Source organism: Lathyrus oleraceus, chromosome 1, assembly GCF_024323335.1.
Source record: "Lathyrus oleraceus cultivar Zhongwan6 chromosome 1, CAAS_Psat_ZW6_1.0, whole genome shotgun sequence".
Lineage (NCBI taxonomy): Eukaryota > Viridiplantae > Streptophyta > Magnoliopsida > Fabales > Fabaceae > Lathyrus > Lathyrus oleraceus.
Window position 1 is genome coordinate 125,755,593 of NC_066579.1, and position 72,089 is coordinate 125,827,681.

Sequence of the window (72,089 nt, forward strand, 5' to 3'; positions counted from 1 at the left end):
GGATCTTACTACTTTTGGATGTACTCTTTGGTAATCTATTTTTCTATCTTCTTTGAATGTCACAAGAAGTTGCTCACTAACACCATATTCTTGAAGCTTAGACTTAGAGTTCTGTTTGTACCTTGTATCTTGATAAACTTTGGAATTGCATGTTTTGTTTGTTCTTGTTTTTTTTTAAGTTTTGAATTTATAATTTTGCTTGGAGTGCAAAAGTTCAAGTGTGGGGGAATTTGATCAGTGCATTTTGATGCACATTCTTCTACTATTCTACTTAAGCAACTCTATAGTTTATTCTATTATTTTTACTATTTTAGTGTGTTTTTATATTTAAGTTTATTTTTTGTTTTATTTTATTTTCGTACTTTATTTTCAGCATAAGTAGTTATTTGATACCTTGTTACTATGCAGATCATAACTTGAGCTACGAGGATCGGATTGATGCGATCTAATATGCGTTGGAAAGATGAGAGGATAAGATAAAAGTTTCATGTTGAAGTCAGAAGCTGATTGTGAGTGAAGAAGAATCGAATAATTCTTTTTATTTCCAGACTTAAGAAAATACTTAGTTTTTGGGCCGATTTTGTATATTTTTGGGTCGGTTGCTATTAGGCCCAAATTCCTTTGTTGTATTTAAACAACTTAGTAGTTTTAGGATTGGGGGAGTCAAAATTCATGAAATAGAGAATAGGGCATATGAATACCATGGAGAGCTAATTCTCAAAGAGTTGATCTACTGTATTCGAATTCCACTTTGAGGTTTTTATTAATTTCAGTTTAATTTCGATTTCTTTTCAATTCTTCCTATAAACTCGTTTGCTTAATTCGATTACTTTTGTTTGCTTAATTCAATTGTTTCTTATAGGATATAGTTGGTTAAATTTGATTGTTTGTATGATCCTTAACTATAATCACGTTAGCGTAGCTTTTTCGTTATCGTGTTTGATTAAGCCGCGTTTGCTTAATTCGCGTCTGCTTAAATCTGTTTGCTTACTTCGGAAATTAGGAACATACATCATATAATACCAATTGCGCTTGTCAGTGGGTATCGTAATCGAATGGGATTGAATCCGCTAGGGAATTGAAATTATAAGAATCGATGATAAGTTGGAAATCGATACAATAGATTAACTTATTTATCAATTTTGCTTTTACCTTTAATCATCTCCGATTTAAGTTTTGAACCTTAAAAACCCCATTCTTTTCATTCGTTTGGTTATAACATTCAAGAGTCATTGTGATACGATATTCGAGTGTCGCTTCCGTTTTACTACACTTTTAAACTTGTTTTTGACCCGTGTGCAACAACGGATCAAATTGGCGCCGTTGCCGGGGAGTCTTGTAGATTTTAACCGTTATTATAGTCTAACAATTATTATAGTCATAGGTGTTGTATTTTAACATTTTTTTGCCCTAACTTTCTTGTGTTCTTGTCTTTTCGCTGTTTAGGAAAATAAAATCTGTTTTTAAGAAAATCATCTCAGATTATTCCGATTCTTTGTCGATTCATTAGGAAAAAATTAAGGATAAAAAATCTCTATTTAGGTACTAAATAGTAGAAGCCGCCCTAGAAAATCGAAATTTCCTATTTTTCTATTTTTACGATTTATTTTTTGTTTTGGTAAATTCAGAAAATTTCGCAAAAATTCTCAAAATTCTTAATTGACGTTATTAGATTAATTTTCATGTTTTTCTATCTTTTGTATTTTATTTTAATCGTTTTTTTCGTATTTCAATTGTTTTTACTTAATAGGGACATTGTCAGTATTTTTCTATTTGTTGTTGAATTGCTGAATTAGTTGTGTTTTCTCATTGTTTGTTTTTTTTTTCTATTGAAATTAACATGGTTGACCAAAGAACCCTCAGAGAACTTGTTGCCCCTGATGTTAATTATAATGCTTTATGTTTTTAATTTCCTATTGTTGTTGTACCTTTCGAATTGAAACCTGGTTTAATACACTTGTTGCCAAGGTTTAATGGTTTTGCAGGTGAGGATCCGCATAGGCATCTAAAATAATTTCAGATTATGTGTTCTACATCATTGAGGCCTCAAGGAATTACTGAAGATCATGTCAATCTTAGAGCATTCCCATTCTCACTACAAGGTGCTGCAAAAGATTGATTATATTATCTTGAGCCAAATTCTATTACAAGTTGGAATAATATGAAGAAAATCTTCTTAGAAATATTTTTCCCTACTTCAAGAGCTTCTTCAATCAGAAAAGAAATATGTGGTATTAGACAGGTTGACATGGAATCATTGGCTGAATATTGGGAGAGATTCAAGCAGTTAGTGTCGAGTTGTGTTCACCACCAGATTTCAGAACAATTGCTAATACAATACTTTTATGAGGGATTGCTACCAATGGAAAGAAACATTTTAGATGCTACTAATGGTGGATCACTTGTTGATAAGACTCCAGTTGTTGCCAAATCCTTGATTGAGAAGATGTCACTTAACTCCCAACAGTTCACAACAAGAGATAATTTTATGGTCCAAGCAAAAGGTGTGAATGAGATTCAGGTTTCTTCTTCCAACAAAGATCTAGAAACCAGAATTGATGAACTTACATCTTTAGTGAAACAATTGATGCTACTCATTCCACCACCACCATCATATAACCCTCTATAAGTAACCACCTTTTCACCTTCTGAACCTTCACTAGAGGAACTTGTCAAGCAAATGGTTGTAAATAATCTTCAGTTTCAACAACGAACAGATTCTAGTATTCAGACTTTGCAAACACAAATTAGACAGCTTGCCACTTCAATGAATGTCATGCAGCAAGCTCAAGGATCGAACCAACTACCTGCCCAAACATACCATCCATTGAACAACCATATTCTATAGAGCCTAAAACATTTCCCAAGGATTCATATTATTCATCAAAGCTTCAACTTAAGTAGAAACATAAGAAGGGAATTGGATGGACCTTGGCTGACACTCGTGATACTAGCCCATCCATATATATGCATAGGATCTCACTTAAAGATGAAATAAAAGTAGTGAGGCAGCCCCGTAATCCTTTGATTCTTGATGTTGTGAAAAGGGAGACCACTTTCACGTGCCCATTCAACACTTTTACTTATCGAAGATCCTTCTTTGATCCTGGAATAAAAGGCGAAGACACTAATCAAAATTTCAAGTTCAATGGACATTACCCAAAGTTACTCCATGAGAACCCGACTTTGGAAGAAGAGACTGTAGAAGAGCTCTCTTTGGGAAAGGCTGCTTATGCAATCATTTATCCGCATTGACTCCTCTGGTGTGTTCTTTCCTTTCTCTTACTCTTATTTTATATTTATGCTATTTCATTAAGGACAGTGTATGTTTTAAGTGTGGGGGAGGATACCATTTATTTGTTTTGTTTTCTTTGTTTTGTTTTCAGTTTGTCTCTGTTTTTGGTTAAGATTTAAAATGAATAAAAAATTGTATGTTTTTTCCTTTGGTTTTTGAGTTACAATTGTGAGTATTTTCTTTGTTCTCTTGATTAAAGAATTATGGTGTGATGTGATTGATTCTTTTTATGCATTCTTAGTATGATATGTATGACCAAACTCTAAATTGTACATCATTTGTGGTAGATCAATTTACTTTGTGAGATTTTGAGCCTTTTAATGGATAACATTCAAAAATCCATCTCTTTCTTTGTTGTGTGATTCACTCATGTATGTTAGTCTCTAGAACTTGAATTGACTCTTGTTGATGTTGTTGTTTACTTGTGCACACTTATATGATAAAGACAATTTTTTTTACCCAGTTAGCCAAAAAGCTAACCTTGAAATAATATCATCCCTTGTTTGAAACCCCCTTGAGCCTATTATCCTTTTGTTGTTTAAAACTCATTACAAGCCGAGAAGTGAAAAACAATGTTATCACCCTATTCAAAGGGTTGAAAGAGTCTTGTTTGGAGTTGTGTGGAGTTGAATAATTATGTTTGTAATATTTCAGAAGTTGATAGAAAAAGAAAATAAAAATAGAAAAGAAAAAAAATGAATGAAAAAAAAATAGAAGGATGTCAATACATGTCAATACATACTCCTTCTAAAAAAATACGAATAAAAAGAGAAAGGAGAAGAGAAAATAATTGCTATAGAGTTGTTCAAGTGAATGAAATATTTTGTAAATTCAACTCTCATAGTTTCTTTCAAGTCTCTTTTATCTCTTTGAATTTTAGCCTAGTCCCTTAAGATTTATCCCACCCTTACCTTGGCCACGTTACAACCAAATAAAAGTCCTTTTGATCATTGTGTGTGTTTATTTCAATTGTGGATGTTAGAGTCTTTTCAAGCTTATAGTAGTACTAACTTTCATGTTGTGGTTTGAGTGTAAACAATTAACATAAACACTTAAGAGTTGAGTGAATTTTATCCTGTGAGGATCTTACTACTTTTGGATGTACTCTTTGGTAATCTGTTTTCCTATCTTCTTTGAATGTCACAAGAAATTGCTCACTAAAACCATATTCTTGAAGCTTAGACTTAGAGTTCTGTTTGTACATTATATCTTGATAAACTTTGGAATTGCATGTTTTGTTTGTTCTTGTTATTTTATTTATTTTAAGTTTTGAATTTATAATTTTGCTCGGAGTGCAAAAGTTCAAGTGTGGTGGAATTTGATCAGTGCATTTTGATGCACATTCTTCTACTATTCTACTTAAGCAACTCTATAGTTTATTCTATTATTTTTACTATTTTAGTGTGTTGTTATATTTAAGTTTATTTTTTATTTTATTTTATTTTCGTACTTTATTTTCAGCATAAGTAGTTATTTGATACCTTGTTACTATGCAGATCATAACTTAAGCTACGAGGATCGGATTGATGCGATCTAATATGCGTTGGAAAGATGAGAGGATAAGCTAAAAGTTTCATGTTGAATTCGGAAGCTGATTATGAGTGAAGAAGAGTCGAATAATTCGTTTTATTTCCAAACTTAAGAAAATACTTAGGTTTTGGGCCGATTTTGTATTTTTTCGGGTCGGTTGCTATTAGGCCCAAATTCCCTTTCTCTATTTAAACAACTTAGTAGTTTTAGGATTGAGGGAGTAAGAATTCATGAAATCGAGAAATCGGGCATGTGAATACCATGGAGAGCTAATTCCCAAAGAGTTGATCTGCTGTATTCGAATTCCACTTTGAGGTTTTTATTAATTTCAGTTTAATTTTGATTTCTTTTCAATTCTTCCTATAAACTCGCTTGCTTAATTCAATTACTTTGGTTTGTTTAATTCGATTGTTTTTTATAGGATAGAGTTGATTAAATTTTATTGTTTGTATGATCCTTAACTATAATCACGTTAGCGTAGCTTTTTCGTTATCGTGTTTGATTAAGTCGCGTTTGCTTAATTCGCGTCTGCTTAAATCCGTTTGCTTAATTCTGAAATTAGGAACATACATCATTATATACCAATTGCGATTGTCAGTGGGTATTGTAATCGAATGGGATTAAATCCGCTAGGGAATTTAAATTATAAGAATCGATGATAAGTCAGAAATCGATTTAATAGATTAACTTATTTATCAATTTTGCTTTTACCTTTAATCATCTCTGATTTAAGTTTTGAATCTTAAAAACCCCCATTCTTTTCATTCGTTTGGTTATAACATTCAAGAGTCCTTGTGATACGATACTCGGGTGTCGCTTCCGTTTTACTACACTTTTAAACTCGTTTTTGACCCGTGTGCGGCAACGGATCAACCATCAAGATATGGATAAACATGACGTCAATAAAACCAGAGTCTCCACCTCGCTTTTATTGTTTCCATAGGAAAAGGGAAGAGTACCAACAAAATCCAAAGATAAGAAGTTTTCAAATCAAAACTAATAAAATGTCAGAGATTACAGGTAAGGGGGTTGGTTACACAGAGGGAAGGTGTTAGCACCCAAAGTGTCCTAGGTACTCCTAGGGAGCCCTTTTTTATATGCAAGTGTTTTGGTCAAAATGATGTTTGATAAAAATGGAATGGGGGGATGAGAAAAGAATTCATTAATTATATTTTTGTGTGTTGACAAGACCTTCGGTCTTATGCCTACGTACCAACATAAAAATGAGGGATCAAAAACCCGTAGTTCATGGTAAAAAGTTTAAAGAAATTGGTGAATTGATTTTAATCAAAAGTTTAAAGGAAAAGGCACAAAAGGCCAAAGATTTGAATGGGGTTGTTAGTTCTTTTTGTCTTTTTTTGAAATTTAAGTCAATATGGTTAAGTTTATTCACAAGTTTGATTTAAGAAAAAGTTTTAAAATTCATTGGCCTAAGGCCAAAGTTTCTAATCATTAAAACATGTCTAAGTTGGAAAACACAAACAAAGAGGGTCTTTGAAAAGAGGGAGAGATTTTAAATTAAAGAAGTCGGATGAGATGAAGGGAATATCCTAGACAAAAGTTAAAAGTTAAGGGTTGAAAAGATCTGACCAATGGGATGCAATCCAACAGACAAGAATGTCATATAGAAATCCATTTTTCTTTGGACTTTAGCAAGCAACAAGCATAAGCAATATCCAAGCAAACCATATGAAGACCAAGGCATCAAATAAAGATAGTCATAAAACCCAAGCAAGCACTCCAATAGCTAGCAGTCTTGAATGTCTCCCAATGTATCAGATGAAAATAGTCCTTGTGGTGAACTCAGAAGCAATCATCAGACATCAATAATAATAACAGTATAATAATCAAGTACAAAAACAAAGTGACAGATGAATCAAGGGAACTCAAGGTCTTGCATCAGATGAAAGGTATAGTTAGGGATGACTCAGTCTCAAATAATGGCATTGGCCAAGTACTCAAACCATAGGGAAGTTGCTTATTCTAAGTCCAAAAGTTCAAATCGAGTCCAATAGTCTGCCAAGATGTTTTTTATGGTTTTTGTTATTATTAGGTGTTTTAAGGTCCTAAGACCACAAACAAAACAAATACAAACAACTAATATATATAATCATAAGATATGGCTCAAATGAGCAAAGTGAAAAAGACTTTAAACAGAAACAAGTTGCATGAAATGTAAATGGCAATGAATGATAAAGATACTGAAATTTAAAGTGCATAAATTAAATGACTTGAAAGTAAAGCAACATTAATAAAAGGTTAGTAAATGGTTCGTCAAATGCTAGTGAAGCGTTTTAATTATTTAAGTCATTCTTTGGAGAACACTCAACCATTCATTCACAAGTATGAATCCATGAACCAAGACATCATACATGAGAAGGGCTCCAACTTGGATAAATCAAAAAGTATGCCACTAGCTCTCATGAATGGAAAAAAAATCAAGTTTTCACATAATGCCATGAAGAATTGGAGACTTACAATTTCACTTACTAGAATGCTATGCCTTGTAAGACAAATTTATCGCTATGTTAAGTAATCGTAATTGGACTTATGTAGAAGTCACAACTATCTGAGGTCGGGCAATAAAAATATTGGTGTTAATTCATGTTAGAGATATGGTAGAAAGAATCATACTCCTAAAACATACCACACACTAAAAAAGGGAGGGACCAATCTCAGTCAGGCTCATGTTGATTCATTTGACACAAGGTCATTGATGAATCAACTAGCATTATACATTGGAGAATTCATTGGTCAATGATGGATTGGGGAAGAATAGGGATGAAGATGAAGAGGAAAGGGGAAATAGAAACTCAAATTGATCATAGGAAGAATTTTATCTGATCAATACTATCCATTCATTTTGGGAGATGAAATGTACATTTCATCAATCCCCTAAATCCAATAGTATTGGTCAAACAAAAGTCAAATCAACCATGACCAATGCCAAACAGAAAGTCAAATATCACAAGACCAAATAAATGGATCAACACAAATTTCAAACATTATTCAATTAATAAACAATTTTCAAATGAATTAAAATGCATTTTTAAATGGACAAAACATCAAATCCCTTCAAATCACCAAATAAATGGCCAAGGGATTTATCCTAGGTCAAGCAAGGTCAAAGGATCTTAGACAAAAAATTTCACAATTTTTGGAAAGTCAGAAGTATTTTAAAATATTTAAAATCAAGTCAAAAGTTAATTAATTCACAAAAAATATCAAAACTAAAAATGAAATTTCTATGAATTAAATAAAATAAAAGGATCAAACAGAAAATCAAAAAATATAATAAAATTCAAAAAAACAAGGGTCATCAGATCTCTCTTAGTAATTGAGGTGGCAAATCTGATGGTCACGCGCATAGGGGACATGGTACACCAAAGTCAATGCGCTGCAAATAAAGTTAAACAAATCAAAGGCCCTGATTAAAACGTTTGAACAAGATCCAAAGGTTGGGAAGGCGCCAATGCACCACCGGAGCCCTAGCTTCGGTCTTCTTCTTCGATGGACCTCATCGGACAGGTCCACCACCAACCTCCATCAAAATGAAAAGTGAGTACACTATTTTAAAGGAAAAATTCTAAGGAGCTCGAATCCGGCCTCAATTTCTCTCAATTCCAAGTATATTGAAAGATACATGGACTTGAAATTTGAGGTGCATGATTTAAGTTGCTTCGATTTGGCCTCAAAGCAACTCAATCTTGTTGCCTACATTGATAGGACTTTAGCCAACCAAAAATTACTTAAAATAGTGGAGAATTGAGAGAGAATCTAAGAGAGAAAGTTTCACAAAATTCACCTTTTGTTGGCAATGAAGAAGCTTGATCTCGATCTCAGTTAGCTTGGGCTTGTTTCTACTTGTTTGCAGGAGGTGAAATGAAAGCTCAAATGGCTTGGACTCTTGGAGTTTCAACTTCAAAATAGAAGTGAAATTGAAACTCGATTTTCAAATGAAAATCTTCAAGATTATCCTTTAATGGAGGTGAGGGTGTTTTCAGTTCAAAGCTTGGGCAAGGTCCTCTTCTTCTGAGCAAGAGGGCATGTATACATAGGCTCCATGATTCATTTCTACACCAATTCAAAAAATGTCAAAAATAGAAATTTTAGTGCATGCTTACATGGGTGTGTGATAGGCCCATAAAATGATTGTAAAAGGTCCATAATTGTGTATGAATGATGCTGAAAGCTTAACATGAGGCCATGCAATTGTACTTGATAATCGGTTATGTGATTTATCCAAATGGGATCATGAAATGTAACCATGCGCAAGTCCTTGAAAAATGCTCCAAATGCCATGATATTGGACTATTTGGAAAGGTGACGTGAAGGGGAACAACTTTATTGTTGAACACGTTTTCATTTAGAGCTTGGATCATGATGAATTTTAAGGTGGAAGTTGGAGTAATCAAACATAGTTGAAAAATTTCTAAGTATGAAGTAAAAGGACCACTTCTTCCATCTTTAATAACTTTTGCTATGAACATAAAATGAAAATAGTTCCTTCACCAAAGTTATAGCTTGTTAAATCCTATTAAATTTGATCAAAAATATGACACCATTTGGATCTTTCATCAGGGAGTTATGGATTTTATAAATTGAGGAAAATTGCTTGTTCAATGATGACGATCCAAAATGACATATAATGTTTCCTCTTGGCATACGCCCTTGAAAGTAGAATTTGATCTTTATCAAAGAAGAAAAGTTGGAGAAGACATCTTGAAATTAATAATGGAACTTGGATGGCCTTCATATTATAAAAATTGAGCAAGTTATGGTTCTTGGAAGTTGACCTTCCATCTAGGGCACAAACAAAATGACCTATCATCTTTTACCATAAAAAATGACTTTATAAGCAAACTTAGCTCTTTATGTCAACATTAAAGTTGTTTGTAATGTCATAAAGAGTAACTTTTCTCTTTGAATCATTTTAATATGACAAATATTGTAGGAGATATCGTCTAAGGAACCCTAGATTTGACTAGTTGACTTTCTCTGGTCAACCTCTTTGAACCAACTTGCAAACTTGAAGTTCTCTTGCTCTTTGGGGATCCTGGAGGATCAGATATTCTTGATATGGTGTATCATTAAGTATCCCTTAAAATATTGGACCAATTGTTGAGGAAACTTGTTGAGGAAGTCATACAAGATACCCAGATGAATCAGGGCTTCCAAGGCAAACAAGCTTCAAACTCTGAATGAATTCTTGATCAAAATGATAAATAAAGAACATGAGGATCCATATATAGTGCTTAGAACCATTGTGAACCTTTATTTGATTGATCTCTTGTACTTAGGGTCTCAATCCCTAGATATGAGTTTGATAGGGCACAGATGGATGCACACACTACCTAGAAAAGAAATGAAACTACACTAGACATATTTTTTGGCATTTTGGTTAGTAAACAAAGGAAAATAAAGTATGATACAGTCAAATGTGCTTGGTGATCTCTCCCAATACAAACCCAATTAAGGAGGGGTGAGAAGGATACCAAGGTGTGATCCCAAAGCCAATGTAAAATGATGAGATAGCATGAGGGATCTTAGGGTCAAAATTAGGGTCTTACACTTCCCTATGTTGATTTTTTGTTTTGGAGAATATCATGTTTTCATATGCTTACGTGTTGTTTATACCACACCTTAGTGTTGTGTTCTTTACCCTTTTTCTAGTTGGGCTATGCAAAGGTTGTTTTAGACAAAACTTGCCAAAGGGGGAGATTGTTCATTATAGTGTGTAGTGATTGGTCGTATATTGGAAAAACATGTATTCAACCAAGATGTTAGACAAGATGTCCTGACATGTTAGGTTCAACATCAAAGTGTGCCCTGTTTTAGTTTCTTGAAAGAGTTGTGTGGTTCAAGAAACACGTATTTTAAAAGCAAAGGACGGTTTGTGCTTTGCCTTGGTTCCGAAGTAAGGATGTCAAAACATTTTGGGAAACATCTGATATGATGGAATCAAATCTGCAGAAGATTGTGTAGCAGTGTTTGGATCTTTTGTTGATCAAGCCCGAAGCCCATGCCTTTCTAGGGCTATTTAAAGATTGTTTCTAAACCTAAGAAGGTAACAAAGCAACACTGGAAATTGTCCTTGTTAGGTTCTAGTGGTCTTTATTATTTGTGAGCCATTTGAATATCTCTTTGATACTTGAATTGGACTTGTGTTATTGAGTTGTAATTATGAATCACTCATGAGCTTTTAAGCAAGAGTGGATTCTTTTTTGTGTCCTTTGTTTACTATAAGAATTCGTTGTCACTATTGTATGATTAAAGGAAAGTGAGAGGGGTCTCATATTTAGGAGAGTCTTAGATAAAAACTTCCATGGGTAGAGATTAGGTTACAAGTTTGTAAAACCTGAGGTTGTTCAGAACTTCGAACTAATTCTGTTATAGTGGTTTTCCTTCCTAGCTTGGATTCCCCTAGATGTAGGCGACGTTGCACCAAACTAGGTTAACAACTATCTATGTTATTTACTTCGTGCTACTTACTTAAACACTGATATTATTTATGGTGTGATAATATGTTAACCCTGGTGTCGGGACATCGTATACAACATCTGGGATCTGCATACCAGAATTTCATAAATAACTTCCCAGAATAAAGAATCCTCGTTATAGAAGTATTTCAATTCAGAATTGACTTTTGCTTGAGTATCAGAAAGTATGGTTATCAGCCTTGTATCAGAGCTTGATTTGTCAAAACTTTTATATTCCTGGTTGTTATCAGAACTTATATACACCTGGTTTAGAGCTTCTCCTAGTTCAGGACTTGTATACGCCTGGTTAACTTGAACTCAACTCAACTCAACTTGGTTATAGCCTTCAGCTTGGTTAATGTCTTAACTTCTGAAAATCTTGGTTAACTTGAAACATGAAAAACTTATTCAAAGTTCCCAGAATCATAAATAAGAGTATTAAAGACAAATGTTTGGGTGTCAGAATCAGAAATAGGTATATCAAAATCATATCACTCTTCTCCCTCTTTGTCATCAATCAAAAAGAAAAGAAAGTAAACAAAGTAAACACCAAACAAAATTTTCATTTCATTAAAAAAACTTGAGGTACAGAATCAGAAATGATAAAAATTAAACTAAGAAAGCAATAAGATTTAAAAACATAAAGGTTTAAGAAAGGGGTGGTAGTCTTGATAATATAACTTGAAGCATACCTTCAATCTGTTGTTTGCTCCATCTTGAGCTTTGAACAACTCGTCTTGCTTCTCTAACCTTTCTTTGACAACAACATTCTCATCCTTGATCTCTTCTAAGGTCTTCATAATGACTTCTTCAGAAACTAGATTCTTCACCACTCCAAATACATTACCAACCTCAAAAGTCTTCCCAGAAGTAACGGGAGTCAGCTATTCTGATAGAGTTTCTTGAGGAGGAGGAATCACTTATGGTGCAGGAAGGAGAAGTGTTGGAGGAACCTTTTGAAGCAAAGGTTCAACAATACTAGAGAATCTGGAATGAAAGTTCCTTTGGGTATCCTTTAAGCACATAAATTATAACTCCCTAGAGCTTAAGTCAATCCATCTTCTGAAGTTGTTATTATAGCGGTAAATTCATGACCATCAAGCTATGGATAAACTTGACGTCCATAAAACCAGAGTTGCCACCGCGCTTTTATTGTTTCCAAAGGAAAAGGGAAAAGTACGAACAAAACCCAAAGATAAGAAGTTTTCAAATCAAAACTAATAAAACGTCAGATATTACAGATAAGGGGGTTGGTTACACAGAGGGAAGGTGTTAGCACCCAAAGTGTCATAGGTATTCCTAGGAAGCCCTTTTTCTGTTCAAGTGATTTCGTCAAAATGATGTTTGGTAAAATATAGAGTGGGGGGTGAGAAAAGAGTTCATTAATGACATTTTTGTGTTTGACAAGACCTTCAGTCTTATGCCTACGTACCAACATAAAAATGAGGGATCAAAACCCCGTAGTTCATGATAAAAAAGTTCAAAGAAATTGGTGAATTGATTTTAATCAAAAGTTTAAAGGAAAAGGAACAAAAGGCCAAAGATTTGAATGGGGTTGTTAGTTTTGTTTGTCTTTTTGAAATTAAAGTCAATATGGTTAATTTCATTTACAAGTTTGATTTAAGAAAACTTTTAAAAATTCATTGGCATAAGGCCAAAGTTTCTAATCATAAAAACATGTCTAAGTTGGAAACAAAAACAAATAAGGTTTTGAAAAGAGGGAGAAATATGAAATTTAAGAAGTGGGAGGAGATGAAGGGACTATCCTATACAAAAATTAAAAGTTAAGGATTGAAAAGATCTGACCAATGGGATATAATCCAACAGACAAGAATGTCATATAGAAACCCATTTTCCTTTGGACTTTAGCAAGCAACAAGCATAAGAAATCCAAGAAATTATATAAAGACCAAGGCATCAAATAAAGATAGCCATAATATTCAAGCAAGCAATCCAAAAGCAAGCAGTCTTCAATGCATTAGATGGATCAGATGAAATATTCCTTGATCAACTCAAAAGAAATCATCAGACATCAATAATAATATTAGTATAACCATTAAGCACAAAGACAAAGTGATAGATGAATCAAGAGCACTCAAGGTATTGCATCAGATGAAAGGCATTGTCAAGAATAGCTCAGTCTTAAATAGTGGCATTGGCCAAGTCCTTTAGCATATGGAATGTTGCCTACTTCTAAGTCCAAAAGTTCAGATCAAATTCAACAGCCCACCAAGATGCTTTTTAGGGTTTTTGTTGTTATTAGGTGTTTTAAGTTCCTAAGACCATAATCAAAAACAAAGACAATCAAACAATAGATACAATCACAAGATATGGCTCCAACGAGCAAAGTGAAAAGGACTTGAAACATAAACAAGTTGCATGAAATGTAAATGGAAATGAATGATAAAGGTATGGAAATTTAAAGTGCATAAAGTAAATGACTTGAAACTAAAGCAACATTAACAAAAGGTTAGTCAATGGTTAGTCAAATGTTAGTGAAGAGTTTTAATTATTTAAGTCATTCTTTGGAGAACACTCAACCATTTATTCACAAGTATGAATCCATGAACCAAGACATCATACATGAGACGGGCTCCAACTTGGCCTTTTGTGGCATTGTGTGAAAACTTGGCCTTTTTCCAAGTTTTACAAGTTGGAGAACACTTAAGCATCTCACTTACAAGAATGTTATGCCTTACGGGACAAATTTAGCTCTATGTTAAGCAATCGTAATTTGACTTATGTAGAAGTCACAACTATTTGAGGTCGAGCAATAAAAATATAGGTGTTAATGCATGTTAGAGATTTGGTACAAAGAACCAAACTCCTAAAACATACCACACATTAAAAAAATGGGAAGGACCTATCTCAGTCAGACTCATGTTGATTCATCTTACACAAGGTCATTAATGAATCAACTAGCATTTAGACATTGGAGAAATCATTGGTCAATGATGGATTGGGGAAGAATAGGGATGAAGATGAAGAGGGAATGGGAAATAGAAATCCAAATTGATCATAGGAGGAATTTCATATGATAAATACTATCCATTCGTTTTGGGAGATGAAATATATATTTCATCAATCCCCTAAATCCAATAGGATTGGTCAAACAAAAGTCAAATCAACAATGATTAAGGCCAAACAGAAAGTCAAACATCACAAGACCAAATAAATGGCTCAACACAATTTTTAAACATTTATTCAATTAAAAAATCAAATTAAAAGTGAATTAAAATGCATTTTAAATGGACAAAACCTCAAATCCCTTCAAAACACCAAATAAATGGCCAAGGGATTTATCCTAGGTCAAACAAGGTCATAGGACCTTAGACAAAAAAATTCACAACTTTTGGAAAGTCATAAGTATTTTAAAATATTTAAAAATAAGTCAAAATTCATTTAATTCATGAAAAATATCAAAATTAATCCAAAAAATGTTTTTCATTCAAAATATGGAAGATGAAAATGTTTAAAGATTTTTGGTTAAAGTCCCATATTTTTGGGGTTAAAAATGAAATTTCTATGAATTAAACAAAATAAAAGGATTAAATGTAAAATCAGAAATTAAAAAGAAAATAGAAAAAACAAGGGCCATCAAATCTCCGTCATTAATTGAGGTGGCAGAACTGATGGCCAAACGCACGCGTTCCATGGTGCACTACAGTCAACACGTCACATGCTTGGTAATCAAAAGCAAGAGATCAGATTAAAATGTGAGAACAAGATTTTAGGGCCAGGAGATGTGCTAACGTACCACCGGAGGCCTAGCTCCGATCATCTTCTCTGGTGGACCTCACCGGACTGGTCCACCATCAAAGTTTATTAAAATAAAAAGTGGATACACTAATTTAAAGAGAAAAATCTCAGGAGCTCGAATCTGGCCTCAATTTCTCCTAATTCCAAATATATTGGAAGATACAAGGAATTGAATTTTGAGGTACACGATCTGGGTTGCTTCGATTTGACCTCAAAGCAACTTAATCTTGTTGCATACATTGGTAGGACTTCACCAATAAACAAGTAGAATAGTGGAGAATTGAGAGACAATCGAAGTTTTGAAAGTCTGGAAAAATCACCTTCGGGTTGCAGTGATTTGGCTTGATCTCGATGCAATTCCACTTGGTTCTTCCTCCTCTTTCTTGCAGTGATCAATTGAGATGAAAATGGCTATGAATTTTTGGAGTTCTTGTCCCCAAATAGAAGTGGAATCAAGAACTTGATTTTAATGAAATCCTCAAGAAATTCTATGGAATGGGGTTCTGGGATTGCTTGGCAAGGCTTGGGCAGAAAGGATCCTTCAAATTAAGGCCAATGAGTTCAATATATAGGCCATGGAAAGTGATATTCACACCATTTGAATATTTGAGGCAAAAATAGAAATCCAAGTGAATGGGTGCATGGGCATGTGTTAGGCCCAAAATGATCATTTCAAACCAATCCAATTCATGCACAAACGCTACTGATGTCATAACATGGAGCCATGCAAAGTTAAATGGAGTTTGAGATCAAAAGTTGCCAAAACAAGCCATGAGAAGAATCCATGTGCAAGTCCCTCAATTCTTATCCAAATGAGGTGATCTTGGATGCTTTGGAAAGGTGACATCAAGGGGAACAAATTTAATGTTGAACACTTTTCCATTTGGAGCTTTGGTCATGATTAACTTTGAGGTGGAAGTTAGAGAAATTAAACGTGGTTGAAACTTTTCTAAGTACAAAGTCAAATGACCACTTCTTCCACCTTGAATAACTTTTTCTATGAGCTTCAAATGAAAATAGTTCCTTCATCAAAGTTGTAAATATTTCATTCCTATTCAATTTGGTCACATATATGATATCATTTGGATTTGGCATGAGGGAGTTATGGATTTTAGAAGTTGAGGAAAATTGCTTGTTCAATGGTAATGACCCAAAATGTCCTATAATGTTTCCTCTTGGCATATGCCCTTGCAAGTAGAACTTGAAATTTCTCAAATAATTTTTTTTGGATAATACATACTTAATTTTATCATGGAACTTGTATGTTCTTCATATCATAAAAATTAAGCAAGTTATGATTCTTGTAAGTTGACCTCCTAACTAGGGCACAAACAAAATGACCTATAATCTTTCACCATAAAAAATGACTTTCCAAGCAAAATTAACTCTTGATGCCAACATGAAAGTTGTTTTTAATGTCATAAAGAGTAATGTTTCTCTTGTAATCATTTTCATATGACAAAAAGTGTAGGAGATAGGGTCTAGGGAACCCCAATTTTGACCAGTTGACTTTCTCTGGTCAACCTCCTTGAACCAACTAGCAACCTTGAAGTTCTCTTGATCTTTTGGGATAATGGAGGATCATATATGCATAAGATGATGTAAAATGGAGTATCCCTTTATATCTTTGGTCAATTGGTGAAGAAACTTGTTGAGGAAGTCACACAAGATACTGTAGCACCTCAAATTTGCCCCCCTCATTCATGCATTCATTTTAGGTCATTTAACATTTCATATTGCATTTCAGCAAAGTTCATCTGAATTACCTCTGGTCAACTTTGGTCTACTGAAGGTCAAATGGCTAGGGAATAACTTGAGTTACTTCCAACATGTTCAAATGAGGCCTATTCATCATTCGACATATTACTCTTGAAGGAACAAAGGTCCAGCGCACAGGTTACAAATTTGAACTATCATGCTCGCTAGGCGAGCAAAATGGTTCGCCTAGCGAGCCACCAGAGTCTGAACTGTCATGCTCGCTAGTCGAGCAAATTCTTCGCTAGGCGAAGCCCACGCGTTTTAAAAATAAAAAATATATATAACAGAAAGTCATGGGCTTGAGTTGCCCTCATTTTGAGCCCACAAAGCCACAAAAATCAGAGCATAAATTCTAATTTCATTGGAACAAAACCCTATTCTAACTAATTCAGAGCCGCCTCCAGAGACTGAAGAGAACGAATCTGCAGCAGCCTCCAAACAAATTCACTCGGACTCTGAGACTTTTCACTCTGACTCACACACTTATCACTTCCATCGCACACAAACCCTAGCCGTTGCATTGCAAACCCCAACTGTGCGATTCAATTTTGATCGATCTTCCCAATCAGGTATGCTCTATTTCCATTACTTTACGCTTTCAATCTGAAATTCCTGAAGCATGAGGTATTATGGTTGAATCCGGGAGAGTGTGTATAGTTAGGTTTTGCATATGGGTTTAGATGTGTATGAATGTGTAGAACAATGCCTTGAATGTTTAATCACTTCGCTTTTGAGATGGATACCATAGGGTTTGGGGTTCCTGAAATCGGACTGTTATCAAGGAAGAACCCAGAACCCGCAGGCATTCGCTAGCACCTCGCAAAGCGAAGCAGTAGCGATGATGACAGTAGCTTTTTTTTTCTTTCTATTTGCTCTCTAATCTGTTTTGTGTTTTGTTGTGACATGTTTTCTATTGCATCCGTGGACTGTTTACCTGACACTGTCGTTGTTATGTTTCTTTTGTGCAACTCTTGATTACACCCCATCTTGTTATTCTAACTTGTTTGTTGAGTTTTTGTGAGGGCTCATATGACTCCGGAAGAGATAGCTTGCTTGGTATTCCACTTTATTTGTGGGATACCATTTGGGAGATTTATTCTAATTACCTTGCTGACCTGTTTTCTTTGATGGTGCCAGCTTGAGAGATCTCTGGGTTTCTTGTTTCTTTAGTTGTTGTTACTTCGGATCTTTATCCGTGTGGTAGATCTTTTGATCTCTTTTACACTTTTCCCGCACTTCACCGCTTTCTTAGCTGGAAGACCTCGATAGGAGGCAATGTTTTTGTGTGTTTACTTTTGTGCCCAAAGACCTCCAAAAAGAGGCACCAGTGCTAAAGACCTCCATGAAGAGGCAATTGACGGATAAAAGGGATTAGTAGTCAATCCCCCGCTATTCAATATGTTGTTTGTTATGCTCACACTACGTGTCGATGCTTCAGAACAAAAGCCCAAGTTCTTTTGTCCGGTCGTCAGTGGAGAGGCTTCCATCTTCCTGAATCCCCACGCTTTGTCATGAGCTCACCCTGTCCAGGGTTAAGAGCTATGAGGTCTTATCCTCATTACCCTTTTGATCTGCTCACCCTGACGTTCAATGTCAGTGGTTAAGAGCCCATTTGATTACCTTTCCATGGCTTGTTTGTCGAGGTTGATATGACCCCTCTTGACTAAAGCCCTACCCATGTATGTTTGAGCCCCCTTGTTGGTGTGTTTACTCTATGCTATATGTTTTTTTGTGTGGTGTGATCGTCTCCCCATAGGATTGCTAGGCTTCGTATAGTCTCTCGTCTGCATGTCAATTAAGGTAACACGGTTCCTTCGTCTAGGACTTCCTTTTTGCATGAGCATTCCTAAAGCACAACAAATTCATTGATTTTTCTTCTCCTAAGAACACGTTAACTCCTTCTACTACAGGCGAGTAAGTCTCCAAAGGTCGAGCATCCGGTAGACTGCGTAGTAACGTCGTTCATCTAAAAAACACAAAACAAACAAAAATAGGTTAGCCGAGCTACGGTGCTCTGATTCTCAATCCTTCTTGAGATACGTATGCAGCAGGGTAGGGCCTGTGCGAGCAATAACTCTTTTTTTCCCCTACTTTGATTTTCTCTCTTTCGCATCGCATATAGGACCTTTTATACACACACTTTAGACATAAATAGCAAGCGTGGATCCTGTGGAGTACCACAGACGTGAAGGGGTGCGATAACCTTCCCTTCACGTAACCGGCCCCCTTACTCGGTTTTCTTTGGTTCGAAACTTTGTTTTATCCGTTCCCTCTTGGTTATGCAGTACTACCTTTCCCTCCTCTTGGGATAAAAGTACATAGCTGGCGACTCTACTCTTTTTCCGCGCCACTCTTTTTCGCGTTTGTACTTGGATTCGGGAAATCCGGGGAGCGACAGATACCTAGATGAATTAGGGCTTCCAAGGCAAACAAGCTTCAAACTCTTGATGAATTCTTGACCAAAATAACAAATAATGAACATAGGGTTACATATATTTTGCTTATAACCAATGTGGACTTTTTCTTGATTGATCTCTTGCCATTGGGGTCTCAAACCCTAGTTGTGAGCTTCAGAAGGCACAGGTGGACACACACACTACCTACAAAAATAACAAAGCTACACATAAACATATTTTTGGTATTTTGGTTAGTAAAATAAATAAAATAAATTATGATACAATCAAAAGTGCTTGGTGATCTCTCCCAATGCAAACCCAATGAATGAGGGATAAGGAGGATCCCAAGGTGTGATCCCTATCGTACCTTAAAATTTGCCCTCCTCTTTTTTTTCACCTGACCTTTGACTTGAGATTCCTCTTCGCCATTCATATGCATCATGAATTCATATTAACACATTCTCATGAACATCATAGATTCAAAGTTTGTGAATAATAAAAAAACTCGACTTTGCATGAAGTTCGTGACATTTGCTCATCATTGGGGCAAAACCCTAACTCTTTAATCTTTGATCTTTGGTTCAAGAAGACATCTAGACATAGCATGACATCGAAACCCTACATCTTGATGCTTATAGACCACATGGCTTGCTTTGAGATATTAGAAACCCTAATTGTGTTTCATAGCATTGGTCATTTCAAAAAAGATCCATAATCATCTAATTATTTTTTTCAAATCGAGTTTGGAAGTTTTAAATTACTTCAAAGTGATTTTTGGATTTTAAATTAATTTTTCAAATTAATGTTAGAAATTCAAATTGATTTTGTAAATTCAAATTGACTTTAAAAAGCCAAACTAATTTTATAAATCCAATTAATTTTTAAAATTCAATTGGATTTTAGGAAATTCAAATTAAGTTTTACTATTGGGCCATTGGTTGTTATTAAGTCCATCCATTCATCATTCATTTTACAATTAGAAAATGAAAATTTTACCTTGTACCCCTACAGTTAGCCTCATACCCCTACAATTTTTTAAAAATTCTCATTCTACCCTTAATTGGTTTTAACCAATTTACCATTTCATTTTTACCATTCAGTTGAAAATTTCAGAAATTACACTTTCACATCCCTTGCACCGGAACTCCTGCAAAAAGACTTCCGGTATGTATTTTTCCCAAACTGGAAGACTTCAAAAATGACTTCCGGAACACACAAAGCAATGAACCGGAAGACTTCACGAGAGAGTTTCAGTTCAGTCAGAAAGAAGTTACAAACTGGAACACTTATTGAAAGAGTTCCAGTAAACAAATTTACACATACCGGAACTCTTTGAAGAAGTGTTCCGATTTATGTAAATTTGTTTACCGGAACTCTTTCAAGAAGTGTTCCGGTTTGCTTTTTTTTTTTTTAATCTGTTTTTTATTTTGCAGGAATGGAAAATCTTTCCCAAATATGTGTAGATACTACTGATGCGTTTATAACGACTGAAAGATTTGGTACACGTGAAGAGGTTATTAGATGGATTAAAGAGGTTGGAATCGATAATAAAGTAACTGTTATTATCAGTCGTTCAGATACTGAAACAGGGAAGAGAGGGAGAAGTAACAAATTAATATTTGGTTGTGATAAAGGTGGGAAACACAAGAGGACTGATAGTGGTACCCAAAGTGCGTCCAAGAAATGTGGATGCCCGTTTAAAATCAGGTCGACTCCGACGAAAGATGGATCTGGTTGGAAGATTGATGTAAAATGTGGGTTACATAATCATGATTTACCTGATAGATTAGAAGGTCATTCGTTTATCGGTAGGTTGACCACATATGAGAAGCAACATGTCGCTGATTTGACAAAGAGACATGTACCCCCTAGACACATATTGCTTTCCTTGCAAGAGCGAGATCCTGAGAATGTCACTCGGATTATGCAAGTATACAAGCATAAGAGTGTGATATAAAAAGAGATAAGAGGTCCTAGGAGTGAGATACAACATCTGTTTAAGCTTATTGAGGATGCAGGCTATGTCTATTGGAGTAGAAAAAAGGATGATTCGGAAGTGGTGAGAGAGATATTTTGGGCACATCCTGATTTAGTTAAGTTGTTGAATATTTTTCCGATTGTGTTAGTTATGGATAACACCTACAAGACAAACAAATATAGACAACCTTTGTTTGAAATTGTTGGCATGACATCGACCGAGTTGACTTTTGCTGTTGCATTTGCGTATATGGAGTCTGAGTAGACAGAGAATTTTTGCTGGGTATTGGAGAAACTAAAAGAGTTGTTTGTGAAGAAAGACATGTGTCCACAAGTGATTTTGACAGATAGAGATCTTGCTTTGATGAAAGCAATTGAAATTGTGTTTCCCAGGTCGATTAATTTGCTATGTAGATTTCACATTAACAAAAATGTTGGTGCCAAATGCAAATAACATGTGGTGAATGACCTGCAAAAGACGATAGACACATTATGGATGGAAGTTGTTTGGGCTAGTGATGAGGTTGAGTATGGTCAACGGTTGCATCAACTTGAGCAAGCATGTGTTGATTATAATGGATTTATTAATTATGTGAAAGACACATGGTTGACTCCACATAGGCATAGATTTGTTGGAGCATGGATTAATCGAGTGCTACATTTGGGTAACACAACGACTAATCGGTACGTCTTATAATTTTTTAAGTGTTATTTTTATATGTGATATTATTTCTCTGTATTTTTTATGTGTTATTTTCAATATTTTTAGGGTTGAATCTGCTCATTGGAAGTTAAAGCAGATGTTAGGAAATAGTATAGGTGACATGGTCAAATATTGGGAAGCCATGAATAACAACTTGAGGTTACAACTGGGAAACATTAGAGCTTCTTTTCAAAAGAGTTTTTACGAAGTTGAGCACGCGCACATAAGTCCCTTTTATGGTTATTTGTGTGGTTCCGTATCTCGAGCTACTTTGAGACGTATTGCTGAAGAGTTATTGAGAGTTGATTATGTTTGAACTAACAGGCAAATATGTGGTTGTACTCTTAGAACATCTTATGGGTTACCTTGTGCTTGTCAGTTAGGAAGATACACACTAGGTGGTATACCGATACCCATTGATGTTGTTCATGTTCATTTGAGGAAACTAACTATGGAAGTTGAGTTAGAGGTAGGTGAAGATGATGGATCAGAGGTGGATATGACTTGTGCAATGGATAAATTGTGGAGACGATTTAGGTCATTAGATGTTATTGGGAAAAGGGTATTAAAGAGTAGGGTATGTGAAATAGCATACCCAACAATGACTCCATTGTGTCCACCACCTGAGAAACTAAAAACCAAAGGAGGAGTGAAGAAGAAAGGGAAAAAACCAGCATGATATGATGTTTATAGGGACTTTTCGTATCATGAGTATGTTGATAAGGCATCTCAATCTTCACAAAGGCAATCTCAACCATCACAGACTTCGAAGAAGTTGAAATTATCAAAGAAGCAACCACAATTCATTCTTCAATTTCCTAATCATATTAGGTCATACATTGAAGATGTAGTTAATGTTGAATCAGATGGTAATTGTGGATTTAGAGTCATTGCATCATTGCATGGATATGGTGAGGATGGTTGGCCAATGGTTCGCAGAGAGTTGGGGTTGGAAATAATAGACAAGGATAGGTCAACTTTGTATGACAAGTTATTTTCTAATCGGTTGTCAGAAGTGAGAGAATCTTTGATGATAGAATCCTTTGGTTCACAGCCACCTGAAAAATGGTCGAGTCTACCAGATATGGGTTACTTGATAGCGAATCGTTATAATGTTGTACTTGTCTGTTTAGGCAATCCGTGCATGACTTTCTTTCCGATGACAAGTTCAAATTCACCAAATGTCTCTATTTATTGCATTGGTTTTATTAACCACAATCATTGGGTTCGGGTACGCATTGGTTTTGTTAATATTTTAATTATTTCACTTAATATTTTATATGACTTAATATTTTAATTATTTTACTTTATCAAATTAACATGAAAGAGGGGTTTCCATTGCCACCGGTCACATTAGATTGGAGGAAATATCGTTCTCATACAACAACTACTTGGATGTTAGGATTTGCAGGATGTATGCAACATTGGCAATTACTTACACCTGTATTAGCATGAATATGTACTCAAAACATAAATATGTAATCAAAACATGAATTTTATATTATGTCTATTATATTCAGTTCTAAAACTTAATACATAAATCAATGTGAACGAGAAATATGCAAAGCTTCAAATAAATCAGCAAACTGTGGATCTTCCTCTTCGGCATTAACCTGTCTCAGATAGCGATGAATCAATGTAGATACACGAGCCCAATCAGGATCAGATGGTCCGGCGTCATATATAGGAACTGGTACCTCTCTTGGATCGTCACGATGGGGAGGGACCAACCGTGGATGCGAAACACAATAATACCACTCCAGATAACCATCTTCTATATCAGATGGAGTGGTGGCCAGGGTAGATGGACCGATCACAGCGATAACACTCTGATGGTAACTAATCCAATCAACATCAAGTATGGAACAACTGTTTCACCCCACTCCAAACAGCCCTTGTAAAGACATATCTCATCAAATAGACGTCATGCTTTATGATCCTCAAATGGACGCCATATGACGTCGGCAGGTGTCAGCTCGTCCAAAATAGGTCGTAAATCATCAACCTTCAGGACTCCTTGCCTATACGACCATCTCATCGCTCGGGGAAGACCACAGTTATCAGCAGGTTTTCAATTCTCCCCTCTTTTTCCAACAATTGGAAAGTATTCGTGAATCCAGCACTGTTACAAAATACAAACATAATAAATAAAATAAATTAAGTTAACATATTTTATAAAATGAATCCAACACTTAATAAACAAAATTAAATTATATACCTATAGGAGAGTAGGATATCCACCGAACTGTTTGCAACTGTACATGGACGCATCTCCAAGATATCTGTATAGAGTAACTAGTGCAGCTGCTCCCTAACTATATCCTAAACATCTATCCAAGTCCGTAAACAGGAGGAGGTATCGTGCCTCTACAAGTGTAAAGGTCTTATCGGCAAATATGGTGGAACCCACCAACATCAATAGATATGCTCTGGTCGCATATGCCCAGCTGGAAGCAGCTCTATGCTATACGAATAAATCGTATAACCACTTCAACTTGTAATACGAACCCCTGGAGCTACAGACATGTGACTGTGCCTCACCCTGTGACACTCCTAGGTAGTCAACAACTACCTCTTCCGTCACATCCTGAGGGCTCCAGAAGATACCCCTGATGGGCAAATGAAGCAGACATGAGACATCATCCAAAGTAATGCTCATTTCACCAAACGACATGTGAAATGAAGATGTCTCTAGATGCCATCTTTCCACAAATGCAGAGACAAGATTTGTGTTTATCTTGTTCAGACTGGTTCTTTGAAGTGAAGATAAACCAGATCTAGATACCCAACTCTCCATCTGTGGTGGAAGAACCAATGGAACCCTAGATGTCAACTTCAGTCCATGTCCAGCAACCTTCGACTCTTTCTTTGGACCTCTTTCCTAAAAACAATTAAAACACATATTAGAAAACACAATATAAAATATTCAACTATTATTCATTTTCAAATATATCTCGTTTATTTACCTCACCGAACAATAAATGTCGAGCAACATGATGCTCGTACTTCACCAAAAGAGACGAATCGTACGGCCCTCCTGGATGTCCAGCCGGCTCAGCTGCAGATGAAGATGCGCCCCGGTCTAACGTGCGGACTGGAATCCTACCATCTGCACCTCGTCTTCGAACCACTGCAAAAATTTTTTTAAAAAAAATTATTAAAAATTATAAAATAAAATACGCACCGGAACACTTCAAAGAAGAGTTCCGGTGAATTAAAAAAAAAGGATGACTACCGGAACACTTTTTAAAAGAGTTCTGGTTTAGACCATCCAAACCGGAAGTCTTTAAGAAAGACTTCCGTTATACAACAAACCAAACCGGAAGACTTTCTAAAAGACTTCCGGTTCAGTGCCCCCAAAAGGCAACAAACTGGAACTCTTTAGACATGTGTTCCGGTATACATTACGTGAACCAGAAGACTTACTCTGAGTGTTCCGGTTTACAATGCCAAAAAATGAAAAATTTGCTTTCTGAAAGTCTTCAGACGAAAATGATAAAAAAATTTAGAAATGAAAAATATACCCTATTTATATGAGGGTATTTTGATAAAAAAAAATTAAATGTAAGGGTGTGGGTACAATTGTAGGGGTACTTGTAGGGGTAGGGGTACGGGGTAAAGTTTTCTTAGAAAATCCAGCATAAGTTTATCAAGCCCAAACGCATAAGTCCAGGTCCATAAACTGTACCTATTACCATAACCAAACAAGATAGGAATGAATGCACATGAATTGGGAAAGTTGCGAAAGACAACCGGAAACGGCATCAAAATGCAGGTGCTATAAAGCATAACCAAACGCAGGCAAAATGAGATCGATACGGAAGCCAAAAGGAAAACGCAGCAAATTGCAGTAAAATAAAACGTGACCTGCATATAACAATTCATACCAATTCCCTTCTCTAACCACTTTCAATATCTAATCTAACAAATTATTAACCAATTTTCATAACTAACAATGCAACAACATAACGGTTCTTCACGGTGTTGAAGGCATAACAGATTTGCATAGAAGAAGTTAACGGAAACGATCGAAATTAACAGAACAGAAGCATATATAAGCTCACACTGCATTTCATTCTTCATTGTTGCAGAAAACTCAGATTCGTGAGTTCTTCTTCTTTCAACTCTCTCCTCGCTTGAACCGCCGCTATCTCCTTCTCCACGACAAAACCATCTCTCCTCTGCGACGCATCAACACGCCACCGAAACATAAGACGCAAACACACGCAATTGAATTCATCCCATCAACAACTTCCAATATTCCATTATCCTACATCAAGCTCAGCTCAGAATCAAAGAAGAGGAAAGAGTAGAGTAAGAAAAGAGAAGAAGAAGCATAGGTGAAAGATTAAAAGAAGCGAAGGATTCGTGCCGAGTTTGGTCGCCTCGAGTTTGGTCGCCTCGTCGAAACGGTAAGTGTCCGTTCTTGCTCCAATCCATTTTACCGTTTGAACTAAATTCTTGAAGTCCAAACGATGTCACGATGAAGATTACATAACGCGAAGGTGATTGAATCCACCGTAGCGGACGAATATAGAAGCCAAGAAACATTCGCGCACGGTTGTCTGATCCGAATTCGCTCTTCTGGATTCGCGAACAATGGGAATTTATGACGAACACGCGATGCAACGGCATAGAGCGCCACCGGATTCCAATATGCATAAAGCGTACTCTTCGACTTTTTTCCAGCTTTTCTACTTAAGTGCTTTTGCAATCGCAACTTCTGTTCCTTCAAATGAGGCTTGTGCGTTTGGCTGAGTACATGTGCACACTGGCCTTCTTAGCATCGGTTGGGTTGTGTTTGAGGCTAAGGCCCAATTGACTTATTTCATTTTCACCACACATAACGAGCCCACACCTCCCTCTGTTTGGATAAGGCAGATGTTCTTGGGCCCTCATATGGGCCAGCACCTTCTTAATGTTATATTAATTATGCACTTAATCATTTTTAGGTTAATTTCTTGTGATTAACTAGATTTTTATTAGAGGTTAACTATGGAGTTATACGAATAATTAGATTTTTTGAATTAGAATTTTAGGCTAATTAGAATTTAGATAATTAGGTTTTAAAGCTTAATCAGGTTAATAAGGTTTTAGAATTTCTAGAATAAATTAGAATTTTAGAATTAATTTCCGGAGTTAACTAGATTTTATGTGGTTTTTTTACCGAGATAACCCAGTTTTTCGAAAAAATTCCCAAAATACCCCAGTTTTCAGCGAAATTCCCAATCTACCCCACTTTTAGGAGGAGGCGTCAATTGAATTGGCGACTCCTCTTAAAAATTGCAAGGAGGCGCCAATTGGATTGGCTAGGGCAGGTGCCCTAGCCAATCCAATTGGCGCTTATGTGTAATTTTTAAGAGGAGGCGCCAATTCAATTGGCGACTCCCTTAAAAAAGCCTCAAATGACAAAACCTCCAACATGAAAGTTGTAGATATTTTCAAGATAATGAATTTGGATATGGATTTTGCATCATTTGGATTTTTTATGAGAAAGTTATGGGCAGTTGAAGTTGGACATCTGATTTTTTCAACTGTTATCTGACCTATAATGTTTTGTATTATCGCATGTGTTTCTTTTAGAATTATGAAACTTTGTCCAACATAACAATTGAAGTAGACATCTCAAAGTTTGCAATGGACTTAGTCCCACCTCAAAATAATTAAAAATGAGTGAGTTAGGTCCTTGCGAAGTTGACCCAAAATTAGAGTTTCTGTCAAAACATGTGTATGTGAATTTTGCCAAAAGGGACCAACTTCAAGCCCTTCTGTTTGAATGATAAAAGCCTAAAATGACAAAACCTTCAACATAAAAGTTGTAGATCTTTTCAAGACAATGAATTTGGACTAAAATTTTGCATCATTTGCATTTTTTTTTAGAAAGGTATGGGCACCTGAACTTGGACTCTTTGACATTTCAATTGTTATGTGGCCTATAATGTTTTGTATTATCATATGTGTTTATTTTAGAATTATGAAATTTTGTCCAACATATCAATTTAAGTAGACATCTCAAACTTTCCAATTCACTTTGTCCCACCTCAAAATCATAAAAAATGAGTGAGTTAGGTCGTTAGGTAGTTGACCCAAAATTAGGGTTTCAGTCAAAACATGTGTATGTGAATTTTGCCAAAATGGAGTTTAGACAAAGAAACCTAATGTTTGGAGTTTACACAAAGATAAATTTGATATAATACGACTTGATATTAATAAAATTTGGAGTTTACACAAAGAATCCTAATGGTGATGACCGGGATCACCTAACCGACCTCCGGTCCCACATCCCCTAGCTACCCTAACCCTTGGCCCTAACCCACGTTGACGATTCTGCACTGGTGTTTGTTCATCTGAGGGGCCAGGAGCGTCATTACCTCCTACAGGAGAAGATCCGTTGAGGTATTCAGCCAACTCAGCATAGTCTTCAGTATTCAATGATGGTGTACCGGCGTAGCTGAGCTCATGACCCATGCCAGAGAAGTTGGGGTGTGGTTGACTCATGGATGGGCGACCGGGACGGTTGAAGGGAGACATGGGTGTGAATGATGCGTCTAGGAAAGGTTGGAAAGGTTGTTGGGGTGTTTGGAAGAGATAGGGTTGTGGGATGTTTTGGTTTTGTGATGTTTGGGCTTCTTGGCTATGGTAGGAGGAGGGGCGGTTAGTGTTTTGGCTAAGGCGACTTTGGTAGGGTGATGGTGTGGGTGCGAAGCGATGTTCGGTCTGAGGTTGATGGTCCATTTGTTGGTGGTGGTATGGGGTATGTTCTTGGTATTGGGGTTGGGTGAATGACATGTTTTGGTTGTATGTTTGTGTGTTTGTGGAACGGAAAGTTTAACAGATAGGTGGTTGTGAGTAACTGGGCTGAGAATGTTGTTGGGGGTTAGATGTTGATCCTTCTTGTGTGTAACTTGTCTGGCGTGGGTCGTAGAGGTACATATCATCGGCGATGAATTGAAATCCAACCGATCTGTACCAAGCCATATAAGTACGACTTGGTTTTACCTCATTTGGCATGACTGCGTCAGTTAAGACATGGTCATGACGGTGCTTCCACTTGCGACACTCTGATCTTGTGAAGGTTTGCCAAGGGTTGAAGTTCCATTGGTCGTTCACTTTACGCATATGCCATTCTCCTAGGCTAGCTGGGGGATCTGGGATATTCTGGACCATACCAAACTGCAGCTTCACACGATCGGTGTTGTGCATCTCCACAGTTGTGAACCGTATTATCGGTGTGCATGCTGTCCATACGGATGCGTCTTCAGCGTTGACCTCATGGTCATGATCCAGATTAAGGTATGGATGCCAAATGAACTGAAATGTTAAAGAAGATAGGATTTTAATGAATGTAGAAAAAGTCAACATAATATGATGAAATAATGAAGTTATTTTGCTTACGTCTGTCGGTCGAAGGTGATCCAACAGGTTGTGATACTGAGTAATACAGTGTCTCGGGCATCTGCTGTAACTCATACCACGTGCCGACCATCTACACCAAAAAGTTAAAATAAATTAGTTTGAGGTAATAAATTTTAAGGAAGTAAGTAAAGATATAGCAATTAAAACAACTTACTTTTTTGCATATGGAAAAGTGAAAGGGTTGTTATTGACCGGTGCTAGAGACGGTAGTCTTGACCAACCCCATGCTTGTAGCAAAACAGCATATCCAGAAAATGTAGATGTGTCTTTGTGGGAGTTTTTGCACAACGAACTATAGAGATAGGCTAGACAAGCGGATCCCAACTGTAACTACCTATTCTATCTTCATGTCTAAGTAGAGGTAAGTACATAATATGCATGCTAGAACCACTACCTTCGGGAAATAAAAAGGATCCTATTAACAACATAATGTAACACCTAGTTTTTATTATTCGAGCATCTTCGGTAGAATGCTCATCTAAATATAAACTATTATAATATGACTTTAGGCGTGAGAGTAGTATACCTTGACCTCTAGCATTATCATCTAACAAATCAGTTTCTAAAAGCTCCATGCAAATTGAATTTGCATAGTTGGTCTTACCATTAACAACTTTGCCTTCAATTCGTAGTCCTAAAAGCATGTAGACGTCTTCCAACGTCACGGTACACTCACCGGTTGGAAACCAAAATGTGTGTGTCTCTGGCCTCCATCTTTCACATAAGGCTAGAATGAACTTGTTATCTATAGACCAAGACATAATCTTGCTAATATGACCAAAACCGGCGAGTTCAACATAAGGTTGAATCATCGGGTCCATTGGGACAAATTCGTGGACTCGAGTTTGAAACCTTGATACATCCTATAATAGAAATAATATAACACTTGACTAAGTTGGTATTTCAAAATAAAATGGGGTTGGTGAAGATGAAAGATAAAAAGTTCACAAAAGAAAAAACTTACATATGTTGCGATGTTTGCAACTGTTCCTCTGTGTGCTTCGCCCATTGTGAGTAAAGACATATTGTTGGGGAGTTGGTGTAGATGAAATTGGAAGATGTTGTTGAAGATGAAATTGTAAAAGAAGTATTGTAGAGGAAGTAGTGAGAATGTTGGTGTGGAAGTAGTGTTGAGGGAGTGGATGTATTTATAGGCAAATGATGCAGATGATGCACAATGGCCAGATGAACTCAACCCAGAAGCAGAAGTAGAAGTCGACGTTGTTGATGAAGAAGAAGAGGAGACCGAGATACAGGTTGATCACATGCTGAACAACGACGATGAAGATGATGATCAACCACCACCAATACCTCCTAGTCATGTCTACAATCCGCCTCAACATATGACAAATATGGATCTTCACGACGATGAAACATCTGACAGTGTCTTCTATAATTCGTATCCGAGACCAGTAGGCGAATTAAAGGTGGGAGACATGTTTCGTACCAAAGAAGAATGTGTTCTGGCAATAAAAAAATTCCACATGAACAACTTTGCTGACTTTACAGTGAAACGCACTGATTCTAGAAGGTATGTTATCGAATGTCGTAACATGCTTTGTAAGTTTCGTTTGGCTGCGTCTTACAAGAAGAAAAATGACTCTTGGGAGATCGCTTCAATAGACCCACCGCACAGTTGCATTGCAACTAACGTTGAACAAGATCACCGTAAACTGAGCACAACTTTGATATGTCAAGACATTCTGCCATTGGTAAATAAAGACCCATCAGTGAAGGTGAGTATAATTATATCCCATATCCGAACAACATATAATTATACTCCATCTTACAAGAAAGCATGGATTGCGAGGACAAAAGCTGTTGAACAGGTTTTCGGCAACTAGGAGGATTCATTCAAGGAATTGCCATGGTTTTTATGGGCACTAAAAACATATGTCCCAGGAACTGTGGCAATTATGGAGACAGTGCCAGCAATGATGCCAGACGGAACCTGTGCTACAGGTAATAGAATATTTCACCGTCTCTTTTAGGCATTTGACCCTTGCATCAAAGGTTTCGCTTTCTACAAACCTATCTTGCAAATTGATGGCACTTGGTTATACGGAAAATACAAGGGTACTTTGCTCATGGCGATTGCACAAGACGGTAACAACAATGTCTTTCCCATTGCCTTTGCTCTTGTTGAAGGTGAAACGGCTGGTGGATGGGGTTTCTTTCTTCGACATCTCAGAACGCATGTGGCTCCACAAGCCAATCTATGTTTGATTTATGATAGACATGCTTCCATTGAGAGTGCCTACAACAACCATGACAACGGATGGCATGATCCTCCTTCTACACATGTCTACTGTATCAGACACATTGCACAAAACTTCATGCGTGCTATAAAAGATAAGAATCTTTGCAAGAAGGTGGTGAATGCTGGGTATGCTTTAACCCAACCGTCATTTCAATATTATCGTGATGAAATTAGACTGTCTAATAAAGACGCAGGGAGATGGATAAATAACATACCAGTAGAACAGTGGACAAGAGCATTTGACGGTGGTTGTCGATGGGGCCACATGACAACAAACATTGTGGAATGCATGAACAGGGTTTTCAAAGGAATTCGAAATCTGCCGATAACCGCCTTGGTAAGATCAACCTATTATAGGTTGGCTTCTATGTTCGCAACCAGAGATGAAAGATGGAGTGCAGTGTTAATGTCCAGACAAGTATTCAGTGAGTGTTGCATGAAGGTCATGAAAGAGGAGAGCATCAAAGCTACGACACACGCTGTAACAGTCTTTGACCGTCATAGACAAAATTTTAGCGTCCAGGAAACAATGGGCAACAACGAGGGGAGACCAAATTTAGCCTACGCTGTTAGAATACACAGAAGTTGGTGCGATTGTGGAAAATTTCAGGCTTTCCGCATACCTTGCTCCCATGTCATTGCAGCATGCGCTTATACTCGTCAAGACGTTTACAACCATTTATCTGATGTGTACAAGGCCAACACCATCATGAATGTATATAGTCAAAGCTTTTAAGTACTACCAATGGAGGATTACTGGCCTCCATATGAAGGAGATATTGTTTGGCACAATGAAGAGATGCGTAGAAAGAAGAAAGGAAGGCCAAACAGCACACGTATCAGAACAGAGATGGATTCCACAGATAAAATGATAAGATTATGTAGTATCTGTCGTCAACTAGGACACAACAAAAACAACTGTCCCAATCAAGGAGCATCATCTAGATCTTAAGCTTTTTGTAACATTGTATTTCTGTAACAATCAATCATTATATATCATTAAGTTCTTGTTACAACGAGTTTCATAACAAACATCAGTACAAAACATCTTAAAACATAAATAATTCTAACTGATTACAACAATCAAATTAATGTCGTCTCGACCGAACATCATTTCCCTAGCATCCTTATTAGTCTTCATTCGCACCCAACCAAAGATACTGTCAAGTCTCTCAATACTTCTGATTTTTCCCCTTCTGGTATTTTCCCGTCTAACCATCGAACCAGCTCCCTCTTCAGTTGATCGAACGTGGTGATGTTCCAAAACAGCATCAGTATTTGAGGTTTGTCTCTCGCATAAATCACCTTACCGTATTGGCGACGAACACCAAACATGATAGCCAAATGATTATATGAGCTGTAGAACAATTGGTCACACAACACATCTATTTATAATACAAAAAAGGCATTTTATGAGGGAGTCGACAATTGAATTGGCGACTCCACTTAAAACCTACACATAGGCGCCAATTGGATTGGCTAGGGAAGGTGCCCTAGCCAATCCAATTGGCGCATCCATTCAAGTTTTAAGAAGAGTCGCCATATGAAAAACTTTCATGTTCATCAAAAATCCATTTGAAACTTGGAAGCTCATCATTCATTTCAAAACATTATAGGTCATTTTGACAGAAACCCTAATTTTGGGTCAACTTCGCAAGGACCTAACTCACTAATTTTTAATTATTTTGAGGTGGGACCAAGTGAATTGGAAAATTTTAGATGTCTACTTCAATTGTTATGTTGGACAAAATTTCATAACTCTAAAAGAAACACATGCGACAATACAAAACATTATAGGTCAGATAACAGTTGAAAAACTCAGAAGTCCAACTTCAACTGCCCATAACTTTCTCATAAAAAATCTAAATGATGCAAAGTTTATGTCCAAATTCATTGTCTTGAAAATATCTACAACTTTCATGCTGGAAGTTTTGTCATTTGAGGCTTTTCTAAGGGAGTTTCCAATTGAATTGGCGCCTCCTTGCAAGTTTTAAGAGGAGTCGCCAATTCAATTGGCGCCTCCTCCTAAAAGTGGGGTAGATTGGGAATTTCGCTGAAAACTGGGGTATTTTGGGAATTTTTTCGAAAAACTGGGTTATCTCGGTAAAAAAACCATTTTATGTTTGTAGAACTTGAGTAGGATTCTTAAAATCCAAATTAGATTAATGATATTTAGATATAATTAGTTTAGTCCTGATTAAAATTTGTTTTAGAAGATTATTTTTCTCGATTATTTTTTTTTTGCTCATATTGACCAATTTTGCCCTTAAGGCTTAAAATCTTTGATTTTTGTACATGTTCCCTTAGGGTTGGCACATAGAATTTTAATCGAGATTTTTTGACTAACTATAAGATGCTGCCTTAGGATTTTTAACATAGAATTTTTAATCAACTTGGATTAACTATAACATGACCCCTAAGATTAGTTGGATTAACTATAACATGACCCCTAAGATTAGTTGGATTAATTCTAACCTTTAGATCAGAGTCTAACTTAGTTTCAAACTAAATCTTAACCCTTCGATTTAAGTTGATTAAAATCAATTTTGATCAATTAAATTCTTTGAACTTGTATAATCCCACGGTCTAAATTTAGTGACCAAAAGACCCTTGGTCACTTAATAAGACTTTTTCTCCTAATCTGTGAAGCTCGAAGCCTCAAGTCAGACTCTCAATCAAGGCATCCTCAGTCATACCATGCAACAGATTATACAAGACAAGTCAAAGGTCAACACTTGGTAAAGACGATTCAAATTGTACAAAACGAGCCTTAAGTAATAAGGAATGATGAGACAGAGTTTCTCCTATCCTTGTCTAGAGCGAATTTGCGTACGGGGCGTAGGCCCTAACTATTCAAAGCGTTCGCCCTTATTTATAGACTTAAGTGCGATACGAATCGATTAAACTACCAAATCTTCTTCAGACATGACAACGTCAATACAAGGAGCAACAATGAAGATCCTCCTCCAACAACTTGTCAGTTAAGAGAAGTATCATGCGCCACGAGCCTTAAGTAGTAAGGAGTGATGAGACAGAGTTTCTCCTATCCTTGTCTAGAGTGACTCTGCGTATGGGGCGTAGGTCCCATCTATTCAGAGCATTCTCCCTTATTCATAGGCTTTAGTGTGATTCCTATCAATCGATTATCAAGTCTCTTATTAATCCATCTTTCATTCTAATCATTTCAATTAATCATTTAATCATTCTTTTGCCTCCTCAATCACCTTGTTTTTCAGCCGTAGTAGGCTAAACTACGAAATCTCTGATTTCCTTATTGCACCATAAGGATATGTAGGCAGGAGAGTTCATATTCTTCGCAAGCTATCTTATTTACCAATCTATCTTATTTTATCGATCAATCTTTCAACACCCCAATAGTGGAGCATCTTTTGCTATCAGCAACTTGTGGTTGTACACCCTCTTCTAATCCAATTCTTTGCCCCGAGGGTCATAAACTCTGCCATCTAACTTTTTGTGCCCTGTAAGGTGTTAAACCTTGGTTGTTCGATGTGGATCTTCGCCTTGAGAGTCGTGGACTCTGGCGTCTAACTTTCTTTGCCTTGTGAGGTGTTAAACCTTGGCTATTCGATTTTGATCTTCGCCTTGAGATTTGTGGACTCTGGCATCTAAATTTCTTTGCCTTGTGAGGTGTTAAACCTTGGTTATTCGATTTTGATCTTCGCCTTGAGATTCAGACTCTGGCATCTGACTTTCTTCACCTTGAGAAGTTTTAAACCTTGGATATTCTATTCGATTCTTCGCCTTGAGAGTCATAGACTCTAGCACATCTATTCTCTGTTACCTTGTGAGGTGTTAAACCTTGGTTATTCAATTCAATTCAATTCTCAGCCCTGAGAGTCTTGGACTTTGGCACCTGATTCTCTTCGCCCTGTAAGGTGATAAACCTTGGTAATTCAATTCTTTCACATCATCAGTTATAAACTTTGGTATGTATGCCTCACCTTGAAGGTCATGGACCTTGGAACTCCTTTTTCAGCCTTGAAGTGTATTGTACCCTGGCAAATCAATCTACCATACTCCTTTCGCCTCATTAATCATCTTACTTTCATTCGTAGTAGGTTGAACTACAACTGCTCAGATTTTCTCATTGCACGATGAGAATATGTAGGCACGAGGGTTCAAATCCTCCGTGAGCATACTTATTTAATATTCCTGCCTTAGGACATTCCTTCCATTCATCTCCATGGAACATTAATCACGACCTACATTCATTTACTACCTTCCTTCATTTCATGTGATATATCCTATCCTTTGAGCCAAATACAATATACCTTTGTGCTTCATCTTGTATCTCCTTGTGAATCAAGAGTTGTTTGGCTTGTACCCAAACACTAAATTCATTCTTTTTCGGTTGTTCCGATACAGTGATACTGTGTCGTAGGCCCTCATTTGTTGGTTCATACCAGTTTACTCTTGGGTTCATGTTTCACCCTTGTTGGAATTCAAACAACACTATTCTTTGGTTCATACCATACTTCGATCATAATTCCTTTCATCTCCTACCACTAGTTCTTTGAACTACGGAGCTCTGAATTCCTCATTGCAGTATGAGGACACGTAGGCATGAGGGCCCCAATCCTCACCGAGCACTTTATCTATTTTCTTTCCTTTTCCCATTATTTTGTGAGTAATCTTTAGTTATAACACTTATTCGAGCGAGAACAATCAAAACGGTTCCCATGGGGTACCATGGATGTTAGGGGTGCTAATACCTTCCCCTTGTATAACTCACTTCCTTACCCATCATATCTCTTTCCCCTGGGTTTATCGATGTTTTCCTTTTCCTTCGGGAATAAATAAAGTTCGATGGTGACTCTGTTGTATGTTCGAGCATGTGATACGTTCGGGTATATTTCCACTAGCTTCAATCCCAAAGTCAATGCAAATGATGATATAGCATGAGGGATCTTAGGGTCAAAATTGAGGTCTTAGAGTTACACATAGTACACACTTAAGAGAGGTTTGCATTAGAGGTCCAAACTTCAGTGAGAATGTTTAATCTAGCAATGACCTCACTTTCAAATTGTATAAATAATTCATCCAAATGTGTGTGACAAATGTTTGTTTGAAATGGGGTTTGGTTAGAATAGAGATGAGGGATTCTATCAAGGATGGAAATCATCTCAATATCTGACTCAGAATCGGAATCATTATAATCAGATTCTACAATGACAACGTCAGAGTCAGAGTCACGGGGTTCAGAGTGAGTGGTGATTTCTAGTTGTTGGTTTTCATATGGAATTGGTGAAAGACGATTTTCGAGTGTAGGTAGGATAATGGATGTAAGGGGTTCATAAGGTGATGGCGTGGGTAGTGGAATGGTAATATTTGGATTAATAGTTTGGGGAGCATAAAAGGTGGTTTATCAGGAACTGTTTTAGAGTAAACTTGTTTAGGAATAACTGGTTCAGAGTGAACTTGTTCAGAAATAATTAGTTCAAAGTGAACTTGTTCAGAAATAACTAGTTCTGACTGAGTAGTCTCCACAAGAATAGTTATAAAAGTATTTGTATTGGGAGTAGGTGAAATGAGAATGGTAAATGGAAAGGATGAACTATTATCAATGGAGATGGGTTTCATAAGGAATAGACTTACTTAAGATAATTTCAGTAGGTGGTGTAGCGGGGTATTCGTTACCATTAGAGATATTGACTAAATCCAAGGTAAACCATACAAGTCGAGTCGCCACCGCACTTCTATTTATCAAAAGGAATGGTTAGAAAGCGAACAAAAACCTAAAAGTTTTATCGAATCAAAAACTAGTAAAAATGTCAGAGATCTGGGTAAGGGGATTGGTTATGCAATGGGAAGGTTTTAAGCACCCAAAACATCCTAGGTACTCCTAGGGAGCCCTTTTCATAAGTGTTGTTCTAGTCTAAAGGGTGTAGGTATATCTAAAGTACTATTTACTAAAAGGAAGGTTAAAAGAAAATGACTTGTAAGGATGTCGCATCCACTGCCTACGTATCTCATATGAGTATGAGAATCAGAGTCTTCGTAGCTCGGCTACCTATGGGTTAAAGAGAAGTGTGCTCGGTAAGACGTCGCGTCTTATGCCTACGTATCTCATCTGGAATGAGAATCAGAGCAAAACGTAGTTCGGCTAACTAGGGGTTAAGGATTGCCATCTGAACATGGACTTACAAAAGAGGACACCAGCTATGTCAAAGGAGGGTGGGCAGTGTGTTCAACGTCCTAGCAGTAGGTGTCGCAGCTTGCTGAATCGAGTCTTAGGCAGTTATCTCTTTGCAATAGAACGGACTGACATGCTACAAGATCGGAGATGCACAGAAGGTCTAAAAGTGGGGAAGCTCTGCTCTAGAGTTGTCATGCAATATTGACCTATGTGTTAGGATTTACAAAGGGGAACGTCTACCTAATGTTAGCATGCAAAGAATAGGGGAATTCTACCTATGTTATCATGCAAAGGGTTCTACCTAATGGGTGCTAACTAAACGGAACAAGAGTCGACGGATGAAGCGCGGAGAGGAGTTACGGATAAGGGTAGATGGCGATGCCGGAGGCAATCGACTTACAGGTAGATGGCGATGCCTGAGGCAATCGACTTACAAGAGGATGGATGAATGTGTGCTGGTTCTGTTAAGTTTTGAAAATGATTACTCGACGTTGGATCGAGCTTTTGATCTTATTTTGAAATAAAGAAATAAATATTATACACTTTATGGGAGAGGGATACATTTGTTATGAATGGGGATTGTTCATGGCAAACAAACAATAAGAATATATGCCTCATACATCATACAAGTAGGCAACAGTTATCAATCAGATCGGATAAATAAATAATATATAATCAAAAAAGAATCAAATAATGGAGCATTTAAACAATGCATGGGAGTATGAACATGTTAAATAATCAAGCAATAGAAAGCATGAATGAGAGAAACAAGTATAAAAGATAACAGATGAATCAAACAAATGAAAATATGCACACGAAGGGTCCACTGAATAAATTAATCACGAAATGAGGTAAGTGTCGCAACCTGAAAAATGGAATGCGAAAAAAAACAACCGGCGAAGAAAGACAGGAGAGTCGCCACCGTGCGTTATTTATCCCAAAGGAGGGAAAGGAAACGCTCGAAGTAAACCTGGAAAAAGGAAAGGACAAGACAGGGTCTCGCAACCAAATCTTGGGTTCGGGAGTCGATTATGCGAAGGGAAGGTATTAGCACCCCTATGCATCCGTAGTACTCTACGGGATCCACTTTTGTAGTTCTTGTCTAAAGGGTGTGGGTTTATCTAATGTGTTATTTACTAAAAAAAGGGGTCAAAAGAAAATGACTCGCACGGATGTCGCATCCACTGCATACGTATCTCATCTGAATATGAGAATCAGAGTCTTCGTAGCTCGGCTACCTAGGGGTTAAGGGTAATTGTGCTCGCTAAGACATCGCGTCTTATACCTACGTATCTCATCTGGAATGAGAATCAGAGCAAGCCGTAGTTCGGCTAACTACGGGGTTATGGATTGGGTTTTGGACGAATGACGTTACTACGCAATCTACCGGATGCTCGACCTTTGGAGACTTACTCGCCTGTAGTAAAAGGAGTTAACGTGTTGTTAGGAGAAGAAAAATCAATGAGTTGGTAGGGTTAGGGATGCTCATGCAAAAAGGCAGTCCTTGACGAAGGAACCGCGCTACCTGTGGGGATACGAACACATACAAAACAAACATGTATAAAGTAAACATGTCAACAAGGCAATCAGAATAAATCTCCCAAATGGTATCCCACAAGCAAAGTGGAATATCCAGCGAGCTATCCCTGCAAAAGTCATGTGAGCCTTCACAAAAACTCAACAAAAGGGTTAGTGAAACACGATAAGGATTAGGAGAAAACATGTTATGACAAACGTAAGTCAGATTAGAGCAAAACAGAAAAAAGGCAAATGCTACTGTCGCGATCGCTACTGTCTCGCCTAGCGAAGGCTTAGCGAAGCGTTGATGCGTGCTCGCCTAGCGAAGGTGCTAGCGAGCGCCTGCGGGTTTTGGACTTTTCATGGATAACAGTATGGTTTCAGAAACCTCAAACCCTGTGGCATACACTTCAGAAATTAAACGATTAAGCATTCAAGGCATTATTTATACATTCATACATAATTATGAACCCGTGGGCAAAAATCTAATGAAATTCATCCATCATACCTCAAACATTCAGAGTATTCAACTTCAAAGCACAAAGGTAATGGGAATAAGGGCAAACCTGATTGGAGAGATCGGTTGAAATCAAATGGCACGACTGGATTTGCAAACCAATGTTAGGGTTTGCTTGAGCTGAAAGTGTGTGAGTCAGAATGAACCTTTCAGAGTTTCCTGGAGGTTGCTGCAGATTAATTCTCACTCTCTCTGTCTAGGTTTCTCTCCAGGTTTTGTCCAGGGTTTTGTTTCAATGAAAACTCTAGTATTTATAGCCTAATATTGGTAACTTAGTGGGCTTTTAAGAGAGGTCCAAGTCTGAGATTTTTTCTTTTATTTATTTATTTATTAAATTTTTTTTTTTCGTTTTCCGTTTTTTTTCGTTTTTCGTTTTTTTTTTCTTTTTGGTTTTTTTTTTTTTTTTTTTTTTTTGCATAACACGTGGGCTTCACCTAGCGAGCATGACAGCTCATGAACAAACCTTTGCTCCTTCAAGATTAACGTTTTGACTGACGAATAGACCCCTGTTGGAAGTAACTCAAGTCTTTCCCTTGTGTTGACTGATCATCTAAATAGAACCCACAAATTGTCCTGGATGATGTTCAAGCTTCTTGGAGCTAATCCCGATTGACATGATGAAATGCAATATATCTAATGTTAAATGACCTAAAAATGAATGCGTGAATAAGGAGGGCAAATTTTGGGGTGTTACAGCTGCCCCTATTCAGTCATCAGCTAACCCGAGCAGGATGAAAGCGAACAACTTATTAGACAAACAGGGTGAGCTGTGATTGAATACCAAAGACAGACCGAAAATTTACGCTCCGAGAACACCACAAAAATGCTGAAATACACCGCGCTGTTTATTTCTCTTCCGATCCTTTGGCTGAATCTGAATCAGTCTTCTGACTTAATCTGGAGTTTCGCTCCTCTGGCTGAATCTATACTAAATTTAGTCCACTGGTTGGATGTTAATTTTGATCCTCGGGCTGGATACAGTTTCAATCTTCTAGCTAGATCTTCTTCGATCTTCTGGCTAGATCTTCTTCGATCTTCTGGCTAGATCTCCTTTGTTTCGATTCTCTGGCTGAATCTATTTTGTTTGATTCTCTGGCTGAATCTACTTCGATCTTCTGGATAGATCTGAATTGTTTCGATTCTCTGGATGAATCTATTTCCGGTCTTCGGGCTAGACCTGACTTCGATCTTCTGGCTAGATCTTCTTCGATCTTCTGGCTAGATCTGAATTGTTTCGATTCTCTGGCTGAATCTATTTCCGGTCTTCGGGCTAGACCTGACTTCGATCTTCTGGCTAGATCTTCTTCGATCTTCTGGCTAGATCTGAATTGTTTCGATTCTCTGGCTGAATCTATTTCGATCTTCTGGCTAGATCTGAATTGTTTCGATTCCCTGGCTGAATCTATTTTCTTTGATTCTCTGGCTGAATCTATCTATTTTTCGGTCTTTGGGCTAGACCTGACTTTGATCTTCTGGCTAGATCTGGATTGTTTTGATGATAAATTCCCATCATCAGGATCTCGCATCTGGGGCATGCGCTGGTTGACCCTCTTTCGAAATCTACAGTCTTCATGTTAGATATGCAGCTTCGAGAATATCCCACTTTTGGGCTTCGTACATATTCTTCAGGCTAGAACATGTTATAACGACTCTTCGATTAGACTTTGTTTTTTTAATGCGATCCGCGGGCTGGATCCTCTTGTAGGTTGATTTTCTGTTGAGCTGTCAATCTATTCCTCCTACTGGCTTGCTGGGGAAATAACGCTCGTAGTCGACTCTCTGGCTGAATCTCCGAAATGACCCTCAGGCTGGATCTCTGGAAAACGATTCTCAGGCTGAATCTTCGAAATGACCCTCATGCTGGGTCACACACACACTTGATCCTCTGGCCGAATCTCATGACTTTGGTTGTAAAGTAATTTTTCAGTCTGCTTTGAAGAACCTGTTTATCAGATTATGTGTATGTTTGATATGCATGCAAATGCAAATGTTATGCATGGTGCAAAAGAAAAAAGAAATATGCTTGGGGAAGCAACTCTGGAAGGGAGCAGATCGCTGTATCAATCCTTGAATGCTCTGTGGGGAACGATCCTTCTGCCGGGACCAGGGAGCCATCGAAAATAAATCGGCCTTTTTTGAAAAGTTGACCTTGTTGGGGAAGTATCAACTATGGAAACTTTGCTTGGCGAGGCTCTACGAGGAGAGTCTATGAGGAAAGCACTTCCTGGGGAAATGTCGTAGGAATCGACCTTTGCTGGGGATATGAACTTGTTAATCGTCCTCAGGCTGGGGATTAAAACAAATCTGTTAAAAAAAATAATCTGCTGGGGACGAGATGAACACTGGGAACACCACCCTCTTGTCTGTTGGGTATGCGACTACTCCGTTGTTGCTGGGAAGATACAGTCTTGCACTATCGACTCCGTTAGGGATATACAGTCTGGATACTGTCAACTCTACTGGGGATATACAGTCTGGATACTGTCAACTCTACTGGGGAACCTGCTCTGCAGAGGAGAGGCTTTGTCAACCGCTTGGGGGTGAGGAATCATGACTTGGCATCCGGTTCCTGTGACCTGTAACCAAAAAATACACGTATGCCCCGGGGAATTACTCGGTTTGAATTCACCATCCGGGATTAAGCACATTCAAAGCAATTTTGATTGTTTTCCTGCGCAAGTCATCTGCAAAAGCCACCATTACATTCAGATGCAATATGTTTCCTCAAGAATTCAGACATCTTTTGCAAACAAACTGATAAATGAAAAGTAAAGAGGCTTTTTAACTGAATTATTCGGCTTTTGTTGGTTGAAAAATTTGTGCCAGGAATAGGCGAGTACATCAGGAAGCTGATCCCTGGAAAGAGGCGATCGCTATAAATTGAACAAGAGAAACTATCCTAATGGCAATGTGGAAACGGGGTCCCACCGAGTTTCGACTCTGCTATGGCTCGTATGTCCTCAAGACGCTCTGCTCATCTTGCTTTCTGAAGTGGATGATTAGTCGATCTTTTACCTTCGAAGATTGCCGGATTGAATGAAACGGTGATATAACACGGATGAACTCAGATCGTAGTTATTCGCTTATTCCCTAACTTTTGCGTGGACCGCCCTTTTGGGTTTTCAATCCACCGGGATACCCTTTTTTGCCTGAGCCGCCCTTTTGGGTTTTCGACTCACCGGGTGTACATTTTTTTTGATTTTTATATCCCTAATTTTTGCCCGAACCTCTTCATTCTTTTTTTTGGTTCGGCGGGATGCCCCTTTTTTGCCTGGACTATTCTTTTTACTGTCCAGCGGGTCTATTTTATGCGAAGTATTTTTTAACTGCGTCTGAGTTGACAGGGGACGGGAAGTCTTCGCCATCCATGGTTGTTAGCATCAGAGCTCCGCCAGAGAAATTTCTTTTAACCACGTATGGACCCTCGTTGTTCGGTGTCCATTTGCCCCTATGATCTGTGTTGGGAGGAAGAATTCTTTTGAGTACCAATTCACCGACTCGATACTCCCGAGGGCGCACTTTCTGATCAAACGCTCTCTTCGTCCGTCTCTGATATAGCTGGCCATGGCATATAGCTGCTAGTCTCTTTTCCTCAACTAGGCTTAGCTGATTGTATCGAGAACGGACCCATTATGCTTCGTCCGACTTCATTGTTGGTGCAGGGAAAAGTTATTCTAGCACAAAATGGCATATGAACCCCCTCCGGTGTGATCAACACTGCACCAACTCCGCGACCATTGACGTTGAACGCCCCATCAAACATCATAATCCATTTTGGATTCAGGGTCAGGCCCCTCCTCCGGGAGTGGTTCCTCACAATCTTTCGATTTGAGAAACATGATGTCCTCATCAGGAAAGTCGAACCTCATATGTTGGTAATCATCAATCGGTTGCGCGGCAAGATAGTCTGACAAGACACTTCCTTTGATGGCTTTTTGTGAAGTGTATTGGATGTCATACTCTGTCAGCATCATTTTCCACCTAGCAACCCTGCTGGCTTTTCAAAAATATACTTGACTTGATCCATCTTTGATATCAATAGAGTCGTGTGAGTCAACATATACTGTCTTAGTCGGCGAGCAGCCCATGCCAAAGCGCGGCAAGTTTTCTCGAGCAGTGAGTATCTTTGTTCACAGTCGGTAAACGTTTTGCTAAGGTAGTATATTGCATGCTCTTTTCGACCTGACTCGTCATGCTGACCGAGCACACAACCCATTGACCTTTCTAACACAGTCAAGTACATGATCAACGGTCTTTTCTTCTCGGCCTGTAGACTGGCCCCGATCTTGATCTCTTTCTTGTCGTCTTCGGTACCAATGTTGATGGTCTCAACCACCTCCTGATAAGGTGTGATAGCTCGGTCCTCCTGTTTCAACAACCTGGCTAACTCTTCAGGCAATTCACAATCTTCCTCAACCCCTTCTTCGGCTTGATAGATAGGATTGTCGAAGTCATACTTGGCCATAGCAGTGTCGTTAGCAGTGAGATCCGGGTGATCAGTTTTACGAGGTGTTTTTTGGAAAGAAAAACGAAAAAGAAACATGAAAAAGAAACATTGCCGTTTTTGTAAAAGTAAAAATAATTGAAAGAAAGAGAACACAAAATTGTTTGCAAAAGCTGTCCTTTATTGATGATGAAAATAATTGCGAAATGTAACTAAATGGATGGCCCTATAGATGAGTCATTACACCTTGGTCAAAGTGTAAGACTTTGTTATGCATGTGATAAAAGGAAAACAATAAAAATTACTCCTTCAGTAGAGTAAACCAGACGACTTTTTCAGACGACCAATTGTCGAGCTTTTCTCCTGGGACACACGGGCGAATCCAGCTATCTAAGTCACAGTCGCTGTCAGCCTTGTCTTCATCTGCAACATTGACGGTGTGGGGAGAAACCAAACCCCCGTTGGAGAAAGTACCGACTTCATTCTTCTGAGATCCCGGAGTATACCCCAATCCAAACTTGTCTTCTTTTATGATTGGCTCCACATATTTGCCCCAGCCTTGGGCATTACCAGCCTTAACCACTTCAATAGCTTGCTTGTATGAAGAGATAGAAGTCCCGACCTTCTCAAACTCAGGTGAAAAGACAGTTTCGGGCGCGACCTCACTGATGTTTATGGCTTCGAAGCCCTGACACAGCATCTCATGCATCTCGCCATCCATCTCCACATACTTAAATGTAGACAGGTGGCTAACAAAAATATCCTCTTCACCACAGACGGTGACGATCTGACTTTCTAGTCCATATTTGAGCTTCTGGTGGAGAGTAGAAGTAACAGCACCGGCAACATGAATCCAGGGTCGACCTAGCAGACAACTATAGGCAGGCTGGATATCCATCACATAAAAGGTACTCTTGAATACCTGCGGTCCAATCTTAACTAGCAACTCAACTTCGCCACAAACAGCTCGCTTAGAGCCATCAAAAGCCCTTACAACTAAATTACTCGGCCTCAGGGTGGCGTCATCGCAATCCAACTTCGTTAAGGCTTTCTTTGGGAGAACATTCAGAGAAGAACCTGTATCAACCAAAACATGGGAAAGCACCGCCCCTTTGCATTCCATTGTTATATGCAAGGCTTTGTTGTGATTCCTGCCCTCAGATGTTAGGTCATAATCGGTGAAACCTAGCGCATGGCTAGTGTGTACATTCGAAACTACCGACTCCAGCTGGTCAATAGTTATCTCTGGGGGAACATAAGCCATATTCAGTACTTTCAATAAGGCTGCTTTGTGTGCCTCAGAGCACATCAATAGTGAGAGAATGGAGATCTTTGAGGGTGTCTGATTTAGCTGGTCGACTACCTTGTAGTCACTTTTCTTGATAATCCTCATAAACTCATCCACTTCCTTCTCGAATGCGGTCTTAGGAGGAGCTTCCTCGGTAGTAACCTCTTCGGTGGATACCTGTTTTCCTTTAGCCTTGGCAGCTGCCTCAGCTTCAGCATTCGTGCGTAATGTTGATGGTGCAAATAGGCGTCCACTGCGAGTGAAACCACCAATTCCTCCAACATTGTCTACAGCGGAGCTACCAATGTCAATGTCTTCTTCGTTAACTTTCTGCCCCTGGCAGTAGATATCAGCCCCATAGTGCCACGGGATAGCAATGTATTTCTCATACGGAACATGTCCTGGTACCGTGATGGTGACCGGACCAATCAAAGTCGGTTGAGGGTTGTCAGAGTAAATTGGTGTTGGGCTTTCTGGGAAATATATTGTTGTCGGAGCGGGTCTCTCGGGAACATATATTTCTTCAGAAGTGAAATAAAACGTTACTGTCGACACATCATTCTTCACTGGACGAGTCTGATCGAACTGAAGACAACCTTCATCTATCAGTTGCTGAATACCCCTTCTCAAACTATCACATCCGTTCTCGGCGTCTTGACAATTTCTACACTCTTCCCCACAGCCCAGGAAAATCCGTCCTTTCAAGAGTCGGTCTTTGACCACCGATAGCGAAGTCTTCACTTTAGTCACATCAGAAACCAAATTCAAAGTCTCCCCACTATCAACAGCATTAATCCTATGCCCGCCGTGAGCTGGCATCGGGTTTTGGATAACATTAGGCACCGGAGAAAAATTGATGGCCTGGGCATCTCTCAAATCTTGTACCTTTAGCTGGAGAGCCTTGCAATTATCTGTAGTATGGCCAGGTGCGTTGGAGTGAAAAACACATATGGCGTTGACATCATAACCTCTAGGCAGATTGTTGGGATCGACCGGTGGGGCCAGAGTTCTCAATGTAACCAGATTCATGTCAATCAGCTTGGGAAGTAATACAAAATAAGGCATTGGGATTGGCTCAATGACCCGGTCCGCCTACCTTGGACGTTGTTGATAGGGTCTCTGCTGACCTGGATTACCTTCTTGTTGTTGATTGTTGTACCTGGGTTGCTGTTGCGGATGATACTCCGGTTGAGGAACATGTGTTGGAATAGTGACTGCGGCCACTTGATCTTGATAATAATTAGGGCATCCTCTGCCTCTGCCTCTGCCGGCATATACAACACTCGTCTCACCTTCTCTTCTTCGATGACCGTTACCAGCAAACGGTTTCTTGGGAACTGATGAGTTGGAAGCACTGTTGTCTTGAATTCGGCCCATCTTCAACAGACTCTCGATCCTTTCTCCAGCAATCACTATCTCTGCAAAGCTGATTGACGGGCAAGCATCCAATCTCTCGATATAATTGCCTTGAAGAGTGTTCATGAACATGTCCGCCATCTCCCTTTCAGACATAGGGGGTTGGACGGGTGCAACAATCTGTCTCCAACGCTGAGCATATTCTCTAAAGGTTTCCTTGGCAGTCTGAGACATTCCTTGCAACAAGGTCCAATTTGGAGCCATGTCCAAGTTGTATTGATATTGCTTGACAAAAGCCTTTGCCAAGTCTTTCCAGCTCTTGATGGTAGTACGAGACAAATGAGAACACCATTCACGAGAAGCTCCAGTTAAATTGTCTTCAAAATAGTACATCCACAGCTTTTCATCTTCAGTGTGAGCTCCCAACCTTCCCAGATAAGATTGGAGATGAGTGCGTGGACAAGAAGCCCCGTTGTATTTCTCAAAAGTAGGGGGTTTGAACTTGTGAGGGATCCTTACTCCCTGAACCAGACCAAGATTGGTGACATCAAAACCTAAGGAATTTTGAGACTCCAAAGATTTGAGCTTCTCAGCAAGCTCATCCATACGGCGAGTGGTCTCGAGGGCCTCGTCGTGCAAAGAAAATTGATCATACTGACAATCTTCAGTAACGTGGCGCCCGTTAATCCGAATCCCTTGATTCACATTGTACCTTCCGCCAATACCATTCCCAACATTTCCCGTGTTGCCAACATTACCCGGGTTTCCATCAACATTTGCGTTACCCGCGTTTCCAGTGTTCACAGGGTTATCAGCGTTCCCAGGGTTACCAGGGTTCCCCTCAGCACTTGGTATTTCCACCTCTGGATCGGGCCTCGGTTGCTCAACCAATTCCTTCAGCTTCGCTTGGCCTTCTGCCATACCAGTCATCAATGTCATGAACTGATCCATCCTTTCACGCATATCAGCCAGTTCTTTCTGTATCTGGTCCATTGCTAGTCGTGGACGGTTTTCCTTTGTCGGGTACCTGTGAACTCGCTTGGGACCAATAACTGCCTGCAACGGGGAACAAACATTAGACATTGCGGTGACACCTGCAAAACAAACAAGGGTTAGTATGTATGGTATGCGATGCACTGCTTATTCGATTTTAAGGCCCCCCCTTAAAAAGGGAATACCTGCAAATGAATAAGCATGAGATGTTGGATGCAAATATGCAGATGATGTTATACAATGCAATGACATGTCAATCAGAATTGCTGGATCCGCTTGAACATCTGTCAGGTTGCACTTCCTGGAGAGAAATTAAGAGGATCAAGCAAAGCACACCAAACAAAGGTCATGGGATGGATCATGTTATCCTTAATATCAACCATCCATTTTTGGTGGATTATGGTTTACACCTTATCAACACCCAAGTTTCATTGATATTAAGGATACCTGAACGAATCAACCATGAATAAAGGGTTTGTTGCAAGTCACGAGCATGGAGTTTAGGTTAAGAACCACCCAAAGGGAGTGTACTAAGGTTTAAACCTGCCAAACATGTTCTACAAAAGATTCCCATAGTCATAATCCCATCTTTCGGATATTATCGGAGGAACGACTACTCGTATTCCAAAAATATTCTCAAGAGAGACTCTTATGAGTGTAGTATCGCGTAACAATCGTATCAAATCTTACACTTAAACGACTTTCGCACTACGTCCTACGAATAGGCCAAGATGGGTTTGGTAAACTAAGGTCCTTGGCTTCTAAGGTCTATATTGGAAAAAGTAATGTCTAACCACAACTTACTTGTGTGACATTATTGATCCCAACATGACCTCCAGCAAGTGAATGGGCTTGCAAGTCAACTTGCTAAGGAATAACTCCACACAAGTCAACAAGACTATGCCATTCTCCTATCCTAAGTGCACTCGAGTTCGGGTATAGAACTCATCTCACAAACAGAACCAGCAGATACGGCAGTCATATGTACACAATGCAATAAAGCAGGTAAATGCTGAAAGATAAATAACTATACAAAAGAATAAACACCCAATAAACAAACAACCTACAAAAGCTAGGAGGGACTCGCTTAGGGAAACCGGGTCCCCAGCAGAGTCGCTAGCTGTCGCAACCTGAAAAATGGAATGCGAAAAAAAACAACCGGCGAAGAAAGACAGGAGAGTCGCCACCGTGCGTTATTTATCCCAAAGGAGGGAAAGGAAACGCTCGAAGTAAACCTGGAAAAAGGAAAGGACAAGACAGGGTCTCGCAACCAAATCTTGGGTTCGGGAGTCGATTATGCGAAGGGAAGGTATTAGCACCCCTACGCATCCGTAGTACTCTACGGGATCCACTTTTGTAGTTCTTGTCTAAAGGGTGTGGGTTTATCTAATGTGTTATTTACTAAAAAAAGGGGTCAAAAGAAAATGACTCGCACGGATGTCGCATCCACTGCATACATATCTCATCTGAATATGAGAATCAGAGTCTTCGTAGCTCGGCTACCTAGGGGTTAAGGGTAATTGTGCTCGCTAAGACATCGCGTCTTATACCTACGTATCTCATCTGGAATGAGAATCAGAGCAAGCCGTAGTTCGGCTAACTACGAGGTTATGGATTGGGTTTTGGACGAACGACGTTACTACGCAATCTACTGGATGCTCGACCTTTGGAGACTTACTCGCCTGTAGTAGAAGGAGTTAACGTGTTCTTAGGAGAAGAAAAATCAATGAGTTGGTAGGGTTAGGGATGCTCATGCAAAAAGGCAGTCCTTGACGAAGGAACCGCGCTACTTGTGGGGATACGAACACATACAAAACAAACATGTATAAAGTAAACATGTCAATAAGGCAATAAGAATAAATCTCCCAAATGGTATCCCACAAGCAAAGTGGAATATCCAGCGAGCTATCCCTGCAAAAGTCATGTGAGCCTTCACAAAAACTCAACAAAAGGGTTAGTGAAACACGATAAGGATTAGGAGAAAACATGTTATGACAAACGTAAGTCAGATTAGAGCAAAACAGAAAAAAGGAAAATGCTACTGTCACGATCGCCACTGTCTCGCCTAGCGAAGGCTTGGCGAAGCGTCGCTGCGTGCTCGCCTAGCGAAGGTGCTAGCGAGCGCCTGCGGGTTTTGGATTTTTCATGGATAACAGTATGGTTTCAAAAACCTTAAACCCTGTGGCATACACTTCAGAAATTAAACGATTAAGCATTCAAGGCATTATTTATACATTCATACATAATTATGAACCCGTGGGCAAAAACCTAATGAAATTCATCCATCATACCTCAAACATTCAGAGTATTCAACTTCAAAGCACAAAGGTAATGGGAATAAGGGCAAACCTGATTGGAGAGATCGGTTGAAATCAAATGGCACGGCTGGATTTGCAAACCAATGTTAGGGTTTGCTTGAGCTGAAAGTGTGTGAGTCAGAATGAACCTTTCAGAGTTTCCTGGAGGTTGCTGCAGATTAATTCTCACTCTCTCTGTCTAGGTTTCTCTCCAGGTTTTGTCCAGGGTTTTGTTTCAATGAAAACTCTAGTATTTATAGCCTAATATTGGTAACTTAGTGGGCTTTTGAGAGAGGTCCAAGTCTGAGATTTTTTATTTTATTTATTTATTTATTAAAATTTTTTTTTTCGTTTTTCGTTTTTCGTTTTTTTTTCTTTTTTTCTTTTTGTTTTCTTTTTGTTTTTTTTTGCATAACACGTGGGCTTCACCTAGCGAGCATGACAGCTCATGAACAAACCTTTGCTCCTTCAAGATTAACGTTTTGACTGACGAATAGACCCCTGTTGGAAGTAACTCAAGTCTTTCCCTTGTGTTGACTGATCATCTAAATAGAACCCACAAAGTGTCCTGGATGATGTTCAAGCTTCTTGGAGCTAATCCCGATTGACATGATGAAATGCAATATATCTAATGTTAAATGACCTAAAAATGAATGCGTGAATAAGGAGGGAAAATTTTGGGGTGTTACAGCTGCCCCTATTCATTCATCAGCTAACCCGAGCAGGATGAAAGCGAACAACTTATTAGACAAACAGGGTGAGCTGTGATTGAATACCAAAGACAGACCAAAAATTTGCGCTCCGATAACACCACAAAAATGCTGAAATACACCGCGCTGTTTATTTCTCTTCCGATCCTCTGGCTGAATCTGAATCAGTCTTCTGACTTAATCTGGAGTTTCGATCCTCTGGCTGAATCTATACTCAATTTAGTCCTCTGGTTGGATCTTAATTTTGATCCTCGGGCTGGATACGGTTTCAATCTTCTGGCTAGATCTTCTTCGATCTTCTGGCTAGATCTTCTTCGATCTTCTGGCTAGATCTCCTTTGTTTCGATTCTCTGGCTGAATCTATTTTGTTTGATTCTCTGGCTGAATCTACTTCGATCTTCTGGCTAGATCTGAATTATTTCGATTCTCTGGCTGAATCTATTTCTGGTCTTCGGGCTAGACCTGACTTCGATCTTCTGGCTAGATCTTCTTCGATCTTCTGGCTAGATCTGAATTGTTTCGATTCTCTGGCTGAATATATTTCCGGTCTTCGGGCTAGACCTGACTTCGATCTTCTGGCTAGATCTTCTTCGATCTTCTGGCTAGATCTGAATTGTTTCGATTCTCTGGCTGAATCTATTTCGATCTTCTGGCTAGATCTGAATTGTTTCGATTCCCTGGCTGAATCTATTTTCTTTGATTCTCTGGCTGAATCTATCTATTTTTCGGTCTTTGGGCTAGACCTGACTTTGATCTTCTGGCTAGATCTGGATTATTTTGATGATAAATTCCCATCATCAGGATCTCGCATCTGGGGCATGCGCTGGTTGACCCTCTTTCGAAACCTACAGTCTTCATGTTAGATATGCAGCTTCGAGAATATCCCACTTTTGGGCTTCGTACATATTCTTCAGGCTAGAACATGTTATAACGACTCTTCGATTAGACTTTGTTTTTTTAATGCGATCCGCGGGCTGGATCATCTTGTAGGTTGATTTTCTGTTGAGCTGTCAATCTATTCCTCCAGCTGGCTTGCTGGGGAAATAACGCTCGTAGTCGACTCTCTGGCTGAATCTCCGAAATGATCCTCAGGATGGATCTCTGGAAAACGATTCTCAGGCTGAATCTTCGAAATGACCCTCATGCATGGTCACACACACACTTGATCCTCTGGCCGAATCTCATGACTTTGGTTGTAAAGTAATTTTTCAGTCTGCTTTGAAGAACCTGTTTATCAGCTTATGTGTATGTTTGATATGCATGCAAATGCAAATGTTATGCATGGTGCAAAATAAAAAAGAAATATGCTTGGGGAAGCAACTCTGGCAGGGAGCGGATCGCTATATCAATCCTTGAATGCTCTGTGGGGAACGATCCGTCTGCCGGGACCGGGGAGCCACCGAAAATAAATCGGCCTTTTTTGAAAAGTTGACCTTGCTAGGGAAGTATCAACTATGGAAACTTTGCTTGGCCAGGCTCTGCGAGGAGAGTCTGTGAGGAAAGCACTTCCTGGGGAAATGTCGTAGGAATCGACCTTTGCTGGGGATATGAACTTGTTAATCGTCCTCAGGCTGGGGATTAAAACAAATCTGTTAAAAAAAAATAATCTGCTGGGGACGAGATGAACACTAGGAACACCACCCTCTTGTCTGTTGGGTATGCGACTACTCCGCTGTTGCTGGGAAGATACAGTCTGGCACTGTCGACTCCGTTAGGGATATACAGTCTGGATACTGTCAACTCTACTGGGGATATACAGTCTGGATACTGTCAACTCTACTGGGGAACCTGCTCTGCAGAGGAGAGGCTTTGTCAACCGCTTGGGGGTGAGGATTCATGACTTGGCATCCGGTTCCTGTGACCTGTAACCAAAAAATACACGTATGCCCCGGGGAATTACTCGGTTTGAATTCACCGTCCGGGATTAAGCACATTCAAAGCAATTTTGACTGTTTTCCTGCGCAAGTCATCTGCAAAAGCCACCATTACATTCAGATGCAATATGTTTCCTCAAGAATTCAGACATCTTTTGCAAACAAACTGATAAATGAAGTAAAGAGGCTTTTTAACTGAATTATTCGGCTTTTGTTGGTTGAAAAATTTGTCCCAGGAATAGGCGAGTACATCAGGAAGCTGATCCCTGGAAAGAGGCGATCGCTATAAATTGAACAAGAGAAACTATCCTAATGGCAATGTGGAAACGGGGTCCCACCGAGTTTCGACTCTGCTATGGCTCGTATGTCCTCAAGACGCTCTGCTCATCTTGCTTTCTGAAGTGGATGATTAGTCGACCTTTTACCTTCGAAGATTGCCGGATTGAATGGAATGGTGATATAACACGGATGAACTCAGATCACAGTTATTCGCTTATTCCCTAACTTTTGCGTGGACCGCCCTTTTGGGTTTTCAATCCACCGGGATACCTTTTTTTGCCTGAGCCGCCCTTTCGGGTCTTCGACTCACCGGGTGTACATTTTTTTTGATTTTTATATCCCTAATTTTTGCTCGAACCTCTTCATTCTTTTTTTTGGTTCGGCGGGATGCCCCTTTTTTGCCTGGACTATTCTTTTTACTGTCCAGCGGGTCTATTTTATGCGAAGTATTTTTTAACTGCGTCTGAGTTGACAGGGGACGGGAAGTCTTCGCCATCCATGGTTGTTAGCATCAGAGCTCCGCCAGAGAAAACTCTTTTAACCACGTATGGATCCTCTTTGTTCGGTGTCCATTTTCCCCTATGATCTGTGTTGGGAGGAAGAATTCTTTTGAGTACCAATTCACTGACTCGATACTCCCGAGGGCGCACTTTCTGATCAAACGCTCTCTTCGTCCGTCTCTGATATAGTTGGCCATGGCATATAGCTGCTAGTCTCTTTTCCTCAACTAGGCTTAGCTGATTGTATCGAGAACGAACCCATTTTGCTTCGTCCGACTTCATTGTTGGTGCAGGGAAAAGTTATTCTAGCACAAAATGGCATATGAACCTGATAACATGAAATAATATCACATTTTTGGACTCGATTTAATTAAATTATATTATTATTTGTTTCGGTTTATTTCATTTTATACGATATTACATGGTATTTTTCCCTTTATTTGTCTCAGGTAATTTATTTGAAGCATAAGTGAAAAAGGAAGAAAAGGGGTGCAAAAAGATAATGAAAAGCAAAATCCACAAAAGCCCAGCCCACAATCACAAGCCAGGGGCGCTGAAGTGTGACGAGCACCACACAAGCTGTGACGAGCGTCACGCCTTACTACCTTGTGTTACGAGCGTAACACATAGTGTGACGCCCGTCACACCCCTCTCCTATATTTTAGGCTCCAGAAGCCTAACAGAGGCACGTTGAAGCCTATTGTTACGTTTGACCCTTGGAACGTGAAGACCATATTACGGAAAGGACTTTTGGAAACCGTTACAAAGCATACTAATATAAATAGTTGCTTTTAGCCAACCCTAAAGCTCTCCGTCTCTTTCCGCCGTGCAAGCATATTTTACAGCATTGTTTCTTTTCTGCAGCTTCCTACTTTTATTTACAAATTTTTATTTCCTTTTCCAGTCAATCTTTTAAGCACTAAATTAATTTTTCACACAATAGTTTCTACACCGGAGACTATTGTGTATCTTTTACTGGATCTAACCTTACGTTAGATCATAGTATTTTATTCCTTCGCCTTTATTTTACTGTCTGATTGAAGAATTCAAGAACAAATCCAACCGGTCTGTAGTGGAGTGTTCAAGACTGCTATTAATTACTCAGGTTCTTTAATTATTGTTTGAATTTATATATGCCTAGCTTTATTGTTTATTTACATTATTTGCCTGAGATGTTTCTATTTACGCATGATGATTGTTTAGATCTGTTTAGCATGTCTGGCTAATTTATTTAGGTATCGGTATGTAAAGTGAGCGGAATGAAGGAATCAAAACTAAGTTGGCTTAATTACGTTTAAAAATAAAATCACTCTTTTTATGGTCTCAATTTACAGGTTTAATACCAAGGTTTTTGTACGAGAGTAAAAGACATAAAGAAGTTAAAATCAATAGAACGACAGTTTGAGTTTTTAACTGGACAGTGTAAATTGGACATTAATTCTAAATCAGGGCGAAAGCAAGTTTAAGAGTTAATTAAATTCTAATCTTATTCAAAAAGTATTTTTAAGGGTTAAATGTGAGGACGAGAGTTAAGCACTTAAGTTTAATTATATAATCTAAGTCAACAGAGCGAGAGTTTGAGATAAGGATGTTTAAACGATTAGTGTTTTCTTAAAAAGAGTTTCTATAGATTCTATTGTTTTCAAAAAGTGATTTTGGACTTAACTAATAAGTGACAGCTACGTTAATATAAAGTCATAGTCTATTCAACAGAGCGAGAGTTTGAGATAAGACTTTTAATCAATAGTGTCTACTGAAAAGATTTATTTTAAAAACCAAGAAACCAACGAAGATTTGATTCCCTAATTACGACGAACTACATACCGATATCCGCTTAATTGATACTTAATTTAGATCTAGTTTTAGTTTTAACTTTTCCCCCAAACAATCAAAGTATCATCCGCCTTAGCTTTACGAAGTAACCTTAGAAAACGATATATCGATTCATAAGTCCCTGTGGGATCGATATCTTTTAAAACTACGTGATAGAACTGTGCACTTGCAGTTTGTACCCCAATTCGACTCATAAAGTCGCGATCAAGTTTTTGGCGCCGTTGCCGGGGATTTTTTTAGTCGATATCGTAACTCTTTTGTTACGCTGTAGAGACTAAGGCAATTTCTATTTTCTTCTTCTTTCGTTGATTTGTATGCCACACACTCGCTCACAAGGCGAGCCGTTTACTTACGAATCAACGACATCGAACTATATCTCCGAGTCTTACGACGAATTCGGGAATATCGTGCTGCAAACAATCTCCCTTCTATCGAAGTGCCTGACCTCAAAAATCTTCTTCCTTCACCAATACACGAGATGGCAGAACCAGCTCGTGCTCTTCGAGATTACGCCGCTCCATCGCAAGATGAGCCGCATTCGAGTATTGCTCCACCCGCAATCGAAGCAAACAACTTCGAACTTAAACCTTCTCTGTTGCAGGCAGTGCAACAGAATCAATTCTCTGGAAATCCTACCGAGGATCCAAACCTTCATTTATCCGTATTTGTCCAATACGCTGATACTGTTAAAGCTAATGGTGTCACTTCAGAGGCAATTCGACTTCGCCTTTTTCCTTTCTCGTTAAGAGATAAAGCTAGAAGATGGCTTCAGTCTCTTCCTTCCAACTCAGTTACCACATGGAACGAGTTGAAGAAAGTATTTCTTGCCCGATATTTTCCTCCAAGCAAAACAACTATGTTGAGAGCCCAGATAAATGGATTTAAACAGAAAGATAACGAGTCTCTTTTCGAAGCATGGGAAAGATACAAAGACATGATGAGACTTTGTCCACACCATGGTTTAGAGGACTGGTTAGTGATTCATACCTTCTATAATGGTCTCTTGTACAACACAAGGTTAACAATAGACGCCGCAGCAGGTGGTGCACTTATGGATAAACCTTATGCCGATGCTTACCAACTTATCGAAAGCATGGCCCAAAACCATTATCAGTGGGGAAGCGACCGAGCAATAGTAGAGAAGCCTCAAACGAAAAGTGGCATGTACGAGATAAGTAGCCTTGATCATGTTAATGCAAAAGTGGAAGCCCTGGCCCAGAAAATTGAAAGTTTGAATGTATCACCTCCAACCACCGTGGTTGCCGCAACTCAGAATTGCGAAGTCTGTGGAATCCAAGGTTACACTCCTACTGATTGTCAACTCCTAACCGGAATCCAAGCAGAGCAAGTGAATTATGCTCAAGGAAATCCCTACTCGCATACCTATAACTCAAACTGGAAGAATCATCCTAATTTTTCATATAAGAGTAATAATGCTTTATACGCACCAGGACAAGCTCCAAATCAAGCCCCAGCTATACCTCCTGGATATCAAAAGCCGACCCCATCTACACCTAACAATAATGTTCCTAGAAAATCCAACTTGGAAATAATGATGGAGAACTTCATAGCTTCTCAACAGCAAACCAATAAAGATTTCTTAAACCAGAATATACACACTAGCGAACAAATCAAACAACTAGCAAGTAAAGTAGATGCCTTGGCTACCCATAACAAAATGCTGGAAACACAAATATCACAAGTAGCTCAACAACAAGCGCCTACTGCTGCCCCAACTGGTGCATTTCCTGGACAGCCCCAACCTAACCCGAAAAGCCACGCTCATGCAATCATACTAAGAAGTGGAACGGAAGTGGAAGGACCAGTAGATCCAAGAAATGAAAACCAAAACTCTAAAAAGTCAACTGAGGAAGAAAATAAACCTAAGGAAAAGGAAGAGAGTAATAAGGAAACCGTAGAAAAGAAAGAACCTTATGTACCTCCACCACCTTATAAACCACCTATCCCTTACCCTCAAAGGCTTATTAAAACCAAAGATGCGGGCCAATTTAAAAAATTTGTTGACCTACTGAAACAATTAAACGTCACAATTCCTTTTACAGAAGCTATTACGCAGATGCCCTCATATGCTAAGTTCTTAAAAGAAATTCTTTCTAATAAAAGGAAACTTGAAGATAGCGAAACTGTTACACTCACTGCTGAATGTAGCACTATAATCCAGAATATGCCTCCTAAACTTAAAGATCCAGGTAGTTTCTCTATACCCTGTCACATAGGAAAATTTGTCATAGATAAAGCCTTATGCGATTTAGGAGCCGGTATTAGTGTTATGCCCTTATCCATATGCAAGAAACTTGAAATGGGAGAATTAAGACCAACTAAAATGTCTGTGCAACTAGCAGATCGTTCTGTTAGATATCCTGTAGGAATTCTTGAAAACGTTCCCGTGCGCATAGGTCAATTCTACATCCCAACCGATTTTATAATTATGGACATTAGAGAAGATGAAGTTACACCCATTATATTGGGAAGACCATTCTTAGCAACTGCTGGTGCGATCATAGACGTAAAACGAGGACGACTCACTTTCGAAGTAGAAGAAGAGAAAATTGAGTTCATTCTTTCCCAATTTTAGAAAGCACCTGCAATAGAAGATACATGTTACTTCATGGATATCATCGATGAATGCATAAAATAAACAGAGTTAGAAAAGGACAAATCGTCTGACTATCTTGTAGAAGACAGACTCAACCAATGTTTAGCAATAACACCGGATCCTACGCAATTCCTTAAGAAACCAACCCTAGACCTGAAAACACTTCCCAAAAATCTGAGATATGAATTCCTAGACTTAGAACTTGAACGACCAGTGATAGTTAATGCAGACCTAGGAAAACTCGAAACCGAAAAACTCCTGCATATCTTAAGAAAATATCCAACCACACTAGGATACAACATCACCGACCTTAAAGGAATAAGTCCTTCTATTTGTATGCACCACATCATGCTAGAATAAGATTGTAAAACTTCTAGGGAACATCAGAGGAGACTGAACCCGATCCTGAGTGAGGTAGTGAAGAAGGAAGTAACCAAGTTATTAGAGGCATGTATCATATATCCTATATCTGATAGCAAATGGGTTAGTCCTGTACACGTAGTACCAAAGAAAGGAGGTATAACAATTATTGAAAATGAAAAAGGAGAAACTATAACCAAACAAATCGAATCGGGATGGAGAATATGCATTGACTATAGGAAACTAAACAAAGCAACCCGAAAAGATCATTTCCCTTTACCATTCATTGACCAGATGTTAGAACGATTAGCAAAACATTCTCATTTCTGCTATCTAGACGGTTATTCAGGCTTCTTTCAAATACCAATTCATCCTGATGACCAAGAAAAGACAACATTCACGTGTCCTTTTGGCACTTTCGCTTATAGACGAATGCCGTTTGGCTTATGCAATGCTCCCGCAACCTTCCAAAGGTGCATGATGGCAATATTCGCCGATTTTCTCGAAAATATCATGGAAGTATTTATGGATGACTTTTTCGTATGCGAGCAAAGCTTTGAAGAATGTCTTGAAAACCTAGAAAGAGTTCTAAAACGATGTGTAAAAGTAAACCTAGTATTAATTGGGAAAAATGTCACTTTATGGTACAAGAAGGAATTGTTTTAGGACATATCATCTCAAATAGAGGAATTGAAGTAGACAAAGCCAAAATAGAGGTAATCGAAAACCTTCAACCTCCGAAAACTGTAAGAGAAGTACAAAGCTTCTTAGGACATGCCGGTTTTTACCGACGATTCATTAAAGACTTCTCTAAAATAACTAAACCTTTGACCGGACTATTGATGAAAGATGCTGAATTCATCTTCGACAACAAATGTTTAGAAGCATTCCAGACGCTTAAACAAGCATTCATCTCCGCGCCCATAATGCAGACACCAGATTGGAATGAACCATTCGAAATAATGTGTGATGCCAGTGATTACGCCGTGGGCGCTGTTTTAGGACAACGAAAGGATAAAAAGCTTCACGTCATATATTACGCAAGTAGAACTCTAGATGAAGCACAAATGAATTACGCCACAACTGAGAAAGAACTATTAGCAGTAGTGTTTGCATTAGATAAATTTCGTTCTTACTTGGTCGGAGCCAAAATAATCATTTACACCGACCACGCTGCTATCAAGTACCTTTTAACAAAAGAGGATGCTAAACCTAGACTCCTAAGGTGGATTCTGTTGCTACAAGAGTTCGATTTGGAAATCAAAGATAAAAAAGGAACTGAAAACGTAGTAGCAGATCACCTCTCTAGACTTGAAAACCTGGAACCGGAAACAACATCGATCAACGATGATTTCTTGTACGATAAACTTATAGCTACTTTGGAAGAAAATAAGGCTGATAAACAGGTAGAAACCACCTTAGCTATATGTGTTATACCCTGGTACGCTGACTTCGTCAATTATTTAGCTGCCGGAATAATTCCACCTAATTTATCCTACCAACAAAAGAAACGATTCTTCTATGACATAAAACACTATTACTGGGATGACCCTTTACTTTTCAAAAGAGGCCCCGATGGTATTTTCCGTCGCTGTATACCTGAAGAAGAGGTAGAAAATATAATCCAACACTGCCACTCTGCTCCTTACGGTGGACATGCAAGTACATCCAAAACCTGTTCCAAAATCCTACAAGCCGGTTTTTATTGGCCAAATATATGGAAGGATGTGCATGCGACTATCAAGAAATGTGATAGATGTCAACGCACAGGAAACATATCTAGACGTGACGAGATGCCACAAAAGGGCATTTTGGAAGTAGAGATTTTCGACATGTGGGGAATAGACTTCATGGGACCTTTTCCGTCTTCTTTCGGTAACAAGTACATACTCGTAGCGGTTGACTACGTATCAAAATGGATTGAAGCTATAGCTTCTCCAACAAACGACACACGAGTAGTAACTAGACTCTTTAAGAATATAATATTTCCAAGATATGGTGTCCCGAGAATAGTAGTCAGTGATGGTGGATCGCATTTCATATCCAAGGTACTCAAAAAACTACTGTTTAAGTATGGCATAAGGCATAGAGTAGCGACACCTTACCACCCTCAAACCAGTGGGCAAGTGGAAGTGTCTAACAGAGAAATCAAACAAATATTGGAAAAAACAGTCACCACTTCAAGGAAGGACTGGTCATTGAAATTACCAGAAGCTTTATGGGCGTATCGAACTGCTTACAAAACTCCCATAGGGACAACCCCATTTAAGCTTATTTATGGAAAATCTTGCCACCTCCCGATAGAATTGGAACATAAGGCCTACTGGGCTATTAAAAATATAAATCTAAACTATAAAGCCGCCGGTGAAAAGCGAATCCTTGATATAAACGAATTAGAGGAACTCAGACGAGACGCTTACGAAAATGCCAGAATCTACAAAGAAAGAACAAAACAATGGCATGACAAGCGCATATCAAGGAAAATCTTCGAACAAGGCGATACAGTCCTGTTATTCAACTCTAGGCTAAAGTTATTCCCAGGAAAACTACGATCTAGATGGTCAGGTCCTTTTCAAATTACCAATGTTTTCCCTAGTGGAGCGGTGGAAATTAAAGGAAAATCCATTGAACCGTTTATCGTAAACGGGCAGCGTCTAAAACATTATCATCATACAGAGAACATTGAAGATTCACAAGTCCTGCACCTAGACGTAGTGCCCCCAAATTTTATAGATTATATTTGATAGTTTATTGTCGAGCTTGCGACATTAAACAAAGCGCTTAGTGGGAGACAACCCACAAATATTTATATTTTCATTTCTTACTTAATTATTCTTTTAAATTTTATTTAGTATTCACCCTTAATCTATTTTAATTTTTCTTCTTCTATTCTTTCGGCATTTGGCGAAATCCTGACTAAAACTCTTGTTTTTCCTTTCTCTAGCTAACACTAACCTGATGGGACAAATTGATCGTATGGGTATCAAATTCAGAGGGAAAGCTCAGAAACAAAAGTTTGAGGAACTAGCAGAGAGAGAGATGCTACCTAGTTTGTACGCTGGTGACTGGGCAATGACTGCCCTTGGACTAAGAGAGAGTGTCTTGTATTTGCTGAGTCAAATAGGGTGGGAAACCACTCCTATCCGTAAACAATTCGTCACTTATCGGACACTGACTCTAGAATTCCTTAGTTCTCTGATCTATCTACCCAGCCATGGAAAAGGAATAAGCAGAGGTTTCATTCAGTTCAGAATGTTCAACATGGAGTATCAATTTAATATTCAAGACTTTACCAACCTTTTAGGTTTCCCTACCTCCCTTGATACATTCACAGTGAGCCAAGAAGAACTTTTTGAATACAGAGAACTTGAACACTTTTGGGGAAGCTTCGCTGGAAATGACGATCCCGAGGAACATGAGTTTCTTTCTGGAAACATACATAACCCGGCCTTTCGTTATTTCCATAAGATCCTGACCCACACCTTATTTGGGAAGAAGTCAAACAGTACCTTAGTTTCACGTGATGAACTCTTCATCATATTTTGTGCTTCCCAGAACCGTCCAGTAAACGGTGCCACTTTTATGTTGGCAGATTTTGACCGCCTTATCCAAGATGAACGAGCACTAATTCAAATAGGCGGATTGATAACCATGATTGGTAATGCTATCGGATTACGTCCACCTATACTTGACTTAAGCCTTTTCTGTGGCATTGCGGCTATGAGTATACCCTTCCTCTTCAACACTATGTTTATAGCAAACCTAGGGTCTGAAGAGTTTGAGCTTATAATTAACAACCAAGTTCTTTGCCTATTCACCTTGCCTAGCCCAAGGACTAGTGTTCATAACCGCAATAACTGGCTCTACAATCTGAACGCAACACCCTCTCCTGCTAGATCTACTGAATCCATCCAAGACTATGAGATTTGTGACGACCAGATCCCTTATGCTGAATCTGACCCTCAGACACCATCTGGCTATTATGATATTGATCCTCCTCACCCTATCCCGACCGAAGAATCGGCAATACCCGATCTTAGACATCATGTGCCCAGAGCTAATTATAACACCACCATTCAGGCTTTGATGTCAAAACAGGACGCCCTCAGAGAAGAGTTAGCTAACATGGGACAAGAATTTCTGGGATACATGAATAGTATGACAAATCAGTTCCACGAGTTGCTAAACCGTGTTAACTCCTTTGCTCCTCCGGCCAGAGATCATGCAGATGGATAGAAGTTGTTTTTCTTAGTTACTTCGTTTTAGTTTAGGTTATTCATTAATTTTATTTCAAATTATTTTAGTATTTGTTTTTCTTTCGCATGTTTACTTTTGTCTTCCAATGTTACATTATGATTATTTTATGAAGCTATTGATTTACTTTACTTTATTATGACTTATGCAAATATCTATCAATAATGCTCTCTACTGTTGCCACCTACATGACTTATTAAAGATATATATATATATATATATATATATATATATATTATGAAAGTAGAATAGCATGCAAGGCAATTTAAAAGTATCACAATAGCAAAATAAAATAAACATATGCATAACAAAATAATAACAATAATATATAATGATAAAAACAAAGTACGTTACAAGAGTGACTGTGTGACGAGCGCCACACAATCCATTACGGCCGTCACACCAAGAACCTGTGACGCCCGTAACATCCCTGTCACGAGCGTGACGCCTTCTGACTATGTGAACGTTACTAACCGTTGGGACACGACCGTTACACCATCCCACCTTTTTACCTTCCCCATTTATTCACATTTACCCACATTTATTTACTTTTCAACCACTCCCTTTCCAACTCCCAAAATTTTTCCTATAAATACCCACCATACCTTTCTTCATACACCACAAACCATTCTATAAAATCAATTTCATTCTCTCCTTATTACCTCTTTCAAACCACTTATCGGTATGGTAGGAAACCAAGATTTCGGAAATATCATCTTCCGATCCGAAGATGAAGATTATCAAAGGGAGCAGTTTGAGCGTTTCCAACAGCGAGGCGTCCAATCCACCAGGTATCCCGATTTACATTGTTTACAAGAATTAGGATTACTTCAAGGTATAGAATGGATGCTCCGCCTTGCCGATTTAACCTTTCTTTGCACTCATAATCAACCTACCTACCCCGCTCTCACCTTAGAATTTTTAAGTTCTTATTCGTACAACACTCCCACCGGTGAAGACAAGTACTTAACCGGTACCGCAACCTTCCGCATGTTCAACACCGAATACTCCCTATCCCAAACCCAATTGAGCACCATGCTACAGTTCCCTGTAGGAGACCGAGTCCACCCGAGAATCCCCTCGAATTCCCAGTGGCACATACACGCCTTCGACCTCTTTAGGAAAATATCCGGTGTAGAAACCAACAACTGGGATGTGCTCCTTGCTTCCCATATACATAACCCAACCATCCGGTACTTTATCCGCATCCTGCAAAACACAGTTTTTGGAAGACCTAACAACAGCAAAGTAAACGCCAAGAAATTATTCTTCCTCCACTGCGTCTTTGAAAGGGATACACAGGTAAACGCTGCCTCCTTCCTATTTCATCATATCCGCACCCTATGTGCTAGAGGCCGTCAACCTTTCGTAATTGGTGGATTAATTACCACCATAGCACTTGGTTTAAATCTTGGGGATCGACTTCAGAATTTACAATCTCTCCCACTCCTATTGATGGATATAAGCTACTGTCGGTCCAGCCGCCTAATCAAAAACAGGGTAGGCGGAGGGTATTACCTTATGGTGAACAACCAGGAAGTCCCAAGCGCTGTTCTACCCAACATTTCCCTAACAGATGTCACCAATCCCAACCGCCACATCTACGACCTTAATGCTCCCGAAGCTACCGAGCCTACACAAGCAAATCCACCTGCAGACGAGTTTGAAGAGATGGAGCAGGGCGATCAGGTTCCTGCACAACAATCAGTCCCGCTCAACCCTTCCGATAACGCAGCTGGTCCATCCTCACGACGTCGTCGACGAAGAAGGCCAGCAACCAACGACGACATCATGGATGCTATCGATGGTATGCAAGCGCAGAATCTCGAAGTGATGCAGATGATGCGCCAGATGCAACAACAACAGGAAGCGAGGAATGCAATAACCGATCAGCGGTTCGCCGAGTTGCTCAGCAGGTTTGATAATTTGGAAGTACGTCAAAGATCACCAGGTCCAAGAACACGCGGCGGAAGGCAACAGTGACTTTAGTTTCGTTTTCTTTTTGTATTTCTTTTGTTTTCTTTGAAACATTGAGGACAATGTTTCATTTAAGTGTGGGGGGGGGGGGGGGGGGGGGAACCTTGTTCTTTAAATCTTCCCTTTTCAAGTATGTTATCTTTCCCTTTTCATTGTTATTTCCCTTTATTATATATATATATAAATTTTTTATTTATTATAATATAGATTTATTTTAAGTTAAGTCCTTAGTGTGAAAAACTTCTATTATCTATTCCCTCAAATTTTCATGAGCCATAACGAAAATTCAACACACACAATAAGTATAAAGGTCGCTTATTTTATAAAACTTGAGTGAAATCAAGACAAAAATTATTACCATAACAACGCTCTAAGAACCTCAACATGTTAGATCAGGATAAGTACCTATTGTACCAATCCCTTGAACTTTTAACTTTATAGTAACCCCGAGTAGTTTATACAAGAAGTCAGCACCATCTTAATAGCAAACTACGTGGAGAGCCGATGAATATAAGTGAATGATTCCCAAAGCAACATAAAAAATAATATATATATATATATATATATATATATATATATATATATATATATATATATATATATATATATATATATATATATATATATATATATATATATATATATATATATATATATATATATCAGGAAATGCACTAATTAAGTTAGGTGATCCTTACCAGATCATTTAATCTAAAGGCTGCAGATCATACAAAAGCATAATATGAAAGATCCATTATGAGTTGGTTCAGCAGGTATCTGGTGCTGAACTTGGTAGGGCGGACTACGGTCCGATCCCCCGCAATTTGCAATGGACTAAATAACGAAGTTATCCGACTTATGTACCAGAGCTTCAAGCTAAAAAGGGGATCAGAATCACTAACCGGTCACTCCACTATGTGCGCAAAAGGATAAAGGGCTTAATGTGATTTCGCTAGAATGAAAACGGGTGAAATAAGAGTAAAGGAACTAGAATAGCTATAATAGCATGACCCGAACTGGTTTGTATAAGGTAAGGTTATCTGAGGTTGTGACGGTGGTTGTTGATGTCAAGATTAAACTCAAGTTACTTCTAAACAAGGTTTACATGCAACCTAGTACGAATTGATGTGTGTTTTGAAATTTCACCTGGCCAAATTTTTAAAACGATTTCTATACTGTATCTTGCTTGAGGACAAACAAAGGTCTAAGTATGGGGGAGTTTGATAACATGAAATAATATCACATTTTTGGACTCGATTTAATTAAATTATATTATTATTTATTTCGATTTATTTCATTTTATTCGATATTACTTGGTATTTTTCCCTTTATTTGTCTCAGGTAATTTATTTGAAGCATAAGTGAAAAAGGAAGAAAAGGGGTGCAAAAAGATAATGAAAAGCAAAATCCACAAAAGCCCAGCCCACAATCACAAGCCAGGGGCGCTGAAGTGTGACGAGCGCCACACAAGTTGTGACGAGCGTCACGCCTTACTACCTTGTGTTACGAGCGTAACACATAGTGTGACGCCCGTCACACCCCTCTCCTATATTTTAGGCTCTAGAAGCGCAACAGAGGCACGTTGAAGCCTATTGTTACGCTTGACCCTTGGAACGTGAAGACCATATTACGGAAAGGACTTTTGGAAAACTTTACAAAGCATACTAATATAAATAGTTGCTTTTAGCCAACCCTAAAGCTCTCCGTCTCTTTCCGCCGTGCAAGCATATTTTACAGCATTGTTTCTTTTTTGCAGCTTCCTACTTTTATTTACAAATTTTTATTTTCTTTTCCAGTCAATCTTTTAAGCACTAAATTAATTTTTCACACAATAGTTTCTACACCGGAGACTATTGTGTATCTTTTACTGGATCTAACCTTACGTTAGACCATAGTATTTTATTCCTTCGCCTTTATTTTACTGTCTGATTGAAGAATTCAAGAACAAATCCAACCGGTCTGTGGTGGAGTGTTCAAGACTGCTATTAATTACTCAGGTTCTTTAATTATTGTTTGAATTTATATATGCCTAGCTTTATTGTTTATTTACATTATTTGCCTAAGATGTTTCTATTTACGCATGATGATTGTTTAGATCTGTTTAGCATGTCTGGCTAAATTATTTAGGTATCGGTATGTAAAGTGAGCGGAATGAAGGAATCAAAACTAAGTTGGCTTAATTACGTTTAAAAATAAAATCACTCTTTTTATGGTCTCAATTTACAGGTTTAATACCAAGGTTTTTGTACGAGAGTAAAAGACATAAAGAAGTTAAAATCAATAGAACGACAGTTTGAGGTTTTAACTGGACAGTGTAAATTGGACATTAATTCTAAATCAGGGCGAAAGCAAGTTTTAGAGTTAATTAAATTCTAATCTTTTTCAAAAAGTATTTTTAAGGGTTAAATGTGAGGACGAGAGTTAAGCACTTAAGTTTAATTATATAATCTAAGTCAACAGAGCGAGAGTTTGAGATAAGGATGTTTAAACGATTAGTGTTTTCTTAAAAAGAGTTTCTATAGATTCTATTGTTTTCAAAAAGTGATTTTGGACTTAACTAATAAGTGACAGCTACGTTAATATAAAGTCATAGTCTATTCAACAGAGCGAGAGTTTGAGATAAGACTTTTAATCAATAGTGTCTACTGAAAAGATTTATTTTAAAAACCAAGAAACCAACGAAGATTTGATTCCCTAATTACGACGAACTACATACCGATATCCTCTTAATTGATATTTAATTTAGATCTAGTTTTAGTTTTAACTTTTCCCCCAAACAATCAAAGTATCATTCGCCTTAGCTTTACGAAGTAACCTTAGAAAACGGTATATCGATTCATAAGTCCCTGTGGGATCGATATCTTTTAAAACTACGCGATAGAACTGTGCACTTGCAGTTTGTACCCCAATTCGACTCATAAAGTCGCGATCAGAACCCCCTCCGGTGTGATCAACACTGCACCAACTCCGCGACCATTAACGTTGACCGCCCCATCAAACATCATAATCCATTTTGGATTCAGGGTCAGGCCCCTCCTCCGGGAGTGGTTCCTCACAATCTTTCGATTTGAGAAACATGATGTCCTCATCAGGAAAGTCGAACCTCATAGGTTGGTAATCATCAATCGGTTGCACGGCAAGATAGTCTGACAAGACACTTCCTTTGATGGATTTTTGTGAAGTGTATTGGATGTCATACTCTGTCAGCATCATTTGCCACCTAGCAACCCTGCTGGCTTTTCAAAAATATACTTGACAAGATCCATCTTTGATATCAATAGAGTCGTGTGAGTCAACATATATTGTCTTAGTCGGCGAGCAGCCCATGTCAAAGCGCGGCAAGTTTTCTCGAGCAGTGAGTATCTTTGTTCACAGTCGGTAAACGTTTTGCTAAGGTAGTATATTGCATGCTCTTTTCGACCTGACTCGTCATGCTGACCGAGCACACAACCCATTGACCTTTCTAACACAGTCAAGTACACGATCAACGGTCTTTTCCTCTCGGCCTGTAGACTGGCCCCGATCTTGATCTCTTTCTTGTCGTCTTCGGTACCAATGATGATGGTCTCAACCACCTCCTGATAAGGTGTGATAGCTCGGTCCTCCTGTTTCAACAACTTGGCTAACTCCTCAGGCAATTCACAATCTTCCTCAACCCTTTCTTCGGCTTGATAGATAGGATTGTCGAAGTCATACTTGGCCATAGCAGTGTCGTTAGCAGTGAGATCCGGGTGATCAGTTTTACGAGGTGTTTTTTGGAAAGAAAAACAAAAAAGAAACATGAAAAAGAAACATTTCCGTTTTTGTAAAAGTAAAAATAATTGAAAGAAAGAGAACACAAAATTGTTTGCAAAAGCTGTCCTTTATTGATGATGAAAATAATTGCGAAATGTAACTAAATGGATGGCCCTATAGATGAGTCATTACACCTTGGTCAAAGTGTAAGACTTTGTTATGCATGTGATAAAAGGAAAACAATAAAAATTACTCCTTCAGTAGAGTAAACCGGATGACTTTTTCAGACGACCAATTGTCGAGCTTTTCTCCTGGGACACACGGGCGAATCCAACTATCTAAGTCACAGTCGCTGTCAGCCTTGTCTTCATCTGCAACATTGACGGTGTGGGGAGAAACCAAACCCCCGTTGGAGAAAGTACCGACTTCATTCTTCTGAGATCCCGGAGTATACCCCAATCCAAACTTGTCTTCTTTTATGATTGGCTCCATAAATTTGCCCCAGCCTTGGGCATTACCAGCCTTAACCACTTCAATAGCTTGCTTGTATGAAGAGATAGAAGTCCCGACCTTCTCAAACTCAGGTGAAAAGACAGTTTCGGGCGCGACCTCACTGATGTTTATGGCTTCGAAGCCCTGACACAGCATCTCATGCATCTCGCCATCCATCTCCACATACTTAAATGTAGACAGGTGGCTAACAAAAATATCCTCTTCACCACAGATGGTGACGATCTGACCTTCTAGTCCATATTTGAGCTTCTGGTGGAGAGTAAAAGTAACAGCACCAGCAGCATGAATCCAAGGTCGACCTAGCAGACAGCTATAGGCAGGCTGGATATCCATCACATAAAAGGTACTCTTGAATACCTGCGGTCCAATCTTAACTAGCAACTCAACTTCGCCACAAACAGCTCGCTTAGAGCCATCAAAAGCCCTTACAACTAAATTACTCGGCCTCAGGGTGGCGTCATCGCAATCCAACTTCGTTAAGGCTTTCTTTGGGAGAACATTCAGAGAAGAACCTGTATCAACCAAAACATGGGAAAGCACCGTCCCTTTGCATTCCATTGTGATATGCAAGGCTTTGTTGTGATTCCTGCCCTCAGATGTTAGGTCATAATCGGTGAAACCTAGCGCATGGCTAGTGTGTACATTCGAAACTACCGACTCCAACTGGTCAATAGTTATCTCTGGGGGAACATAAGCCATATTCAGTACTTTCAATAAGGCTGCTTTGTGTGCCTCAGAGCACATCAATAGTGAGAGAATGGAGATCTTTGAGGGTGTCTGATTTAGCTGGTTGACTACCTTGTAGTCACTTTTCTTGATAATCCTCATCAACTCATCCACTTCCTTCTCGAATACGGTCTTAGGAGGAGCTTCCTCAGTAGTAACCTCTTCGGTGGATACCTGTTTTCCTTTAGCCTTGGCAGCTGCCTCAGCTTCAGCATTCATGCGCAATGTTGATGGTGCAAATAGGCGTCCACTACGAGTGAAGCCACCAATTCCTCAAACATTGTCTACAACGGAGCTACCAATGTCAATGTCTTCTTCGTTAACTTTCTGCCCCTGGCAGTAGATATCAGCCCCATAGTGCCACGAGATAGCACTGTCTTTCTCATACGGAACAGGTCCTGGTACCGTGATGGTGACCGGACCAATCAAAGTCGGTTGAGGGTTGTCAGAGTAAATTGGTGCTGGACTTTCTGGGAAATATATTGTTGTCGGAGCGGGTCTCTCGGGAACATATATTTCTTCAGGAGTGAAATAAAACGTTACTATCGACACATCATTCTTCACTGGACGAGTCTGATCGAACTGAAGACAACCTTCATCTATCAGTTGCTGAATACCCCTTCTCAAACTATCACATCCGTTCTCGGCGTCTTGACAATTTCTGCACTCTTCCCCACAGCCCGGGAAAATCCGTCCTTTCAAGAGTCAGTCTTTGACCACCGATAGCGAAGTCTTCACTTTAGTCACATCAGAAACCAAATTCAAAGTTTCCCCACTATCAACAACATTAATCCTATGCCCGCCGTGAGCTGGCATCGGGTTTTGGATAACAATAGGCACCGGAGAAAAATTGATGGCCTGGGCATCTCTCAAATCTTGTACCTTTAGCTGGAGATCCTTGCAATTATCTGTAGTATGGCCAGGTGCGTTGGAGTGAAAAGCACATCTGGCGTTGACATCATAACCTCTAGGCAGATTGTTGGGATCGACTGGTGGGGCCAGAGTTCTCAACGTAACCAGATTCATGTCAATCAGCTTGGGAAGTAATACAAAATAAGGCATTGGGATTGGCTCAATGACCCGGTCCGCCTGCCTTGGAAGTTGTTGATAGGGTCTCTGCTGACCCGGATTACCTCCTTGTTGTTGATTGTTGTACCTGGGTTGCTGTTGCGGATGATACTGCGATTGAGGAACATGTGTTGGAATAGTGACTGCGGCCACTTGATCTTGATAATAATTAGGGCGTCCTCTGCCCCTGCCTCTGCCGGCATATACAACACTCATCTCACCTTCTCTTCTTCGCTGACCGTTACCAGCAAACGGTTTCTTGGGAACTGATGAGTTGGAAGCACTGTTGTCTTGAATTCGGCCCATCTTCAACAGACTCTCGATCCTTTCTCCAGCAATCACTATCTCTGCAAAGCTGATTGACGGGCAAGCAGCCAATCTCTCGATGAGACCATGAGACAGTGGTCAACCTTCATCCCAAAAATCAAATGCTAACAAGAATTTTAAGTCATAAAAATAAAATCAATAAAAAAAGTGTGTTAAAATGGACCATTTAGAATAAATAATTAAAATAAAATATTAATATTAAAATTAAAAAAATACGAAAATAAAAATTATATAAAATTAAATAAAACGTTAAGAAAAGTGAAAAATATTTTTGGGTAATTTTATGGACGAAGAAAATATTTTAAATAAGAAAAAAAATATGAAAATGGAAGGATTAATGGTGATGAACATGGTAAGCAAGCGTAAATATATCAAAACATGGCCATGGAAGAGATGATTACCTAATGGAAAATAGAAGTGGAATGGAATCTGATATGTGATGAAGCTTTGCCTCCTTGCCACAAAATTCCAATGCTTCTTTAGGGTTAGGGTTTCAGCTTCTTAAATAGGGTGGATTAGGTGTTCTCATGGGTTTTTTAATAAGTGATTTATCCATAAGAATAAAAGTGTGAAGTGAGGTGTAAAATGTTGTTATTTTGGGCCAAACTTAAGTGAATGGATGTCTAATGCATGGCCAAAAGAGGTCAAAAACGTGACTGGTTTGTGCAGCATGCTTAGAAAATCTGATTGGGCCAGCCAGACCCAAAATCTGCCTAGAAAATCAAGTCATGATGCCCACTTTAAATGAATGTATCTCTCAAACCATGGATCTAAATGAGATGATTCTAAAAGTATGTGAAAGAGGACATGGCAAGGTACAATTGTTGTGAAGAAAGTATTTTCAAATAATGCCTTGAAGTGCAAGAAAACTGGCCATGAAGTCTTGACAAATTTTGAAGATTTTGGACTTAGAAATTTTTCTAAGTGTCCTAAAAAAATGTCTCACTTTGACTAAGCATAACTTTATCAATTCTAATCCAAATGGATCAAACTTTATATCTCTAGAAAGCTTAGAACAATAGGAACAATTTTCATGTTGGAGAAAATTTCAAATGGAGCTTTTATCTTGATGCGAAATGGGCTTAAAGTGAGTGCAATGATCATGAAAACTTGCCCTAAATGGAAAGTCAACCATTTCCAAATTAAGTAACTTTTCCAATTCCTGATTAAATG

The 72,089-nt window shown here is 38.7% G+C and overlaps 1 protein-coding gene and 1 non-coding gene across 2 annotated transcripts; both read right to left on the reverse strand.

Moving 5' to 3' along the window:
* Window positions 1-23,374: 23,374 nt before the first annotated feature.
* LOC127121598 (protein MAIN-LIKE 1) lies at window positions 23,375-26,655 on the reverse strand. The gene is made up of 4 exons (XM_051052060.1): window positions 25,962-26,655; window positions 24,864-25,027; window positions 24,116-24,778; window positions 23,375-24,019 (listed from the first exon to the last, which is right to left on the reverse strand). The coding sequence occupies exons 1-3, from the start codon at window positions 25,978-25,980 to the stop codon at window positions 24,362-24,364; spliced, it is 600 nt and encodes a 199-aa protein (XP_050908017.1). The 5' UTR covers window positions 25,981-26,655; the 3' UTR covers window positions 23,375-24,019; window positions 24,116-24,361.
* A 29,540-nt stretch (window positions 26,656-56,195) lies between these two features.
* Window positions 56,196-56,302, reverse strand: LOC127117166 (small nucleolar RNA R71). Its single transcript, XR_007801923.1, has one exon. It is a non-coding gene; the product is annotated as a small nucleolar RNA R71 (small nucleolar RNA).
* Between the last annotated feature and the right edge of the window lie 15,787 nt (window positions 56,303-72,089).

Bases quoted from the DNA above. Each gene is read 5' to 3' on its own strand.
- LOC127121598 (XM_051052060.1), bottom strand. The intron at 24,779-24,863 runs GTAAATAAACGA...AATTGTTTTTAG, and splicing joins GACATTTATTGTTCGGTGAG to GAAAGAGGTCCAAAGAAAGA.